This window comes from Caretta caretta, chromosome 1 (assembly GCF_965140235.1).
Source record: "Caretta caretta isolate rCarCar2 chromosome 1, rCarCar1.hap1, whole genome shotgun sequence".
NCBI classification, from domain to species: domain Eukaryota; kingdom Metazoa; phylum Chordata; order Testudines; family Cheloniidae; genus Caretta; species Caretta caretta.
In genome coordinates, this window is record NC_134206.1 from 3,703,888 (window position 1) to 3,775,976 (window position 72,089).

Genomic DNA, 72,089 nt, shown 5'->3' on the forward strand with positions numbered 1-72,089 from the left:
GGGTGTTTTGTAGGTTGGTTACAAAGTCCAGAATGTTAGTTCCTGGAGAAGGTGTAAACCCCTCCCATTACTGCTTCACCAACTGTAATGGCCCCTTAATTTCATGGCCATATACAAGTTCAAACGGTGAAAACCCTAAACTGGGATGCGGTATAGGTCTGTAGGCAAAGAGCATCTGTTTCAACACTAGGTCCCAATCATTGGAGTGTTCATTTACGAATTTAAGTATCATGGCCCCAAAGTTCCATTAAACTTCTCCACCAGGCCATTTGTTTGATGATGGCAAGGGGTGGCAACAAAGTGATTCACCGCATGAGCTTCCCAAAGGCTTTCCATGATTTCTGCCAGGAAATTAGTTCCTGGATCTGTAAGGATGTTGGAGGGCCAACCTACCCTGGCAAAAATGTCTGTTAGTGCCTGGCACACACTTTTAGCCCTAGTATTGCTTGCAGCTACTGCTTCCGGCCATCGGGTGGCAAAATCCATGAAAGTCAGGATGTACTGCTTTCCTCTGGGTGTCTTTTTTTGGAAAAGGACCCAGAATATCCATTACACTGTCCTGCTTTAACTGCCATTACCACCACATCCAATATAGAAAGAAATAAGAAAATATTTACAAAACACTCCGAATAAAAAACACTCTGTGCTCTTAAAACATGACTTTTCTTGCTTTAAGTTTTGAAAATTCAGTCACTAGTTCTTTTAGATACAGTTCTCCAGCTATTTTATGCTCTATTGGCATTGTGCAAGTCCAACAAGTCTCTCTTGCACCATTGTTGAACGCAGATATGTTTTTCTCAATTTTAACTTTGAGAAGCTACATTCCCCACTAGCTATGGAAACTGCCAAAGTCAAGAGAATGCATAGAGCTGTAAACATGTTTGGAAAGCTGTCTGTGAGTTTATTTTCACAAACAAACTTTAGTACTTCTTCAGGAGTGGAATGTTCCTTACGTCATCTTGAAAAAGCCTGAAGCTCACTGCACAAATCTGTAGCATCAATGTCTTTTGAAATTTCCTGAGTCAATGCAGACACCAGTTTTATACAAAATTCTCTTATCTGTTTTGCTGTTTTCTTTTGCAAGCTGTGGATATCATGTAGAAAACCAAATATTGACTCTAGCTGCTGCATCTGTTGAAATCTTTCATCAACTGAGTGAATAGCAGTATCAAGGGCTGCAAAGTAGAAATTCACTTTGAATCTTTGTTTTGGGTTCTGAATCGGTGTGTCTCGTCTTTCATATAAAAACTGCTGTTTCTTTTGCCGAATGCAAATTGGCTCTGATTCAAATTCTGTTGGAGAGTCTGTTTCTTCAGCAAGCTCGAGAGAATCTGCCAGTGTTCTTTTGAACCCTTCATCACTTCTGAATTCCTCCAGAATATTTTTAGTTTGCTGCAGTTTTTGAATAGCAGAATGTATGTTCAACTTCTTTTTCTGAAGCTGCTTACTATTGAGGTTAATCTCAAAAAGGACATTATACCACCAAATGAGTGAAGTCACAAATTTGAACTTGAAAAGACCATTTGCAAGAGCTTCTTCATCTGAATGTGCCGTATTGCCAGATGATTCAGTAAAGGTAGGGAAAGAGCCCACATGGAGACGCCTTCCCCCAAAACATCCCCCCAAGCCCTACACCCCCTTTCCTGGGGAAGGCTTGATTAGAACCTTCACCAATTTGTACAGGTGAACCCAGACCCAAACCCTTGGATCTTAAGGACAATGAAAAATCAATCAGGTCTTAAAAGAAGAATTTTAATTAAAGAAAAGGTAAAAGAATCACCTCTGTAAAATCAGGATGGTAAATACCTTACAGGGTAATCAGATTCAAAACATAGTGTGACAAAGTTCCTACTCTACCTTGGTGGGTCTTAGACTTATTGGTGGATTTGCTCGCCTTGGAGCTTCACTGCAGCCCTCAGCTTGGCCGTTTTTTCTGAACCAACAGTCCAGGTCAACTCCTCCTGTGTCTGACCAGGAGTTGGGAGGATTTGGGGGGAACCCGGGCCTGTCCTCTACTCTGGATTCCAGCCCAGGGTCCTGTGGAATGCAGCTGGCTAGAGTGCCTCCTGGTACAGCTGTGTGACAGATACAACTCCCTGGGTTACTTCCCCATGGCCTCCTCCCAACACCTTCTCCTCACACACACACCACAAACTGAAGTGAGCTCCTTTATAAAAACCCAGGTGCCCTGATTAGCCTGCCTTAATTGATTCTAGCAGCTTCTTGACTGGCTGCAGGTGTTCTAACCAGCCTGTCTTAATTGTCTCCAGAAGGTTCCTGATTGTTCTGAACCTTCCCTGTTGGGAAACGGGGCATCCCTCTCTTGCTCCTCAGCTATCTGCTTTCTATTCTTTCCTAAAGCCCCCTGGCCTGGATTTTCTTACTTTTTGAGCCTGCCTTAGTCCCCACCCCCGACCGGGCCAGACGCTTTTTTTTTGTTTTGTTTTTTTTGCCATTTTTCTTTGTTGCCGTTAAGTGCTGGTCAGCTGCCAGCTTGCCGCCAGCACCCCCCCACACACACACCTGCTCTTGGGTGCAGCTATTTGTCTTAGCTGAAACCCCCGGAGGAGGGGGGGAAGATTGCCGACCCGCTATCCGGAGGGGGGAGTGGAAGCCCCCAGACCCAGCCGTTTTGCTGTCTGTTTGGAATTCCTTTCTTATCTCTACAACATTCTCGGCCTGCCAGAAGCCTTGGTACACAGCCAACACAGCTGGAGAAGAAGATTTAGAAGACAGGAGAAATCACCCAGGGAAGCTACAAATCGTCCTGTAGGGAGCCGTAAGACTGAGTAATTTTTTGAATTATACTCTCGTGGGGGGGAGTTTGACTGTGGTTTAATTGTGTTTGTGGCGGCACAGGGGGTGTGGCACAGAGCTGCCCCCCGATCCATCGGTGCCCCCCCAACATTACTACAACTGTCACGGCCCCCCCAACGTTCGTCCCTGCTGGCAACCTGCCATCTGCCTTCGGATCCAGCTGTTTGCTTTGAACTTTGCCTTTCGGACTGGACATAACAGCCGACCAAACGAGAGTCTTTGGACAAACGTGCGTGGGTCCACCCCACCTCCCCCAGGACTGTTTATCCTACAGCTTGCCCCATCACCGGACCCCAATTTTTGTCTTTCCCCCCTTCCAGTCCAACCCATTTGGCACCCCCTCCCCGCCACCTGCAGTCCAGCAGGGAGGAGCGGTTAATCTGCTTCACCCTCCCCCCTCCTCCTTCCGGTGTCTCCACAGCTCTCCCTGCTCACAATGGCGGGGAATGAGAGTTGTCCCTCCCCCACCTACCCCCCTGCCCAACCCCAAAGCCCCCCCCCACTGTTAGAACACCTGCCACCGCCCCCGCTGGGGCACCGGCAACAGGACGCACCGAGGCGATTACTGCCACTGCTATGTCCACCGCCCCCCCAGATTCTAGGAACGCCCCCCCCAGTTGGCCGGAAAGGCCAGGGCGGGAAGAAAGGAAAGGGCCCTGCTAAAACCACTAGGCCCTCCGTGGCAGGGGCTGCCCCCACCGCTGTGGCCTCGTCATCGACCATGGCATCCCTCCCGGCTGGTCCCTCTACTAGCTCTGTGAACGTCCCTCCCCCGGCCCCCAGGACGTATGCCCGGGCGGTGGCAGGCTCCCCCCTGCCTGCCGCCTCGTCATCTCGCCCCCCCACTGCCTCCGCTACCATCACCAGCGGCCGGGACCCCTTCCCCACCTTGACCAGGAGGCACGGTGTCAGTTGCCTCCTAGTGCTCAGCTTGCCCCACGTGGAGACATACGTGCAGGCGTTGGCGAAGGTGATAGGACCCACGGCTATTGTGGCGGCCTCCAAAATGTATGGGAAGGTCGTTTTTTTCTTAGCTTCAGAGACTGCCGCCCAGGAGGCGGTGGAGAAAGGCCTTGCGGTGGGGGGGGGGTGTTTGTCCCCCTCGAGCCGCTAGAAGACCTGGGAGTTAACCTCGTCCTCACCTCCATTCCTCCCTTTTTACCCAATGCTGTCCTGTTACCCGCTCTCTCCACCCTGGGGAAACTTGTCTCTGTCATCAGCCCTCTCCCGTTGGGCTGCAAGGACCCCACCCTCCTTCACGTCCTTTCGTTCCGCCGGCAAGTGCAGCTTCTACCGCCGGCGGCAGCGCATGACGGAGAGGCGCTCGAGGGGTCCTTCCTAGTCTCTTAACCAAGGAGCCCGCTATCGGGTCTTCTACTCCACCGGAGAGGTCCGGTGCTACCTCTGCCGCTCAGCGGGGCATGTCCGCAGAGACTGCCCTTTGACCCAGTGGGGAGGGGCACCCGGGACCCCAAGACCCGGCAGGACATCGGCCCCATCGTTGCCGACGCCCCTGGCTGCCCGGCACCTGAAGCCAACCCTCCTCCTACTCGACCCACCGCTGCCCCCGTCCGGGCCCAAGAAACACCTTCCCTACAACACCCAGGCGAGCAAGGGAGTCCCACCCTTGCTATTACCAATCCGGCAGAGCCTATGGAGGAGGGAGTGGCAAGGATATTACCGGGTATAGGAGAGGGCCCGTCCCAAGGAGAACCCCTCGCCCCTCATGCTGCCTCGCTGTTACCCCCCCGAACCTCTGAACCATCGCTTCCGCCCCCGACACGCCCCCTGCTAACCAGCCCCCAGACGACGCTATGGAGGGCTGGACCCTAGTCCAGGGGAAGCGAGGCAAGTGGAAGGCTCGAGCTCCGCTGCACCCATCCGATGCAGAAGCCCCCCGGAAGACCAGGAAGGGAGGCACTGACATTGAGCCTTCTGCTACGGCCACTAGTGAGATCCATCTGCTGGTGTAGGGAGGGGAAGACAGACTGGCATTGGAGGGCAGAATCCCCCCTCCACGGGAGACCCTCCCCTCCGAGACCCCTGAGGAAGCTCCTTCTGCCAGGTTACCACCCGAACCCCCTGCGAACCCCGAAGCGAACGGTGAGGCGGGCCCTAGAGGAGAGGCCCTCGGGGTAACAGGAGTTGGCCTCTCCTCCGTGTATGCGGAGATTGAGGCCCTAGATTTGACCCCGGTCACCCAGGGAGAGGATGATCTACTGCTGGCTGGCCTCGATCTGGGCAACCTCACCCCAGCCCCCCTTTCCCCATGCTCCCTACCCCTAATTGCCTTCCAGGACAAGCACCCTGCAGAAGGTGGTCCACCACCTGATGCCATGGCAGCCAAGACCACCACGGAGCCAGCGCCTAGCGTCACTGGGAGCCCCCTCCCTTACCCCTTAACCCTTGACTCTGCTCAGGAGGCACTTTCCTTTAGCTGCTTGCCTCCTGAAGCCCAGAGCATTACCCCTGCCCCTGCCCCCACCCCTGTCCCTGCCCAATTTACCTCCTCCTGCAATGCTATTGCCACCCCTGGGGTTATTTTTTCCCGCCTTTTGCAGATTCCCCCCAGGGAGCAGTCTTTGCACTTTCTAGTCGCAACCCATTAGGAGTTGCAAGCTTTCCCCCACCATCCCCTTCCACCCCAAGGCGTGAAAAGGATTTAATAACCCCAGCCTGTCAGACGCCCCGTCGGTGGTCCGTACCCTGACTACCCGCCTTAGCAGAGCACGAGGCTTCATTAAGAGCCCCACCAGGGAATACCCTGGAAATCGTAACCCCACCCCCCCCCCCATGAGCTGCGGCATGCACTACGGAAGTTCCTAGAACACACCCGTGGCACCCGCAATAGGGTACAGCTGGTTCTTCAGCTATGGGGGGACTTTGATCAAATTCTTCAGGCCACAAGGGCCCTTATAAAGGAGGGCAGGGGGCAAGAAAAGCGCGGTGCTGTGGCCTACGAGTGGGCCCGCGGCTTCCGAAAAGATCTACTCATCCATGGGATGCTGCACAACCCACCGGAGGCCACGAACACCCCCAACAATAAGAACCCCCCACCCCTCCGCATGACGCCTCTTACTATTGCTACCTTGAACACCAGGGGCTGTAGGATGGCTCTCCGCAGGTCCCAGGTGTTCTCTTACCTTCGGGAAGGGGGGTACTCTGTAGCTTTCCTGCAGGAGACCCATACGGACCCGACCGTTGAGGACAGGTGGCAGCTGGAGTGGGGGGACGGGGTATACTTTAGCTACTTCATGACTTGGCAAGCTGGAGTGGCGACCCTTTTCTCCCCCACCCTGTGACCCGAGGTGCTAGGGGTCACTGAGGCCATGCCGGGCCACCTGCTGCACCTTCGAGTCCGTATGGAGGCCAGCCTATTGGCATTTTAACAACAGCCTGTTGGAGGATGAGAGCTTTGTGACGTCCTTCCGGGAGTTTTGGCTGGCCTGGCGAGAGCAGTGGCGTGCCTTTCCCTCGGTGTGGAGATGGTGGGATCTAGGGAAGGTTCATGCCAAGCTCTTCTTCCATGACTACACTCGGGGCACCAGCCGACGGAGAAATGCAGCTATAGAGCAGTTGGAACGGGAGGTCTCAGAGATGGAGAGGCACCTGGCCGCCAACCCCGAGGACCCGTCCCTCTGTGGAGCGTGCTGAGAGAAGCGGGAGGAGCTCCGGGCCCTTGAGGACCACCACGCCCGAGGTGCCTTCGTTCGGTCCCGCATCCGCCTCCTTCGGGAGATGGACCGCAGCTCCCTCTTCTTCTATGCCCTGGAGAAAATGAGGGGGGCCAAGAAACACGTCACCTGCCTTCTAGCGGAAGATGGCACCCCCCTCACGGATCTGGGAGAGATGTGTGGGAGGGCCCGTGACTTCTACACAAACCTTTTCTCCCCGGATCCAACCGATCCTGGCGCTTGCGCGGTGCTCTGGGAGGAACTCTCCACAGTCAGCGTGGGCGACCGAGACCGGCTAGAGCTGCCTCTCACCCTGGCCAAGTTCTCGGAAGCCCTCCGTCGCATGCCCACCAATAAATCTCCGGGCATGGACGGGCTGACCGTGGAGTTTCACCGCACGTTCTGGGACATCCTCGGCCCAGACCTAGTCACTGTCTGGGCTGAGTCCTTGCAGAGCAGTGTTCTCCCTCTGTCGTGCAGGCGAGCAATGCTGTATGTCTCCACGGAGTGTTTGGTTAGGCTCAACTGGACCCTGACCGAACCGGTCAGCTTCGGGCAAGGAGTGCGGCAGGGGTGCCCCCTGTCGGGCCAGCTGTACGCTCTGGTGATCAAGCCTTTCCTCTGTCTCCTCCGCAGGAGGTTGACAGGGTTGGTGCTGTGGGAGCCGGAGCTGCGGCTGGTCCTGTCGGCGTATGCCGATGACGTACTTGTCGAGGTCCAGGACCCGGGCGACTTGGTGCGGGTGGAGGCTTGCCAGGCCATCTATTCGGCAGCCTCCTCCACCCGAGTCAACTGGGTCAAGAGCTCTGGCTTGGCGGTGGGGGACTGGCGGCAGGTAAGCTCTCTCCCACCCACACTTCAGACCATCCGGTGGAGTGCGGGTCCACTGCTCTATCTTGGCGTTTACCTTTCCGCCACACACCCTTCCCCGCCAGAGAACTGGCAAAATTTAGAGGGTGGGGTGATAGAGCAGCTCCGGAAATGGACGAGGCTACTCCGATGTCTCTCCCTCAGAGGGAGAGCACTGGTGCTTAACCAACTAGTCCTGTCCACGCTCTGGTACTGGCTCAACAACCTAGCCCCGCCCTGGGTTTCCTGACCCACCTCCGGAGATTGATTCTAGAGTTCTTCTGGTCAGGAATGCACTGGGCCCCTGTTGGAGTTCTTCATTTACCCCTGAAGGAAGGAGGGCAGGGCCTGAAGTGTCTGTACACTCAGGTCCGCGTTTTCCGCCTCCAGGCCCTGCAGAGGTTCCTTCATAGTGCAGGTAGTTCGACGTGGAGCATATTGGCGCACGCCTTCCTGCGCCGCTTCCAAGGGCTCCGATACGACCGGCAGCTCTTTTATCTTTGCCCGAGAGGTTTTACGCGAGACCTCTCCAGGCTGCTGGTCTTCTACCAGGACCTCCTCCGGACCTGGAAACTGTTTCTAACGACCAGATCCGTGGCGGCCACCGTGGGAGCAGATCTCCTCACGGAGACCCTTCTACACAATCCCCAACTCTGTGTGCAGGTGGCGGAGTCCCGCTCGGTGCGCCAGAGGTTGGTCCTGGTGGAAGTCATGAGGGTCAGAGACCTCCTGGACTACGACGGAGAGACTGGCTGGATCCCCTAACGCTCGCTCAGCGCACGGGGCTCTCCAGCCCTCGTACCCCCCGGCGTGTACTTCAGGAGGTGAAGGCCGCCTTGACCCCCTCTGCTTGGGCTTATGTCAGCTGAGCCTTGCGTGAGGGCGCACCCCGCCCATCCTCTACCCCAGGCCCGCCAGACCTTTACATTGGGCCCCTACCCTGCCGATCCCAACAAACCCCTCACCCTTTCACTGCAAGCCGTCTGCATGAACCGCAGCCAGTCAGTTTTCAAATTGCACCACGGAAATATTTATACACACTCACGCTTCACACCCTTCACACCCACACCTTGGTGTCCCACCCCGATACAAACTAGCGGGACCTCCTGCCACCTTTGGAGGGTGAGCAACCTCAGTGGGCCAGCCTGTATTCCACCTTGGTCCCGAGTCCCGTCGGGGACATCAGTTGGCGGCTCCTTCATGGAGCCGTGAGCATGGGTGTGTTTCTGACATGGTTTACCCCCATCCCGGATACTTGCCCTTTTTGTAATGTGAGGGAAACCCTGGCGCACGTATATCTAGAGTGTGCCAGATTGCAGCCCCTTTTTCGGCTCCTCACAAATATTCTATTGCGCTTTTGGCTTCATTTCTGCCCTCACCTTTTTATCTATACACTCCCCATCCGTGGCCCCACAAAATCGCGAGATCTCCTGATTAACCTCCTCGTAGCCTTGACTAAAACAGCCATTTATAAAACCAGGAGAGTAGGTTGGCCCATGAAGCGCCCTGCGATTGTGGGGCCTTTTTCCGATCCTCAGTACATTCACGTATCAGGACGGAGTTCCTCTGGTGGCGTCCACTGACTCCCTTGACGCCTTCGAGGAGCGGTGGGCACTGTCCGGGGTTCTCTGCTCGGTGACCCCGTCCAGTTCCCTCCATCTGACCCTTTGATTGAGGGGAAGAGCGAGAGATGCCAGCCCCAGCCGTTGCAGCTGTGAATACCATTATTACTGTCATCTAGGAGGGGTCCTATAATACATGGGTGTCTACCCCCCCACCCTTAAACCGCCCACCCCGCAGCCATGCCCATCTTGCCAGGCACACTCAGGAGAGTGATAATCGGTGACACTGTGCGCAGCACTAGGTAACTCGAGGGGGTGGAAGACCACGAGTGTCGAGGAAGCCCCCCCGCTCTAGGCCACCAGGTAACTCAGGAGGGTGGAAGACCATGAGTGTCGCGGAAGCCCCCCCGCTTTGGGCCCAGGCTAGCCTGAACACTTCTCCCTCCTGAAAGCTGCTATGTTATACCTTCTGTTTGCGTTGTTTTGTTGCATAGTTTGTCTTGGGTTTTTTTGGTAACTTTGCAAGTGTTACACAATAAAATTCTTTTCTGTTTCAAAAAACCTTCCCTGTTGGGAAACAGGACCTCCCTCTCTTGCTCCTCAGCTATCTGCTTTCTATTCTTTTCTAAAGCCCCCTGGCCTGGATTTTTCTTACTTTTCGACCCTGCCTTAGTCCCCCCCCCCCCCCCCGACCGGTCCAGACGCTTTTTTGTTTTGTTTGTTTTTTTTGCCGTTTTTCTTTGCTGCCGTTTGAGTGCTGGTCAGCTGCCAGCTTGCTGCCAGCACCCCCACACACACCTGCTCTCGGGCGCAGCTATTTGCCTTAGCTGAAACCCCTGGAGGAGGGGGGGGGATTGCCGACCCGCTACCCGGAGGGGGGAGTGGAAGCACCCAGACCCAGCCATTTTATTGTCAGCCTGGAATTTCTTCTTATCTCTGCAACATTCTCGGCCTGCCGGAAGCCATTTAAGTCCATTGCTTCTTGTCCTATCATCAGAGATTAAGGAGAACAATTTTTCTCCCTCCTCCTTGTAACAACTGTGTAGATATTTGAAAACTGTTATCATGTCCCCTCTCAGGCTTCTCTTTTCCAGACTAGATAAATCCAGTTCTTTCAAGCTTCCCTCATAGGTCAAGTTTTCCAGACCCCTAATCATCCTTGTTGCTTTTCTCTGGGGTCTCTTCAATTTGTCCATATCTTTCCTGAAATGTGGTGCCCAGAACTGGACACAATACTCCAGTTGAGGCCTAATCAATGCAGATGTACAATAAATTTATAGAGGCAATATGATATTTTCTGTCTTATTATCTGTCCCGTTCCTAATAATTCCCAACATTTGGTTTGCTTTTCTGATTGCCACTGTTGTTTTTAGAGAACTATTCACAATGATCATTTCTTTTCTTTCAATTTTGACCCTATCATTTTTCTCTGTGTAGTTGGGATTATATTTTGCTGTGTACATTATTTTGCATTTATCAACACTGAATTTCATCTGCCATTGTTTTGTCCCATCACTCAGTTTTGTGAGATCCCTTTACAGCTCTTTGCAATCTGCTTTGGATTTAACAATCTTAATTAATTTTATATCATCTGCCAGTTTTGCCACCTCACTGTGTATCCCTTTTTCAAGATCATTGATCAGTATGTTGAACAGCACTGGTTCCAGTATAGACCCCTGGGGGACAGCACTATTTACCTCTTTCCATTCTCACCAGATGTTCTTACCCTTCTTTCCTATCTTTTAATAGGGGTGCCCGGCATTGCTTTCAGGATATTCTAACAAGCCTTAATTTAATTTAACGACTAGCCCTTTGTTATCTTAATAACTGTGTGTGATGTTTCACCCCATAATGCTTAATAGAAATATGCTTATGAGTGTAAATATGATATAACTGAAATATATTTTATGCTCGATATGCCATGTAACATATCTTTGAAAAGGCTATGATCTATTGAATATATTCATCCTATTTGTATGAATGTATCATTTTTATATCTGAAGTTATGAGCATTGGCTCTATACTTGTATTTAAAGTATTTGCTGTAGGAAGCACATAAGATAGATTTGGTCAACATAGTGTGAAGGGGTCATTCAAGTAATTGGGAGTACTTAGTTAACAATGGTCTTTCGGAGATGGCAATCCACATCTGAGCTTTCCTGGGAACATTCAAACTAACATGTTTATAACGGCGTCGGCCTGCAAAAAGCTAATCAATCATAGACATGACTTGCCCATGTGGCAAGAGACCCCATCTTGTGGCTGTGATGTTGCGCAAGAGAGAGAATATAAGAGGCCCTGGAAACCCCTCCATTTTGTCTTCAGCTTCCTCAGAAGATAGCCTCTACACCCCAAAGAGATGCCTGAAAGAAACTGGAACAAAGGACAGTAACTACGGGGGTGTGAGTGATTGCTGGACCCAGATTAGGAAGGAGTCTAGTCTGTGAAAGAAGCTTATAGGAACATCTCTGAGGGTGAGATTTACCTGCACTTAGTTTCCTACTGTATTAGGCTTAGACTTGCATGTTTCATTTTATTTTGCTTGGTAACTTACTTTGTTCTGTTTGTTATTACTTGGAACAACTTAAATCCTACTTTTTATATTTAATAAAATCACTTTTTATTTATTAATTAACCCAGGGCAAGTAATTTAATTCCTGGGGGAGCAAACAGCTTTGCATATCTCTCTATCAGTGTTATAGAGGGCAAACAATTTATGAGTTTACCCTGTATAAGCTTTATACAGCGTAAGACAGATTTATGTGGGATTTGGACCCCATTGTGAACTGGGTGTCTGGGTGTTGGAGACAGGAGCACTTCTTAAGCTGTTTTCAGTTAAGCCTGCAGCTTTTGGGGGACGTGGTTCAGACTTAGGGCTGTGTTTGCAGCAGGCTAGCGTGTCTGGCTCAACAAGACAGGGTACTGAAGTCCCAAGCTGCCAGAGAAAAGAGGCTCAGAGGTAGTTCCAGCACATCAGGTGGCAGTCCCAAGGGGGTCTCTGTGACCCAACCCGTCACACCCTGCCTCTCTTCATAAAAAAACTGCCTCGCCAAAGGCAGAAGCTGGGATCATGTGTCTATAAATAGGTTTGTCATTAAAGACTATCAGACCTAACAAGATCTCTCCCAGACAGAAGAAAGAAGTAACAGCATTCTAGATAAAGCCAGTTTTCTCCTGCAACTCAGCAGTGGGGTGGGCATGGAAGGAGTGGAACCACCCCAGAAGAGTGGAAAAAGAGAAGAGGTGTAGATCCAGCCCTTTATAAACACAGAGAGTGGATGAGTCAGAGAGCCAGAAGAAGGTGGGGCATAAGAGTGGCACAAGGGTGGCAGGGGGGACTCTTTGGTTGCAGGGCTATGGCTGAAGCAGAGAGACAGACTCCAGCTGGAGAAGCCAGGATTTGAAGGACGTAGCCCCTGGACACTCTAGATGGCTCTTACCAAATCCCACATAATGCTCCAGGGCGGTGAAAATACTGAGGCAGGGAATGTCGTCCAGGTGTTCTATTGAGTTTATCTAGATGTGGATATTTCTTGTTCTGTCTAAAGTTGAGGAATTGTTTTAACAACCCCTATTGCAAGGTCTGGGTCTTTTTGGTTTAACGACCCTGTGACCCAAAAGAGAGAAACTGGAAAAAAAGTGTTCCCAACAGGGAGGTCAGGAAAGGGTGTGCTGAAGCAACTGGAGAGTCTAGGGAACTGAGCCAAAAGGAGTCTCCTGGCCCTGGCACTTGGTGAGCAGGTCTCTGCTCCCAGAGGGAGGCACTAGAATGAAAGGTTCTCCCCAAGAGCGGGCCTAGAAACCCAGAGCGAGAAGCAGGGCCTGAACACTGATGCAACTCAAAATCACAAGGGTCCAGTGTGTAGGACCCAGACACAACCACCTGGAGGGTGCCTAACCACAAGACCTTGAGTGGGGCTGTGACAGGAAACCTGGAGCTGCTACAAAGAAGCGAGGGGACTGTGAGTGTAAGGGGAGTGGGTCTGGTTGGGTACATGTCCAAAAGATATTCTCCTCACCCAAATGTGGTTCCTCTGCCAACAGTGTTTGCCTGAGTGCTCTGGTTCCCAGACTGATCCCTGTTTAGTTCAGTTATTTCCCATCTCTCTTTCTCTCTCCCCCTCTCCCTCTCTCTCTCTGTGCATTTGCATCCACTTTTCCCTTTCCTTTGTAACTCATCTGTCAGGGTTCCCTCCCCACTCTGAACTCTATGGTACAAATGTGGGGACCCGCATGAAAGACCCCCTAAGCTTATTTCTACCAGCTTAGGTTAAAATCTTCCCCAAGGAATAAATCACTCTTTGTCCTTGGACTGGGGTCTGCTGCCACCACCAAGTGATTTAGACCAAGAATCAGGGAAAGGATCACTTGGAGTTCCTATTCCCATAAAATATATCCCTAAGTCTACACCCCCTTTCCTGGAGAGGCTTGAAAAATAAACAAGGTGAGCACAAACCAGATCCTTGGGTTTGTGGGACACTAAAAACCCAACCAGATTCTTAAAAAACAGAACTTTATTATAAAGAAAAAAAAGGTAAATGAAACACCTCTGTAAAATCAGGATGGAAGGTAATTTTACAGGACAATCAGATTCAAAAACACAGAGGATTTCCCTCTAGTCAAAACTTAAAAGTTACAAAAACAAGGGATAAACCTCCCTTTAGCACAGGGAAAATTCACAAGATAAAACAAAAGATAAACTAACACATTTCCTTGCTTTACTTACAATTTTTGTAATCTAGATGGTTAGTTCAAGTAGGGCTTTGGGAGATGTTTTTTCCCTGTCCTGATTCCTCGCTGACCTGGAAAGAAACAACAAAGAGAACAAAGCAAAAACCTTCCCCCATAGATTTGAAAGTATCTTCTCCCCTTATTGGTCCTTTTGGTCACGTGCCAACCAGGTTACCTGAGCTTCTTAACCCTTTACAGGTAAGGAGGGATTTTATGATACCCTTAGAAAAATGTCTAAGACATCACCCAACACACACCCCTCCCTCTCTCTGCCACTTCTAATGTGCAACCCACCCTAGGGACCAATTACAAATGGCTAAGGGGCTATTTTTAAATTGACTTCAGTGACAATTGCAGGTGTAGCACTGTGAATTGCTACAGGTGAGAGCTGATCTGGCTGGGCAAGAAGCCGGGTGCATTAGTCTGGTTATTAATCACAGTAAAACAAAATCCCTGGCCATGACCATCAAGCAACCTTAGGGTTGCCAACTCGGTCAGACCGGACATCATTTGCAGCAATGGTGTCCTGTCCATCTGATCCTGCCAAGTTGGCAACCCTAAGCAACCTGCAGCTGCAAACTGCAACCAGCTCAGTATGAACCTGTCTGGAAGGATTGCTGGGCAGGTGGCAGCTTCATACACAGGTCTGGATGCTGCTTGAAATCTATGGATGTTTGAACAGGAGCAACTGCTGCCCTGTTCCCTTCCACAGCATTTGTGGGGATGTCATGGCAGCAGGCTTCCTACAAAGCTGCAGATCTATAGAGCACTGGGCACCCCACCTCCCAGGGATGGCAGTGATATGGAGGGGGCTGAGGAAAACTGAGGAACTCTGGGCTTATGCTTTCCATGCCTGTGGTTTCCAGCAGCTGCTTCACATCAAGGGGCTGTACAAGATCAGGAGAGAGGATATATTGAACCCAGCAACCACCCCCATCAGCTGTGTCCATTCTGGTAGCTTTCTTGCTGGGGACACATTACTAGAGTGAAAGACCAGCAAATTCTAAATTGGACATATTGAGGAATGCCTCTACATGACCACCTAGTTTGTGGACACCAGGAGCTTCGGTAACACAAGACTGCCAATGCAGAAATATATAACTGGATGCCTTAAGTCCCTTCCCAGAGATCAATTCGGGAAATGCTTGGTTTGCAAGGAGGCTGCATTACTCTGGGATATACAGTGACAATTTTGAAGATGACTGATAGGATGAATGACTCTCAAGATACTGTGGCAAAAGGATTGTTGATCCAGTAATGTGTGTGAGACTGAGGTCTGACAAAGAAGGGTGACAATTGCTGAACAAGGAAAGTGAGAGGGACATTTTCAGAGGGTCATGTATTGCGCACGTGATGGGGTAGCAGGGAAAACATTCTTTCATTTTCCTTTGCTCTGTACCTCGGTTTGCTTTTCTCCTGTGGTACAGACCAAAATGCAGTCTTTTCAGGACATGGATGTATGTCTCATATACAATAGAAAATTAGATCTCAGGGAGCTCTAGTTCTGTAAATATATTGCTGTAATCCTCTGTACCCCAAAGCAACACCCTGGCACCCCCATATTCAATACTGTTATGTAATTGCAACAAACTGTCTACAAAATATGTCATGCAAGGTTTCTAGGAGAAAGTTGTGGTTTGCTGAATATGATTATTCTATTTGTATGCGTGTATCACTTTTGTATCTGAAGTTATCAGATCTGACAATGTGCCTGTATTTCAAATGTGTTTGTTCATGTGGTAGCTCACATAAGGTAGCTTAAATCCAGTCTACCCAGCACATTGTGAATGGACTATTCAAGTTGATGGCACATCAATGAACACAATGGGCCATGGAGGAAGTTTTTTTCCCACCTGATGGATTTCTCTGTGGACATTATAGCCAGAACATGGGTAATGATCCCTGCTATGATTCTTGAAAGCATGCAAGGGCATGTGACCAGCTTATGTGATGCTGGACTCCATCTTTTGCATGTACTGTTCCACTAACCATGTTGGGGGCTTTGTTTGGGACAATGAAGTTGAAAAAGACTTTGACTGGGGAGGTGATTGCAGAAAACACAGCACATGTATGGAAGAATGGAGAACTGTTTGCACCATCAGGGTAAGAGAGTGCATGATTCAAAACCTGTCTCTTTTATAGCACACAGATTGCAATTTTGCTTTATGGTAATCTACTTTGATCTGTACACTTGTTACTTATAATCACTTAATATCTATCTTTCTTTAATTTATAAATCTGATGTCAATTTTTTACATAAAACAGTGTCTTGTTTGAAGTGTAAAGGCAAATCTGCTCAGGAAATCTGCTGCTGCTTTGTCCTCTCCAGATTGAGGAAGGGATGGACTGGGTAATTAACTTACACTGGTCAGGCATCTGAAAAGGACAAGATGGTAGAGCTCTGGGATCCTAGGCTGGGGAGCTTGGGGGAACTGGGTGAAACCTCTCTATTGTTATTTCATGAGTGGCTGAGAAAAGCATTCACATAACTCAGCTGGGTGTGTCCCTGTCTGTGAATATTTATGTGAGTGCAGGATCTGGAGGGGTTTTCAGCTTTTGACATTATCACAAGAGGGGGCCCAGACTGGTATGCCAGAGGGCTCAGTGGTACCCCAGTTCAAGGTTGCAACCTGCAGAAGCCTGTCATAATGGCACGGCAAACGGTGAAAGGCACAACTTGTTCTGAGTGAGATTTGTTCTTCATATACACTGGTGTGGAGATTTTAAGTGAGACTCTATGTGTGGTGGCTGGAGATCAGTTTAAGAGGTTACCAGTTTGTTATTTTCTCTTTGCTTATTTAAGGAATGGGAAGTGGGGGCAGAAAAGGAGGAAGATGAGTGAAAACAGTGAAACAATTGTGAAATTGGAGCACTTTGAATTGCAGGCAGTAGAAATAAACAAAAGGAGAATTCTGGAGATAAAGCAGAGAGAGACTGCCAGAGAGGAGGCTGAACACAAAAGGGCTATGGCACTAAAACAACAAGAAACTGAGGAGAAAGAGAGAGAGAGAGCAAAAATACCAGTTGAACTTGATGGAAAAGCAGAACCAGAACCCTCCTACCCTCCACTGATTCCCACCTCTCCGAAAATCGACAAATGGGAACCATTGTGTCCTACATACAATGAGGCAGGTGATATTGCTGAATACTTTACTACCTGTGAGAAGTTTTGTGTGACTCATAAGATTCCTGACTACCAAAATATGCCCTGTTCAGTTGCAAAGTTGATTGGTAAAGCTCTGGATATATTCAATAAATAGCCAATTGAGGATGCTTTACTTTAGTAAATTCAAAGAAATGGTTTTAAAACAATTTCAGATTACCTCATAAGCATATTGAGCTAAATTTATGAATCTTAAGAGGGGTGCAGGTATGAGTAATATGGAATATATAAACAAATGAAAGATTTGATGGGAAAGTGAGTAAGGGGTAAAAGTGTTACAAACTTTTTAGGAATGTTTGACCTTTTTGCTCAGGATCATGCCTTAAACATATGTAAATATGTTGTAAAATAATGGTTATGGGACAAGAAGTTAAAAACTCTGGATGAGATGGCTTCTCTAGCTGATGATTTGAGCAAACACAGGCATCTATTGTGAAAAAAAAAAAAAAACACAGTGAGAAGGCTTTAAACTTGGTAGGACACAAAGTTCAAGTTTTACTCCTGGGAAGAAAGAGGCTGGCTGAAAATCTGGGCACTCACCTCCCCATTCTTAAAATCCCTGATCTAAATCTCCTGTAAAAACAGAAGATCTGAGAATGTGCTATCATTGTAATTCCACTGATCACCTGAGGAATAAATGCCCTGTGCTGGGGGGAAGCAGGAAATAGGTATCTTGTGTGAATTCTACCACCCTGAGCACAGAAGCCCCCCATTAATCTGTCACTTGTCACACTGGGTTTCTAAAATGAGCCTTTGCACAAGGCATGAAGCACACAAAGGCTGCCAGTGTTAATGGCAGGGAACACCTTGGGTGGGAACATACAGGGCAGAAATGTGTGTGGTTAGGTGAAATGTAGTACAAGAAGGGGTCATACTGCCAGGACAGATTCCACAGTTTTTCTAAGTTTTTTTGACTTTAGGTCAGGCCACTTTTGGATAGCATCCACTTTGGCCTGTGGGGGGTTGATAGTTCCTTGACCCACCTGGTGTCCAAGGTAAGTCACTCTGTTTAGGCCTATTTGACACTTTTTAGCCTTAACAGTTAGTCCTGCCTCCCTTACGCTCTCGAAGACTTTTTGTAGATGCTCCAGGTAGGTCAAGGAACTATCAACCCCCTACAGGCCAAAGTGGATGCTATCCAAAATGGCCTGTCCCAAAGTCAAAAAAAAGGTCCAATCCTTCTTAGGCTTGGCCAGATATTACAGGTGATTTGTACCTCACTACAGCCAAATCGCTGCCCCACTGACAGACCTAACCAAAAAGAAACAGCCAAAGGCAGTTCATTGGACTGAAGAGTGTCAGAAGACCTTTAACCAGCTTAAAGCGACACTCATGTCTGACCCTGTGCTAAGGGCCCCAAACTTTGACAAACCATTCCTAGTAACCACAGATGCATCTGAGTGTGGTGTGGGAGCAGTTTTAATGCAGGAAGGACCGGATCAAGAATTCCATCCTGTCGTGTTTCTCAGAAAAAAAACTGTCTGAGAGGGAAAGCCACTGGTCAATCAGTGAAAAGGAATGCTATACCATTGTGTACGCGCTGGAAAAGCTATGCCCATACATTTGGGGGCGGCATTTCCACCCGCAAACCGACCATGCTGCACTACAGTCGCTTCATACCGTCAAGGACAACAACAAAAAAACTTCTTTGGTGGACTTTAGCTCTCCAAGATTTTGATTTTGAAATACAACACATCTCAGGAGCTTCTAACAAAGTGACTGATTCACTCTCCAATGACATTTAAAAAAAGCATTAATTAAATTTGTGACTGAACTCCTTGGGGGAGAATTGTATGTCTCCTATTCTGTTTTACCCACATTCTGCCATATATTTCATGTATCAGAGGGGTAGCTGTGTTAGTCTGTGTCCACAAAAACAATGAGGAGTCTGGTGGCACCCCGAAGTCTAACAGCTTTATTTGGGCATAAGCTTTCGTGGGCAAAAAGCCCCCTTCATCAGATGCATGGAGTGAAAATTACAGACACAGGCATAAATATACTGGCACATGAAAAGAAGGGTGTTACCTTACAAGTGGAGAACCAGTGTTGACAGGTCCAATTCAGTCAGGGTGGATGTGGCCCACTCCCAATAGTTGATGAGAAGGTGTCAATACCAAGAGAGGGGAAATTGCTTTTGCAGTGAGCCAGCCACTCCCAGTCCCTAGTCAAGCCCAAATTAATCGTGTTAAGTTTGCAAATGAATTGTAGCTCTGCAGTTTTTCTTTGGAGTCTGTTTTTGAAGTTTTTTTGTTGAAGAAGTATGGCTACTTTTAAATCTGTAACAGAGTGCCCAGGGAGATTGGAGTGTTCTCTACTGGCTTTTGAATGTTACCATTCCTGATGTCTGATTTGTGTCCATTCATTCTTTTATGTACAGCCTGTCTGGTTTGGCCAATGTCCATGGTTGAGAGGCACATGATGGCATATATCACACTGGTAGATGTGCAGGTGAATGAGCCACCGATGGTGTGGCTGATGTTGTTGGGTCCTATGATGGTGTTGCTAGAGTACATATGGGGACAGTCTGTGGCTGGGATATTGTGTCCATCAGCTACTCTAACCAGCCCTCCCATCACTGAGCAGCCACCTCCACCCTGTACAACCCCGCTTCAGCAGATCCTGTGACAGGCCATAGTAGCATATCGCTGATGAACCTGTGCTAGCCGTGAGCTGGAGAGGGACATAGAGAAGATGTAGAGGCAGAGAGATTGTGGGAGGGTGGGCCTAGCTCAGAGTGGATCACTCAGATCTCTGCCTAACTTTGGGGATCCCTGGATTCTGGGTCCCCTTTTCATTCCTCAGGGAGAAGGGAAGGGACCTCCCCTCTTGGCATGATTCGAGGGAAATCCATAGGGAATCTTGTGGAATATCCTTTCCCTTATTATTAGTATTTATTATTTATTTCAGCAGATCACAGCTTTGACAGCATCATTGTTACCACTCGGCCGCCCTGAGGTAGCCCTGTGATTAATCAGAACCATACGAACAGTGATGACAAGCCCGGATTCCAGTAATAGAGCCTGCAGCTGGGCTGGTGCTGCAGTCCAATTAGGTAGCATCAGCATGCGTCCCCTGTGAATTGGTCTCCTGCAGTTTGCCATTCGCTGTGATGACAGATAAAGATGGTACACACTAAGTCAAGCAGCTGACATTCCCTAATGGCCAAGTGGTCCCCAAGGAAAAGTGCAGGCATGCTTCATAAAGACACCTGCCTCCCCATCTGAACAGATACGGCCTGCTGCCCATGCAATCTCCTCTATGACTCCTTGTCATTTAGGGTGAAGACCTCTGGTGTCAGCGGATCCCCGTCTAGCAGGAATTGGGTACGTTGGCAGGTTTCACTATCTTTAAAATATGAAGTGGAGGGGAAAGGCTGGAAGCTGTTTCCACTGGCAGATGTTCAGTGCAGCCACCGTGGACTCAGCAGGGCTGTCGTGGTGACTCAGTGACGGGGCTGGAGGGCAGGCAGCACTAGGTAGCTTGGGAACCCCTCCCCCACATCTGCTCATGCTGCATGGTGGGTTATTCGGGTTACACAGAAATCTGAGATTGGAAGCAACCTCAGTGGGTTAAAACCCTGATGCCCCGAGTCAGAATTTCTCAAGGGGTCCTATTTCTACCAGTGCCATGTGCTCTCGGCCCAATTCTGCCAGGGGCTGAGCAAGAGGAGACCCAAGGAATATCAGTGAGTAGTTCCCAGATCACCTCATGTTTATTTGCCTCTGGAAATTTTATCAGGAAATGTATTTTTAATTATTTTATTCTCTGATTTGACTGTGAGCGCAGGAATTAAGATCTGCGTTGCTCTGTGGTAACAGGTCTGACAGGGCATATTTCTGTTTTCTGATTGGCTGAGGGCTCTAGAATCTCTGCCCTGTAGAGTCACAGGGCTACCAGCATCTCTGCCCCCTCTCTGGTCTCCAAGTGCCTTCCCTCTCATGGGGTGGAAACCCACGATCCTCCCACCCTCAGACTGGGCCTTGGGCTACCACACACTGCGGGTCAACTGTGCTTGCCAAGCAGGTCCCGGTGGGTTTGACACCTGTGGTTCTTCCCTCTGGGAGTGGTGAGATGAGTGGTCATCCAGCGTTCTTGAACCAAAATACGGTTTAATCTGAAGAGTAGAAAGAAAGTGTAACATGGGAGAATAAAAGGGTTTTCAAAGAACTGTATGTACTTGTCTCTGATACCAAGCCCTGAAACTCTGATGGGGATCCAGGCAGGCCGAGGGCTTTCAGATTTCCCGAGCAGGGTTTACCCTTCCCTTTATATTTATGACACAGCCTTGGCCAGGGGGACCTGCCAATAGCCCTTGGTCAGGTCAAGGGTAGACATAAACCATGCTTTTCCCAATCTGTCAATTAGCTCATCTATCTGGGGTATAGGGTACACATCTGTCATAAAAATAAAGGGAAGGGTAAACCCCTTCAAAATCCCTCCTGGCCAGAGGAAAAATCCTCTCACCTGTAAAGGGTTAAGAAGCTAAAGGTAACCTCGCTGGCACCTGACCAAAATGACCAATGAGGAGACAAGATACTTTCAAAAGCTGGGTGGAGAGAGAAAAACAAAGGGTCTGGGGCTGTCTGTATGCTGCTTTTGCCGGGGACAGAACAGGAATGGAGTCTTAGAACTTTTAGTAAGTAATCTAGCTAGGTATGTGTTAGAGTATGATTTCTTGAAATGGCTGAGAAAAGAACTGTGCTGAATAGAATGACTATTCCTGTCTGTGTGTCCTTTTTGTAACTTAAGGTTTTGCCTAGAGGGATTCTCTATGTTTTGAATCTAATTACCCTGTAAGGTATCTACCGTCCTGATTTTACAGAGGTGATTCCTTTACTTCTATTAAAAGTCTTCTTGTAAGAAAACTGAATGCTTTTTCATTGTTCTCAGATCCAAGGGTTTGGGTCTGTGTTCACCTATGCAAATTGGTGAGGATTTTTACCAAACCTTTCCCAGGAAGTGGGGTGCAAGGGTTGGGAGGATTTTGGGGGGAAAGACGTGTCCAAACTACGTTTCCCAGTAAACTCAATTAAAGTTTGGTGGTAGCATTGGAAATCCAATCGCATAGGATAAAATTAATTTGTACCTTGGGGAAGTTTTAACCTAAGCTGGTAAAAGTAAGCTTAGGAGGTTTTCATGCAGGTCCCCACATCTGTACCCTAGAGTTCAGAGTGGGGAAGGAACCTTGACAGCATCAAACTGGGACACCTCTGTCAACTTTCGGAAGTCGTTGTAGAACCTCATGCTGCCATCCGGCTTAGGCACTAAAATCACTAGGCTTGACCATTGGCTAGGAGATTCTTCAATGACTCCTAAGGCCAGCATTTTCCTGACCTCTGTCCTGATCTCCTCTCTTTTGGCCTCCGGGATCCGGTATGGCTTGACATTCACTTTCACTCCCGGCCCTGTGAGGATGTGATGGTGAACCGCAGTAGTCCTGCCTGGCTTTTCTGAGAACACATCCTGATTGCATTTAATCAAGCTGATCACTTCAGATCATTGCTCCGGAGTCAACTCCGGGGATATTCCCACTTGGTCTGGCTGGTTGCTTTTAAGGGATATGCCCCGAGTGCAACCACATGCGTTTCTCTATCCTGCCATGGTTTCAGCAGGTTTATATGGTAGATCTGCTCCAGCTTCTGGCTGTCGGACCTTATAGTCGACTTCTCCTATGGCTTCTATTATCTCATGTGGCCCCTGCCACCTGGCATGGAGCTTGCTCTCTGCCATGGGTATGAGCACCATTACCCGGTCTCCCACCTGGAACTTCCGGATCATTGCTTGGCGATTGTAGTATGCCCGTTGGGCCCCTTGGGCCTTCTCCAGGTGTTTGCGTACGGGGGGGGGGGGAGGGCGGCGACTTGGGCTATCCTGTCTTTCATTTGCAATACATGTTCAATGATGTTTCTCCCGGTGTTCAGATGTTCTTCCCAGCCCTCTTTGGCCATGTCCAATATGCCCCTGGGGTGGCGATCATATACCAGTTCGAATGGGGAGAATCCAGTGGAAGCTTGGGGAACCTCCCATACAGCAAACAGCAAGTAAGGCTGCAGGGTGTCCCAGTCTTTCCTGTCGTGACTAACCACTTTCTGTAGCATGTTCTTCAATGTTCTATTGAAGCGTTCAACAAGACCATCAGTCTGGGGATGATAGACTGACATCCTGAGGGTCTGTATATGGAGCATTGTACATAGGTCCTTTATTAACTTAGACACAAAGAGGGTCCCTTCATCCATCAGGATCTCTTTAGGTATCCCCACTCTGGAAAAAAATCCAGACTAATTCTTTGGCTATGGCCTTGGACATGGTGTTCCGTAGGGGTACGGCCTTGGGATATCGGGAGGCATAATCTAGTACTACCAGAATGTACTGATGACCCCAGGCTGACTTCTCCAGTGGCTCTACTAGATCCATAGCTATTCGCTCGAATGGGATTTCAATAATTGGTATAAGTACCAAAGGCCCATGTAACTGACATTCTGGACAGGAGGTACAATATCGCCGGACAGCTGCATAAATGCCGGACCAAAAAAAACCTCTGAAGAATCCAATCAAGGGTCTTATCTACCCCTAGATGGCCCCAACAGATGGCTGTGGGCCAGATCCACCCTTAATCACATAATATGGCCCTGGGTCCTTGACTCTCCCCTCCACGGGGACCCCATTTACCTCAACTACTTCTTTACGAATATTGCTGTATATTGGATCATTGGTCTGATCCTGACCAAAGTTCCTGAGTGAGGTCCCCATTTGTCCAAACTCAGGGGGATGTACCTCTGTCTCCCCCTTTGGGAAAACCCCCAGGGAACAAGGTCCGGCTATTGGGTCATTGATCTCCTGCCCCGCCCCACTGTCCGTTGAGCCACATCTTTCCCCTACAAGTATAGATTTCTGGTACTGGATCAAGATCCTCATTCCCCTCCTTTTATCCGCCCTCCATTCCCTCCGAGGCTTCTGGGGCTTTCCCAGCGGGGAGAACAAATCCTGGCCAAATACGTGGAAGGCCGGGGGGTGTTATCTATCTGGGCCACCCCCTGGGTCCTGGGTTCATTATTTTCTTCCACCTTCTCCCCAGGGAGTAGGCTATCAAATCCCGGGAAGTCTTGTCCAATAAGGACTGGGTAGGGGAGTTTCAGAACTACTCCCACCGTCACCTTAGTGGGGTTTCCGAGAACATCAATTTTTACAGGGATGGTCGGGTAGTAACTGACATCCCCATGCACACAGTATATTCCTGAGTGTTTGGCCCGTGATAGTTGTTCCTGCCTGACCAGCCTTCCCGAGACCAGAGTGATTGCACTTCCCAAGTCACTAACGCAGTGGTCTCTATACCATTCATCTTAACGGGTCCAGTGTATCTATGAGGGACCATTGCAACCCCTACTAGACTTATTAGATCACATGGTCCCCCTATATCTCCCAGTTTGCACTGCATGGGCTCTTCTAGATTTGGGCATTGGGTAGCGATATGCCCCAATTCATCACATGCATAACATCAGTACCCTGCTCGGGGCAGCCCCTGGTTTTTCGGGCTACTGGGCTTTATCCCCTGAGCATTTCTCCCCCCAGTCCTCAAGTCTCTCCAGGACCTCTGACTGCTCTTCAGCCTCCTTCCTCCCTGGTGCTAGGGCAAACTGGGACCTCGATGCAGAGACTTGTCTCTGATTCTGGTGCCTTCCTTCCCTGGTGGGATGGAAAAGGTCTTCGGCTGCTAGGTGTCTCTCTACGAGGGCAACTAGTTCATTATAGGAGGAGGAATTGTTTTGCCAGACTCACCCCCGTATGTCTAGTGGCAACCCCCTCATGTACCTGTCCAACACAAGGATTTCCACTATCTTCTCTGGCTCATGGGTCTGGGGCGGAGCCACTTCCAGGTGAGGTGGTTTAAATCAAATAGCTGGGACCTCGGCAGTTTGCTGTCCTGGTATTTCCACTCATGGAAGTGCTGGGCCCGTATGGCTGATTTCACACTTGACCTTGCCAGAATTTCCACCTTCAGCTGGGGTAATCCATAGCTGTCTCTGTGGTCATGTCAAAATAGGCCTTCTGGGGCTCCCCACACAGAAATGGAGCCAGGATACCTGCCCACTGGTCTTGGGGCCAGGCCTCCCACAGTGCCGTCCTCTCGAAGGCGAGGAGATAGGCCTCTATATTGTCATATGTAGTCATCTTCTGTAAATAGTTGCTTACCCGCAGCGGCCGGATCCCCTGGGGCCCGTGCGTCAGCATGGTCAGGGCTTTTAACTGGTTCACTACTTCAGTCAGGGTGGCTCGATCTTGGGTGGCGTGGTTCATCAGTAATTGGTTCGTCTCCTGTTGGACACGTACTGACTCTTGCTGGGCAGCCATCTGCACCCTGGTAGCCTCTTGTTGGGCCACAGTGGCCTGTACCAATGCCTTCACTACATCCTCCATTTGTGTGTGTGTGTGTGTGATTTACCCTGCCCTGAGATGGCTTGCCACAGAGCCTTATTCACTCACCACATCCCACTTCTGACACCAAGTGTGGCAAAATACCTTGTTCGCCTCAGTAGGCTCAGTCCCTTTTAGCCTTGGAGACTCAGGTTTGGGGCAAGGCAAATCCTTATAGGTGGCACAGGGTCCTGCTACTCATCTCCTCAGTCAGTCCCTTGTGCTTGTTTTCCTTCCCTTCTGGGGAATGAGTGCAGCCTCCCTACTGGGAAGGTCTGGTGTCTTGCTGCAAACAGCCTACTGGCAGCTTCCCTGCTCCTCTCACTCCCTCACTCTGCCCCTCCGACCACCCAGGGGAGGGTTTAAAAAAGTCCCAAGTAGTTGGAGTCAGCTGAACCTAATTGGTTCCCTAGCAACCTGTTTTCCAGATGAACCTTATTGCCCAGTGGTTCTCTCTCCACAGTGGATAGGGAGGTGCCTTTTAATCCCCTGGGACTAATTACTACCCCCCTTTTGTAGCTGTTTGTCCTGGGTTTACCACAATAGCTTCTATGCAGCACAGATAAATACAATTACCATTATCACCATGTGTTTACACACATGTCATGATACAATGGGGCACACTCAGACATGGAGGGCAAGAAACTGTGTGTGTGGTAAAGTCACAACTGTAAAATCACATAGTGCTCAAGTAGGCTGTGGAACTCCCAGCCACAAGATATCAATGGGGCCAAGAACTCAGAGAGATTCAAAGAGGAATGGGATGTTCATATGGCTAAGCAGAAAATTAAATTACAATAATGGGGGTTTTTAAAAGAATCTGTAAGGGCTTTAAACCTTCTTTATTTATACCAAAAATATGTCTCTAACTAGTAGGTGTCAGGGGGAAACATTCCCTGAGAGCAGTTTATCTCATAGTTGCCTAATGCAGAGCTTCTTGGATTGTCCTCTATAGCATCTGGAACTGACCACTGGATATTGAGCTATACGGACTACAGGTCTGATCCAATCTGGCAATGCCTATCTTCCTATCAGTGATGAAGAACCAAGACAATATTTTTGCTAATCTTCCTTCAGCTCGTGGGATTCTCTAGCCTTCCCTTGAGATCAGAAACATGTCTAGTTAAATATTATCTAATCTCCTGTTCTTTTTCTTTTCAGGAAAGAAAGCTCAAAACACCTCGGACCAGCCCAGTACATTATGTCAGCTCTCAATGACACCAAATTCAACTCTGCAGTCTTCCTTCTCACAGGGATACCTGGGCAGGAAGACATCTATCTCTGGATCTCTATCCCCTTCTGTTTCATGTATGTTATTTCGATATTAGGAAATTCAGTCATTCTGTTCATTATAAAAACAGATCCAAGCCTCCATGAGCCCATGTACATTTTCCTTTCCATGTTGGCTGTCACAGACCTTGGTTTATCGTTATCCACCATGCCAACGATACTGGGCATATACTTGTTTAACTCTAGGGAGATTAGCCTGGATGCCTGTTTTGCCCAGGTCTTCTTCATCCACTCACTTTCATTAACTGAATCCTCCATGCTGTTGCTGATGGCCTTTGACCGTTTTGTTGCAATCTGTAACCCACTGAGATACGCTTCCATCTTAACTCCACCAAGAATAGCCAAACTGGGACTGGTGTTTGTGCTAAGAGGGGTGGTCCTAGTATTCCCAGTCCCCTTTCTCCTTAAACGGTTCCGATATTGTCGAGCCAATATCCTCTCCCATTCCTACTGCCTGCACCAGGAGGTCATGAAGATGGCTTGTTCAGACATCACAGTCAACAGTATCTATGGATTGTCTGTTAAGCTCTTAACAGTTGGGTTGGATTTCTTCCTCATCTTTCTCTCTTATGTGATGATCATCAAAACAGTGCTGAGCGTCGCGTCCCCCATGGAGAGCCTCAGGGCCCTGAACACCTGCATGTCCCACCTCTGCGCCGTCTTGCTCTTCTTCACACCAGAAATTGGCTTGTCTGTGATACACAGATTTGGGAACAGCTCTTCTCACTTGCTTCAGATTCTCCTGGGCTATGTCTACCTGCTTCTCCCACCCCTGATGAACCCAATTGTGTACAGTGTGAAAAGCAAACACCTTCGTGCGAGGATAATCAGGGTATTCGTCAAATAAAGAGTCAGTTCATTACCTGGATCCTGTGCTGCTGATATGGGCATGAAATATACAGGCCACCTATTCCATCCTGGACACTTACGTCTGAGAGGACATGAGCTACTGATCTCCACTCTGTAGAGAGTGGTTCAGGTGGCGTCTAAGACCTGGAGCAATGGGTGATGGGCTGTCCCCAAACACTGTTGAGGGAGGGCAATGCACTGGTGGAAGCAAACAAAGGCAGGCAGCAGCATTTCAAAATTGAATGAGTTCGTAGAGAGCCAGGGGACAGGTGAGATGTTGGCTAATAAAAAGCCACATCGGTGGCTGCTCCAATCTCACTATTCTTGTTGATACAGTCAATAAAGAGAAGGGACTTGGAGGTTGTTTCCTATTACCCCCAGTCTGTAGCTGTTCCGTCTCTAGTTAAAAAACAAGTGCCCTGCAAAAAGGTGCAGGGCTGTCTTGCAGTCGCAGTCCTGGCCCTTCCTGAGAGCTCTGGGTGCTGCATGACCCATGGGTGCTGCACCAGCGATGGACAGGGGTTATTCAAGGGGCATGGAACCCATCCTTCCCCCACGCCCTCAGCCAGATGCGTGTGACTGAGTCGTGTCAGAGACATGATTAATGTCAGAGCCCCAGGAGAAGCCATTCACACAGCGCCCCCAGCTCACCTGTTCACGGCTCTGCACACCACACACCTGCTGAGCCCACTCCCCACCAAAGCAGGGCAGAGCTGGCTGTGTGAGTGAGGGCCTGACACAGGAGACCTGGCAAGATACTCAGGCCTAGATTCCCTCCTCCTCCCCTCACTTTGTGTTGCCCCAGCAATGCAAAGGGGTGGAAGTGGGTCTCAACTCCCCAACAAAGATGCAGCTAGCTCCTATCCCCGTCCAGCATATTCATCGTAGGGTGACCACCTCTCAAAAGGCAAAAGCGGGACAGGTGCAGGAGCCCCATCCCCTCTATGACCTGCCTCTTGTTGTCCTCCTTGAGATCCCATCCCCTGCTCCTCCTCATTACCCAAGGCTCAATCCCCTGTCCAGGCTACAAGCCAGAGCTAGGCCATAATAAAAGCTACCTGAAAGAAGCCCCCACCCTGTCTCCTCACCCCCCAGGATGTTCAAACCAGGGAAACTGGTGAGTCCGGGGCTCTGCACAGTGGCTCCCTGGGCAGCTCTTACCAAAATCAAGCTGAGGTCTGATCAGAGGGGTGGGTCTTCAGGGGAAGAGGAAGAGCAGGGGGCGGGGCTTAGGGGAAAAGATCAGGCGGAGGGCAGGGCCTCAGGGGAAAAGGAGAAGCAGGGAATACAGCAAGCCTAAACCAATGCAGCCCCCTGCAAGGAGGTCGCTGAGGGCGGGGGCTCATGAGTAAAGGAGGGAGATGGGGCCGGAAGGTAGGAGAGTCTGTGCTTTACAGAAGACTGAATAAATGAAACTCCACAAAGGGGACTCTTGTTGTAAGTGTCCCAGGCTGAGAGTAAGTCATTGCAAGGACCTTAGTACAGGGGTGGGCAAACTTTTTTGCCTGAGGGCCACAACGGGGTTCTGAAAATGTATGGCGGGCCCGGTAGGGAAGGCTGTGCCTCCCCAAACAGCCTGGCCCCCGTTACCTGTCCGCCCCTCCAACTTCCCACCCTCTGACTGCCCCCCTCAGAACCTCCAGGCCATTCAACACCCCCTGCTCCTTGTCCCCTGACTGCCCCCTCACAGGATCCCCCACAACTAACCACCCCCCTGGGACCCCACCCCCTATCCAACCCCCCCCCCCGCTCCCTGTCCCCTAACTGCCCTGATCCCTAGCCACACCCACACCCACACCCACTGACAGACCCCCCGGGACTCCCACGCCTATCCAACCACCCCCTTCTCCCTGTCCTCTGACTGCCCCCCCCCAGAACCTCCACCCCATCCAATTGCCCCCTGCTCCTTGTCCCCTGACTGCCCGTTATCCAGCCCCCCCACGACCCCTTTATCATGCTGCTCAGAGCACCAGGACTGGCAGCCGCGCCGCCCGGCCAGAGCCAGCTACACCTCCATGCTGCCTGGCAGGAGCTCGCACCCCTACCGCCCAGAGTGCTGGCAGCGCAGCGAGCTGAGGCTGTGGGAGAGGGGGGCAGCAGGGAAGGGGCTGGGGGTGAGCCTCCATGGCCAGGAGCTCAAGGGCTGTGGGCCATGGTTTGCCCACCTCTGCCTTAGAGGGAAGGGCAGGGTGCCTGAATGTCTACCTCAGGCCACTAGGGGACACTCTGGGATGGCCCCCATCTTCAGGGACTTGTCCAGTGTGTGCTGTGCTCTTGGGAGCCGTTACCAATGGACGGAAGTCAGCTCAGCCCCCAGGCTGCTCTAAACTCTACTGAGGGAGGGGGAAAATCAAATCAGGCCATGGAATCAAACCTCTGTGACTGGCTCCTGGCCATCCCCGCTCTCTGCAGGAGAGAGTCCAGCCAGGCCTGTCACCACTGAGATGACTAGAAGGCTGGTCCTGTGTTCTGGGAATGGCTCTGTGACTCAATAAAGCTAGGTTTGATTCCCTTACATGTGTGACCGTGGGCCACTGGCTGTCTCTGAGCCTCTGCACTGGTCAATAATAGTCCTGCCCTGCCTCACTGTGATGGCAGAAGGATAAATACATTCAAGGATGTTCTGATACCCTAACATCAGAGCTATGTCAGGGTCTCACAGAGCAATGCTCCTGACATTTGCATATAAAGGCCTCTTACCACAGCCTCCTGTGACAGCTGGATTCTGGGAAGCCTCGTCAGTCCAGCACCTTGGTGTCCATGGGACATGTCAGGGAGCTCAGGGGTGACAGTGAGGGGTAAGTAGTGGATTTCTGAGGAGAATGTTGGAGTATCACAGGGTCACAGGGCGTTTCAGCAGAGCCACTGGTCTGTTTTTTGCCAGCCATTGAGGCTGAATGAGTCTAACTTCCAAATAATGGAGCAAAGACCACAGGGGCCTCATCTTAGACTGTCTGGCTGGGAGAAAGGTCTCAGGACAAAGGTCAGCTTCACACATTGACCCTGTAACCATACCTCAGGGCATGGCTGAACACTATCGTGACTGAGCCCAGGCTCACACAGGTTTCAGCAAAGGCTGCTTCCACAAGAAAGGGGCAAACAGAGGGGAAGATGCTCTCAGAGACACAGGGAAACTAGGCTGGGTCCCAAGAGTTCCTTGGCTTCCCAAAAGAATGTAAGTTGGGCCAGTTCTGTTTCTCTATCTCCTGAGCAAAACCGGTCTAACTTAGTTTAAGTGATACGTGACATGGATGAGTGTAGACGTGTGACAACTGCCTGTTATTTTATAACCATTTTCTCTAATGCTTTGTGCTGTTTGCTAGTAAACCTCTTTGTTTTAAGAAGGCTGGGGGTGACTGTGTAGCTCTGATCACAAGCACCCAAAGGGAAGAGACTGAGGTGTCCAGTCAGTGCTGCTTGGTGATAAGCTTTTATCATAGATGGAATATTGTTCCCAGTTCGAATACTGGGAGAATTGTGAGATTCTCCCCAGGACAGAAAGGACCTGGTTTAGAGGATAAAGAAACCATATATCCCAGTTTTACTGTGACAATCCTGATTCTTCTTGGCCAGCCTCTATCCTTGTTGAGTGCCTGTCAGCATTCAGAGAAGCAACTTGTTCAAGCTGCATCCAAGACAATTGTCATAAATATAAAGGGAAGGGTAACCACCTTTCTGTATACCGTGCTATAAAATCCCTCCTGGCCAGAGGAAAAATCCTTTCATCTGTAAAGGGTTAAGAAGCTAAGGTAACCCCGCTGGCACCTGACCCAAAATGGCCAATGAGGGGACAAGATTCTTTCAAATCTGGAGGGGGTGGGGAACAAAGGGGTTGGGCTGTCTGTGTGATGCTTTTGCTGGGAACAGATCAGGAATGCAGCCTTACAACTCCTGTAAAGTCAGTAAGTAATTTAGCTAGAAAATGCATTAGGTTTTTTTTGTTTTTTGTTTAATGGTTTGTAAAATAAGCTGTGCTGGAGGAAATGTAAATTCCTGTTTTTGTGTCTTTTTGTAACTTAAGGTTTTGCTTAAAGGGATTCTCTATGTTTTGAATCATAGACTCATAGACTATATTAAGGTCAGAAGGGACCATTATGATCATCTAGTCTGACCTCCTGCACAATGCAGGCCACAGAATCTCACCCACCCACTCTTGCAATAAACCTCTCACCTATGTCTGAGCTATTGAAGTCCTCAGATTATGGTTTAAAGACTTCAAGGAGCAGAGAATCCTCCAGCAAATGACCCGTGCCCTATGCTACAGAGGAAGGTGAAAAACCCCCAGGGCCTCTGCCAATCTGCCCTAGAGGAAAATTCCTTCCCAACCCCAAATATGGCGATCAGCTGAACTCTGAGCATGTGGGCAAGATTCACCAGCCAGAGACCCAGGAAAGAATTCTCTGTAGTAATTCAGATCCCACCCCATCTAACAGCCCATCACAGGCCATTGGGTCTATTTACCATGAATAGTTAAAGATCAATTAATTGCCAAAATCATTGTTATCCCATCATACCTTCTCCTCCATAAACTTATCGAGTTTAATCTTGAAGCCAGATAGGTCTTTTACCCCACTGCTTCCCTTGGAAGGCTATTCCAGAACTTCACTCCTCTGATGGTTAGAAACCTTCATCTAATTTCAAGTCTAAACTTCCTGATGGCCAGTTTTTATCCATTTTTTCTTGTGTCCACATTGGTACTGAGCTTAAATAATTTCTCTCCCTCTCCAGTATTTATCCCTCTGATATATTCATAGAGAGCAATCATATCTTCCCTCAACCTTCTTTTGGTTAGGCTACATAAGCCAAGCTCCTTCAGTCTCCTTTCATAAGACAGGTTTTCCATTCCTCAGATCATCCTAGTTGCCCTTCTCTGTACCTGTTCCAGTTTGAATTCATCCTTCTTAAACATGGGAAATCAGAACTGCACACAGTATTCCAGATGAGGTCTCACCAGTGCCTTGTACAATGGTACTAACACCTCCTTATCTCTACTGGAAATACCTCGCCTGATGCATCCCAAGGCCTGATTACCCTGTAAAGTATTTACCATCCTGATTTTACAGAGGTGATTCTTTTACCTTTTCTTTAAATAAAATTATTCTGTTAAGAACATGATTAATTTTTCATCGTTCTTAAGATCCAAGGGTTTGGGTCTGTGTTCACCTGTACCAATTGGTGAGGATTCTTATCAAGCCTTCCCCAGGAAAAAAGGTTGGGGATTGGGGGCGGGTATTTGGGGGGAAGACGTCTCCAAGTGGGCTCTTTCCCTGTTCTTTGTTTAACACGCTTGGTGGCAGCAGCACAAAGTTCAAGGACAAGGCAAAGTTTGTACCTTGGGGAAGTTTTTAACCTAAGCTGGTAAGAATAAGCTTAAGGGGTCTTTCATGGAGGTCCCCACATGTGTACCCAAGAGTTCAGAGTGGGGAAGGAACCTTGAAAACAATGATTCATAGAGTCAGAGAATTTAAGGTCAGAAGAAGCCATGTCACCACGTAAATCAGTATATGTATTTGTGTGGCTGGGAGAATGGGGGCATAAAATCTTATAGACACAAAGAAGGGAGGGAGTATGATCAAATAAATTAGAGAACAACTGATCTATTCTGAAGTCCCGTATAGCACAACCTGCAGAATTTCACCAATTTATCCCTGTATTGAGCTCAATGACGTGTGCTCTATTAATTCATGACATGTGTTCCTCTAAAGCATATCTTCCAGGAAGGCGCCAAGTCTTGGTCTGGAGATAGCAGGAGAATCCAGCACTTCCCTTGGTGGTTGCTTGACTGGTTAGTCACCCTCACTGCTAAAAATGTGTGCCTCATTTCCAAATATAATTTGTCTGTCTTCAGTTTCCAGCCATTGTTTCTTGTTATAAATTACCCTGCTGGATTAAGGAGCCCATTAGTATCTGGTATTTCATCCCTCTGAAAGTGCTTGTACACTATCATCAAGCCACCTTTCAATCTTCCCTACTTCTACTCACTACACCCCTGTTTATACAGCCAAGGGTAAGTTGGAAACAACGGAGGAGGAGAAACACTTGGTTATATTAGTCAGTCCCAGGATGACTGTGAGCCACCGATCTGATGCGGCTGTCAACAAGGCAGATGAGATCCTAGAATGTGTCAGTGAGACAGGGAATTTTTAATATCCTTATATCAGGTACTGGTGAGACCTTTACTGAAAAACTGTTAAATTCTCATCACTCATTCAAGAATGATGAATTCAGATTGGAGCAGCTATGGAGAAGGGCTCCTCAGATTGTTAGGGCAATGGAAAGAGCTTGGCTCATTTAGCCTAACACAATGCAGGCTGAGTGGGGATTGGATTTCATTATAAATACATGGGGGCGGGGGGTAAACCTGTGGAACTCCTTGCCAGGGGATGTTGTAAAGGCCAAAACTCTAAGAGGGTTAAAAAAGGAACTAGATAAATTCATGAAAGATAGATTTATCAATGGCTATGAGCCAGGGTGGGCAGGGATGGTGTACCTAGCCTCTGTTTGCCATAATCTGGGAATGGTTGACAGGTGATTATTACCTGTTTTGTTCGTTCCCTCTGGGTTACCTAGCATTGGCCACTCTTGGAAGACACTCCTGGAAGATACTGGCCTAAATGGACCATTGGCCTGACCCAGTATGACCATTTGTATATTCTTTTTTTCTCACTATAAGAGTTAGAAAGAGAAGCCCCATGATCTGGGGTGTCCCAAAGGCTCTGAGTGCTAGAAGCTTGGACCAGACTGCAGGGGCTGATCACTAAATAATTGCCTTGTTCTGTTAGTTCCCTCTGCAGTATCTGCTCAGGCCACTCTCAGAAGACAGGACACTGGGTTAGATGGACCGGGACGGCGGGTCTGACCCAATATGGCTGTTCTTATGTCCTTAAATTGTTCCACTGATGGATGTGATCCTGCAGCATGAGGACAGAGGCTCCTGGGTTGAGCTAGAGCTGGGCTGGAAAACAGAATTTTGACCCAACCTGAAATGTTTCCTTTTAATTCACTTTTTAGGGGTGAGTTGTCATAGAAAATGGATATTTTTTCTCTGAAAGCTCAGGTGCATGAGCTGTCCAGCTGCAGCTGCCTGGATCCCCAATAAAAACTGGAGGCTTTTCATTTGACTCTCCCTCCTAACATAGATGAAGGTTGCACTGACAGAGTCTATGGCTGCACTCTAGGTATGAAACCTTTTGACCAGTCTATGGCTGGGGTATATTGCCCATCAACTCTCTGTGCACCCCCTCAACCCTGTGCAATGCCCCTTAAGCAGATTCAGTGAGTGGTGGCTATTGTGACAGACCCTGGTAGCTCATCTCTGATGAACCTATGCTACCAGGGAGCTGGGGAGCTTTCAGGAGCATTTGTGGAGGCCCAGAGATTGTGGGTGTGTGGGCCTCGCTCAAGGTGGATCACTGAGATCTGTGTATACCTTTGGGGACGCCCTGGATCCTGGGGCCCTGTGTTATGCCTTAGGGAGAAGGGAATGGACCACCCCTCCTGGAACAATCCGAGGGAAATTTCCATGTAGGGCGCTTGGTAGAATCTCCCTACCCTGGCCTGCACCCTGGGTTTGTAATGCAGGACAGGAGGCTGCTGGGGAAAAAACTGGTCCTATATCATTATTATTATTATTGTTATTATATTATTTTATTACAGTGAGATCACATTTGTGACAGAATCATCGTTGCCACTTACCTGCCTCCGAGGCAGCCATGTGACTAATCAGAATGATACAAACAGTGACAACAAGACCTGATTCCAGGAATAGAGCCTGCAGCAGGGCTTGGGCTGCAGTCCAGTTGGGCAGCATCACCACACGTCCCCTGTGATTTGGCCTCCTGCAGTTTGCCATTGGCTGTGACGGGGGTTAAACCTGGTGCACACTAAGCCAAGCAGCTGAGCTTCCCTGATGGCCAAGTGGCCCCCACGGGAATGTGCGAACACGCTTCATAAAGATGGTTGCCTCCCTGTCTGAACAGATACAGCCTGCTGCATGTGCAACCTCTCCAATGACTCCTTGTCCTTTTGGCTGAAGACCTCTAGTGTCATCAGCTCCTCTTCCAGCAGGATCAGAGATTCAGAACAAAACTGGTGGGAGACATTGTTGAGATGGTCCCTCACATCACTGGGGATTTAATTTGGCCTGACATTAAATTATAGTGATTCTAATGTTTCACGTGGTGTTGGCTGTTGTGTTCCTAGTACTGATATACTGGATTCAAAGGAAGATTGACTGGTTGAAAAGCCAGCAGTTTTACAGATTATGGGTACTCCCCAAAATTAGTATATGATGCCTGGTCTTCAACGAGGCAAGGTCAGGGATGAAATGGTAGAGTGGCAGCAAGAAGATTCTTGCTTGGTCTTAGCTGAGAGCCTTAAGCCTAATCAAGGACCTTCAGAAGTAACTCACTAAACTTGTTATATACAGATAAAGGCCTTAATATTAAAGATATGTGGACTTTAAGGAGGGGAATGTAGCCTTGGATTTGAGGGGTGTGTATACCCCAGAACATGATCAAGCCAATTGCAACCACATTATATGCATTCAGCCACCATGAATTAATGAAATAGAACACTACATAGCTAAGGGTCAATTTGGAGACAGGTTTTCAGAAGCAAGGTCATATCTAGCTAGCAGTTTCTGCTAATCAGAATGGGAGGAGGGGACAGGCAATTAAACAAATGAGACTGAAAACCTTGGTGGCTAGAAAACCTTGAATCTAGATGTCTCTGATATTAAAGGTTTATTGAAAGTTAGAAAAGTGATGCTCTAGTAGAGGTCATTGTGACATATGCATTTGCAGAAGTTAGTTATAAAAGATTAGCTACTATAGTGTACTTTGGAGCAGTCCTCTGGAGCTATCCTGAGGGAGATGTTTTTCCTGACATGTTTACTCCTTGGCAGGGAGGTGTTTGGCCAGCACTGCCCCATCATAGATTACTCAATACTGTCTCAGAATATTGGTAAATATTTGGGATGTTCTAAACATATGGCTTATGTTTGTGTGCTTAAATCTAGTCAACTGAAGTGTTAGACAAGAGCACGCCTACTTGCATTTAATCCTTGATCTGACTGAACTGCTGAGTTCCTATTGATTTATTCCTAACTCCACCTGGAGTAAAATTGTTAAATTGCCCCTGTTGGGAGTTCTGAAAACTATGGTGTCAGGGTTCCTTCCCCACTCAGAACTCTAGGGTACAGATGTGGGGACCTGCATGAAAGACTCCCTAAGCTTATTCTGACCAGCTTAAGTTAAAAACTTCCCCAAGGTACAAACTTTGTCTTGTCCTTGAACAGTATGCTGCCACCACCAAGTGTTTTAAACAAAGAACAGGAAAAGAGACCACTTGGAGACGTCTTCCCCCCAAATACCCGCCCCCAATCCCCAACCCCCTTTCCTGGGGAAGGCTTGATAAGAATCCTCACCAATTGGTACAGGTGAACACAGACCCAAACCCTTGGATCTCAAGAATGATGAAAAATTAATCAGGTTCTTAACAGAATAATTTTATTTAAAGAAAAAGTAAAAGAATCACCTCTGTAAAATCAGGATGGAAAACACTTTACAGGGTAATCAGATTCAAAACACAGAGGATCCCCCCTGGGCAAAACCTTAAAGTTACAAAAAAAAACCCCAGGAATAAACCTCCCTCTTAGCACAGGGGAAATTCACATAAAACAAAAGATAAACTAATCCACTTTACCTGGCTTACCTATACTGTTTGCAGTATTAGAGACTTGGATTAGGATGGGTTGGAGAAGATGGATTTCTGTCTGGCCTCTCTCAGTCCCAAGAGAAACCAACACGTAAACAAAAAGCACAAAATAAAAGCCTTCCTTCCCCCAAGATTTGAAAGTATCTTGTCCCCTTATTGGTCCTTTGGGTCAGGTGCCAGTCAGGTTAGCTGAGCTTCGTAACCCTTCACAGGTAACAGGAAGTTGCCTCTGGCCAGGAGGGATTTTATAGCACTGTATACAGAGAGGTGGTTACCCTTCCCTTTATATTTATGACATATGGTAACATTGTAGGAACCATTTCAGGGCAGGTCTCTGGCCTGTGCTATGCAGCTGGTCAGACTAGGTGATCACAATGGTCTCTTCTAGCCTTGAGATCTGCCAAGAGGTTTTAGTAGTACTACCCTACCGCACAGGGTATTGTACTAAAAAAATGTTATACATTGTGAGGTTCTCGGATGCTGCAATAATTGGGGCCACAGCTAAGTGCCTTAGAGAGATTTCAGCTCTGTACAGCTCATAAGGATAGTTTGGGGCAGTGGACGGAGAACCTGAATTCCTCAACACCCCTTGCTGATGAGGCCTGTCATTAGAAAATGCATTTAATGAGAGAGTTCTGGACTCCTCCTGCAGCTCGGCAATAAGAGGGGGAATCAGGACATGGTTTCAGAGAGCGAAGGATTTTGAGAGTGTAGCCTGGCTGAATAGAGCCCTGCTGCATTGCCCCTTGGTCTGATCCTGACACCACCCTCACCCTGAGCAATGAGATCTGCTTTAGCACTGGAGACTGACCTCACACCCTTCATCCAAATTTCCAACATCACCAAGTTTAGGGACAGCTAGATCTGGGGGAGAGGGTTGTTTGGTTCCAGTAGAGAGCTAGCTTGCTTGCTTCCTGGGTGTGTGCATGTCTCATGCCTGAACATGAGGAAGAGACACTCTGAACTGTTGCTCAGAAACCAGTGAATCTGCGAGACAGTCACCGTTATGTCCGGCTGCCTGTGGCGTAACCCTGTTACTTACAGCCGGGGGCTATGTAGCCTAGTGCAGAGGGAACCAGCGTATCTGCCACAGATTAACTCTGTGACCAGAAATGTTCCCTAACCAACCCCTAGTGTCTTCGTTTGTAGGTGCTCTGCTTGAGATACGGCCAACAGTGCCACTTCCTGGGATTTTACTGGGAGTCTCGCACTATTTCCTGTCTTTCTTAAAGCCCCAATTTCTGGGATCAAGACATTGCACAGGAATCTCAGCTTTCGGTTTTCTTAAAAAAAAAAAAAGTGAGTTGCAGAAAAAAACCCTAGAAAACCTGAAGCAGGTGTACCTCAAAGGCTCAAACACCAAAGGCACATGCAAATGACCCCCACATTAGTATATTTTTAAATCTCATTATTTTTAAAGCTATCCCCTGATTTTTTAGAGGTGTGGCTCATACTTGTTAAATGTGGGTTGTGTAACTAGTTCAAAAGACCTGAAAAACAATTAGAAAATGACACAAAAACTAAGAGCAAATATTATGAAGTACAGCGGAAGTGGTCAGCCTGCCAAATAATGAGTGGGGCCCTTGGAAGACTGAAGAGTTAAAGGTGCACTCAAGGAAGATTAAGCTGTTGCAGGGAGGATAAATGGACTCTTTGCATCAGTCTTCACTGCAGGGGATGTGAGAGAGATTCCTGCACCTGAACCAATCTTTTTAGGTGACAAATCTGAGGAACTGCCCCCAATTGAAGTGTCAGTAGAGGTGGTTTTGGAACAAATAGACAAAACAAACAGTAACAAGTAGCACTGTTGATCAATCACAGCTAACTTACATGATTAATAAAAAGATTAATCACAATTTAAAAAATTAATTGTGATTAATCACACTGTTAAACAATAGAATTCCAATAGAACTGTATTAAATATTTTGGATTTTTTTCTACATTTTCAGATATATTGATTTCTATTGTAACACAGAAAAGCAAGTATGCAGTGCTCACTTTATATTATTCTTTTTTATGACAAATATTTGCACAGTAAAAATGATAAAAATAGTGTTTTTCAATTCACTTCACACAAGTATTGTAGTGTAATCTAAAACTTTAGATCCTACAACTTCGCTCAGTTCTACTTCTTGTTCAGCCAATCACTAAAACAAACAAGTTTGTTTACATTTACGGGAGATACTGTTGTCTGCTTCTTATTTACAATGTCACCTGAAAGTGAGAACAAGTGTTCCCATGCCACTGTTGTAGCCATCATTGCAGGGTATTTACATGGCAGGTATGCTGAACATTAATATGCCCCTTCATGCTTCAGCCACCATGCCAGAGGACATGCTTCCATACTAATGATGCTCTTTAAAAAAAAAAAGCATTAATTAAATTTGTGACTGAACTCCTTGGGGGAGAATTATATGTCTCCTATTCTGTTTTACCCACATCCTGCCATATATTTCATCTTATAGCAGTCTTGGGTGATGATCCAGCACATGTTTGTTTTAAGAACACTTTCATAGCAGATTTGACAAAGTGCAAAGACGATACCAATGTGAGATTTCTAAGGATAGCTACAGCACTCAACCCACAGTTTAAGAATCGGAAGTGCCTTCCAAAATCTGAGAGGGATGAGGTGTGGAGCATGCTTTCAGAACTCTTAAAAGAGCAACATTCCAATGTGGAAACTACAGAACCCGAGCCACCAAAACAAAGAAATCAACCTTCTGGTGGTGGCATCTGACTCAGATGATGAACATGCATCAGTCTGCTTTTCTTTGGATCTTTATCGAGCAGAATCCGTCATCAGCATGGACTCATGTCCTCTGGAACGATGCTCGCAGCATGAAGGGGCATGTGAATTTTATCATATCTGGCAAGTAAATATCAAACGGCTACAACAGTGCCATGTGAACACCTGTTCTTATCTTCAGGGGATGTAAACAAGAAGCCAGCAGCAAATTCCTGCAAATTGTAACCATACTTGTTTGTCTTAATGATTGGCTGAAGTAGGACTAAGTGGACTTTTCGGCTCTAAAGTTTAATATTGTTTTATTATTGAATGCAGTTATTTTGTACATAATTTTACATAAATAAGTTCAACTTTCATGATAAAGAGATTGCACTACAGTAATTGAAAATACCTTTTCTTTTCTTTTTTTTTTACAGTGCAAATATTTGTAATCAAAAATATAGGGAGCACTGTACACTTTTTATTCTTTGTTATAACAGAAATCACTATTTGAAAATGTAGAAAACCTCCAAAAATATTTAAATAAATGGTATTCTATTATTTTTAACAGCATGATTAATCATGAGATTAATCTCAATTAATGTTTTAATTGTGTAATTAATCACAATTCATTTTTAATTGCTTAACAGACCTAGTAATAAGTCATGAGGCCCAGATGGGATTCACCCAAGTGTTCTGAAGCAATTCAAATATCAAATTACAGAATAACTAACTGTGGTAAGTTACCTATCACTTAAATCAGCCTCTGTACCAGATGACTGGCAGTTGTGATGCTGATTTTGAAGCCTATTAGCTAAATTCAGTACCATACAAATTGGTTGAAAATATAGTAAAGAACAGAATTCAGTTACATAGATGAACACGTTTTATTGGGGAAGAATCATCACAGTTTTTCAAAGGGAAATCATGCCTCACCCATCTATTACAATTATCTTGAGTGGGTCAACAAACATGTGGACAAGAGTGATCCAGTGGACATAGTGTACTAGGACTTTCAGAAAGTCTTAAAGAAGGTCCCTCACCAAAGCCTCTTAAGAAAAGTAAGCAGTCATGTGAGAAGGAGGAAGGTCCTCTCATGGAACAGTAACTGGTTAAAAGAGAGGAAACAAAAGATAGCAATAAAGGATGAGTTTTCAGAAGAGAGAGAGGAAAAGAATGGTGTCCTCCTGGAGTCTGTACTGTTCAACATATTGATAACTGATCTGGAAAAAAAAAAGGTAATTAGTGAGGTGGCAAAATTTGCAGACAAGACAAAAGTACTCACTGTAAAGTTTGAGATCTTGAAGGCATTGTGGATAGCTCTCTGAAAACATCCATTCAGTGTGCTGCAGCAGTCAAAAAAAGCTAACAGAATGTTAGAAACATTAGGAAAGAGATAGATAATAAGACAGAAAATAGCATGCTTGTATATAAATCCATGGTATGCACACACCTTGAATACTGTGTGTGCAGTTCTGGTCACCCCATCTCATATAAGAGATATTAGAACAGGAAAAAGTACAGAGAAGGGTGACAAAAATGTTCAGGGCTATGGAATAGCTTCCATATGAAGAGAGATTGAAAAATCCCAGACTTTTTAGCTTGGCAAAGAGCTGACTAGAGGGGGTATAACAGGATGCTCACCATGCCCCACTGGTTCAGCCTCCTTGTCCCGCTTCCCAATGACTCAGGACCACTGCAAGCTGGTGCTATACCTGTGCTCTTTATTCATGTATCTGGTTCCCACCCCCAAACTCCCACTATTTACAGATGATTTTTAGGTCTGGCTTTAGTGGAAACAGAGTAATAGGTTCCTAGCTCCTTCTGCGCTTACTCTCCCCTCCTGGTCTCTACCCATCAGACTCACTTCCTCCCAAGCTTTTAGACCCTGTTAACAAAGCTGGCAGGTGTTGCCAGTTTCCAGGTCAGTCCTCACTAGTTGCCCAGCCCCAACCTATTTCCCCTGATTAGGACTGGAGTGGTAGGAGCTGATTGCAACTTTCCCTACAGTGTCCTATGTAACAAAGCTGCCTCTGGGACACTGCTGAGAGTATGAATTCAGGACAAATTGTTTAGAGCAGGGCAGTTATAGCCCAAGGCTGGGGTTTCTCTACTTCCAAGGCACACCAAACCTGCCAGACAGAGAGGACTTCAGTTTTACCCCACTGGCTAACCAGAAGTCGTACAAGAAATTCCCTTAGATACTCCAGTTTCCCAGTATCACCACCAGTGCCACTCCTTATGGGGATGAATAGTTATGAAAGCCAATACCCCTGTAAAAGAAAAAGTTTCTCCCGATCCCAAAGGACCAAGCCCCAGACCCAGGTCAATACACAAGTCTGATCTTACCCACAAATCATGCTGTTGCCAGTCCTTTAGAATCTAAAGGTTTATTCATAAAAATAAAGAAACATAGATGAGAGCTAAAATTGATTAAACGGACTCAAATACATGCAGTAATGGCAAAGTTCTGGGTTCAGGCTTGTAGCAGTGATGGAATAAACTGCAGGCACAGATCAAGTCTCTGGAGAACATCCACAGCTGGGATGGATCATTCAGTCCTTTCTTCAGAGCTTCAGTTTGTAGCAAAGTTCCTCCAGAGGTAAGAAGCAGGATTGAAGACAAAATGGAGGGTCTCTAGGGCATTTTATATCCTCTGCCATGTGGAAGGACCCCTTTGTTCTGACTGTGGAAAATAACAGCAGCAAGATGGAGTTTGGAGTCACATGGGCAAGTCACATGTCCATGCATGACTCAGTTTGCAGGCGGCAGCCTTTGCTCACATGCTACCTTGAATGTTCCCAAGAAGGCTCGTCAGATGTAGATTGGAATCTTCCAAGGTCCATTGTCAGTTAAGTGTTTCTCCTATCTCAAGAAGCTGACCAAATGCTTCACTGATGCTACTTAGAATCAAACACATTGAGATACAAGTACATAGCCAATATTCATAACTTAAAATACAAAAATGATACACACCATACAGACAGCATAATCATAATCAGCAAATTACAACCTTTTCATAGACACCTTACTTGATCTCCTTTGTACAAGATTTGGTGCAACTTTCAGACCTTGGTTGCGACAATTATCTAGACAGTAACAGTTCATGTCAATAACGTCACACTCTGACACAGGGGGCTATGACAGAGGTCTATAAAATCATGAGTGGTGTGGAGAAAGTGAATAAGGAAGTGTTATTTATCCCTTCACATAACACAACATAAACACACATAACACAACACAATCAGGGGGTCACCCATGAAGTTAATGAGCAGCAGGTTTAAGACAAACAAAATAAAGTATTTATTCACACAATGCAGAGTCAGCCTGTGGAACCCATTGCCAGGGGATGTTGTTAAGGCCTAAAGTACAACTGGGTCCAAAAAAGAACTAGGTAAGTTGATAGAGGATAGGTCCATAAATAGCTGTAAGTCAAGATGATCATGGATGCAGCACCATGCTCTGAGTGTCTGAAAACCTCTGATTGCCAGTATATGGGAGCAGATGGCAGAGGATGGGATCACTCGAAGTATCTGCACTGGCCACTGTCAGAAGACAGGACACTGGGTTAGATGGACCTAAATGGACCATTGGTCTGAATCATCAGAATGATCATTCTTGTGTTCTTAAATTGTTGCGCTAATGGATGGGCTGCTGCAGACAAGCCTTTTCCAGGGGCTCCCTCTGTTATAAAGCTGGTGTAACCACCGTAGTAGACGTCTGTGGTAGGGTGACCACACGTCCTGTTTTGGCTGATACAGTCCATTTTTAAGCCCTGTGCCAGCTGCCCTGACTCCCCACCCCCCAAAGGAGGCATTTGTCCCAATTGCTCTTGCTGACTTAATTAGTTGGCAAGAGCAAACAGGACAAATGCCCACTTCTGTCAAAAACGTGTGGAAGTGGGTTGCGGAAGAATATTCAGGGAAGGCAAAACTTGATACTACACTTGATCTGAGATCTGAGTGGCCCCTCGCGCATGGGGTCGGGGGAGATTGGGAAGGCAACTGGGGGTCTCCTGTTCACCCTAGTCCAGGGCCTGCTGAGTATGGGAGACTGATGCAGGGCGAGTGCTGGCACCTAGGGGCATGGTCCTGTAGCACGTGGGACAGACCCTCATGATTTGAGCTAGAGTTGGGATAACAGAGATATTTCCCCGCATGAAAAATTTTGACCCAAACAAAAATATTTCCTTTTCACCCATTTTTTGAGGTGACAGGTTTCAGAGGAACAGCCGTGTTAGTCTGTATTCGCAAAAAGAAAAGGAGTACTTGTGGCGCCTTAGAGACTAACCAATTTATTTGAGCATGAGCTTTCGTGAGCTACAGCTCACTTCATCAGGTGTATGATGAATCTAATGAAGTGAGCTGTAGCTCACGAAAGCTCATGCTCAAATAAATTGGTTAGTCTCTAAGGTGCCACAAGTACTCCTTTTCTTTTTTTGAGGTGAGTTTTCACTGAAAATGGATCATTTTTTTTCTCTGTAAGCTCAGCTGCCAGGATGCTGCCCAGCTACAACTGCTGGGATCCCCAAGAGAAGTTGGAGGCTTTTCATCTGTCTCTTCCTCATATAGTAAATGAAGGTTGCACTGATGGAGTCTCTGGCTGCAGTCTGGGTATGGAAAGGTCAAAACTTCCTGACCAGTCTAGGGCTGGGATATTGACCCCATCCGCTACTCTAACCAGCCCTCCCATCTCCGTGCAGCCTTCCCCACCCTCTACAACACCCCTTCAGAAGGTCCTGCGGGCAGTGGCTACTGTGACAGGCCGTGGTACCACATCTCTGTTGAGCCTGTGGTAGCAGGGAGCTGGAGAGGGCCCTAGAGGAGTTGTGGAGGCCTAGAGATTGTGAGTGGGAGGCTTAGCTACCAGTGGATCACTGAGATCTATGCTTAACTTTGGGGATTCAGTGATCCTGGGTCCCCCTTTTCATTCCTTAGAGAGAAGGGAAGGGATCTCGCATCGTGGAACAATCAGAGGGAAATTTCCATGAAGGGAGCCGTGTGGAATCTCCCTTCTCTGGCCTCCACCCTGGATTTGTAATGCAGGAAAGGGGGCTGCTGGGGAGAAATTTGGTCCTACGTTATTATTAATTAATTATTATTATTATTACTATTATATTTTATTTCAGCAAGATCACAGCTGTGAGGGCATCATGCTTACCACTTGGCCACTCTTGAGGTAGCCCTGTGACTAACTGGAACCATACGAACAGTGATGGCAAGCCCGGATTCCAGGAATAGATCCTGCAGCAGGGCTGGCGCTGCAATCCAATGAGGTATCATCACCACGCGTCCCCTGTGGTCTGGACTCCTGCAGTTTGTCATTGGCCATGATGGGGTTAAAGCTGATGCACACGAAGCCAAGCAGCTGATGTTCCCTGATGGCCAAGTGGACCCCAAGGAAATTTGCATGTATGCTTCATAAAGACACCTGCCTCTCTGTCTGAACAGATACTGCCTGCTGCCCATGTAACCTCTCAGATAGCTCCTTGTCCTTTCGGGTGAAGACCTCTGGTGTCAGCAGCTCCACGCCTAGCAGGAACTGGGTACGTTGGCAGGTTTCACTATCTTTAAAATGTGAAGTGAAGAGGAAAGGCTGGAAGCTGTTTCCATTTGCAGATGTTCTGTACAGCAGCAGAGGACTCAGCTGGGCTGTCGGGGTGACTCAGTGACAGGGCTGGAGGGCAGGCAGCACTAGGTAGCTTGGGAACCCCTCCCCTACATCTGATCATGCTCCATGGTGGGTCTTCAAGCTACAGAGAAATCTAAGATTCAAAGCAAGCTCGGAGTGTTAAAACCCTGACGCCTCAAGTCAGGATTTCACTAGTGTTCCTTTCTAGAGGTACCATGTGCTCTGGGCCCAATCCTGCCAGGGGCTGAGCGACATGAGACCCCCCCCAGAATCTCAGTGACTAGTTCCCAAATCACCTCACGCTTATTTGCTTCTGGAAATGTAATCAACAAATGCATTTTCAACGGGTTTATTCTCTGGCTCGATTGTGAACATAGAAATTCAGAGCTGTGTTGCTCTGTGGTAACAGGTCAGATAGGTTTCAGAGTAGCAGCGATGTTAGTCTAGCCACAAAAAGAACAGGAGGACTTGTGGCACCTTAGAGACTAACAAATTTATTAGAGCCTAGGATTTTGTGGGCTACAGCTCACTTCATCAGATGCATAGAATGGAACATATGGTAAGATATGCATGTCAACCTGAAGAGCTCCTCAGCAACAACTGCCAAACCTCTGGACAGACTCCCAGTACTGGCAAAACAAGCTGTGTAATGTGGCTGGAGCTCGGGAATAGGCTCTTAGAATCATAGAATATCAGGGTTGGAAGGGACCTCAGGAGGTCATCTAGTCCAACCCCCTGCTCAAAAGCAGGACCCATACCCAATTAGATCATCCCAGCCAGGGCTTTGTCAAGCCTGACCTTAAAAACTTCTAAGGAAGGAGATTCCACCACCTCCCTAGGCAACGCATTCCAGTGTTTCACCACCCTCCTAGTGAAAAAGTTTTTCCTAATATCCAACCTAAACCTCCCCCACTGGAACTTGAGACCATTACTCCTTGTCCTGTCCTCTTCCATCACTGAGAATATTCTAGAACCATCCTCTCTGGAACTACCTCTCCAGTAGTTGAAAGCAGCTATCAAATCCCCCCTCATTCTTCTTTTCTGCAGACTAAACAATCCCAGTTCCCTCAGCCTCTCCTCATAAGTCATGTGTTCCAGACCCCTAATCATTTTTGTTGCGCTTCGCTGGACTCTCTCCAATTTATCCACATCCTTCTTGAAGTGTGGGGCCCAAAACTGGACACAGTACTCCAAATGAGGCCTCACCAGTGTCGAATAGAGGAGAACGATCACGTCCCTCGATCTGCTCGCTATGCCCCTACTTATACATCCCAAAATGCCATTGGCCTTCTTGGCAACAAGGGCACACTGCTGACTCATATCCAGCTTCTCGTCCACTGTCACCCCTAGGTCCTTTTCCGCAGAACTGCTGCCTAGCCATTCGGTCCCTAGTCTGTAGCTGTGCATTGGGTTCTTCCGTCCTAAGTGCAGGACCCTGCACTTATCCTTATTGCACCTCATCAGATTTCTTTTGGCCCAATCCTCCAATTTGTCTAGGTCCCTCTGTATCCTATCCCTGCCCTCCAGCGTATCTACCACTCCTCCCAGTTTAGTATCATCCGCAAATTTGCTGAGAGTGCAATCCACACCATCCTACAGATCATTTATGAAGATATTGAACAAAACCGGCCCCAGAAATCTCTGCCCAGCTTGTAGCTCCATTGTGGTCTCTCAACCTCCCTTGGGTGGTTACTGAGCGGTGGCTTTTCTTGAGCTCTTGCTTCCCTTCGTTCATGTTTTCCAGCAGCCTGCTATTAAACTAAGAAGAGCCACACTGGTTTCACTCAGTACAGCCATAACATAAACATCCCAATAGTTAACCCTATATAGCTCTTCAGCAAACATCCCAACAACTGGGTTTAACATACACATTCATTATGGCAGGTCAGCTCCACGTCTGTGCCAATGCCTTTCCCGGGTGCTACAGATTTTACGAATACAGGACAAAGACAGACGGAGACAGAGAGAGCAATAGGCTACTTTCCTGTGGGAAATGAAGTTCCATTTCCATGAACACTCATGCATTTGACATTGGAAATCATTTCCTGCAAACCCGCATTGCGGCTAAATAATAGTTGCTGGGATTACTATGTATGAGAGTGTGGGAGCTCAGGGAATGAATATTTTCTTACTGATGCCAATGCCTGTTACCACTCTGGGTACAGGCTACAGACTGACAGAAGAGAACCTGAGGACACCCAGTCAGCGATTAACCCAGGGACAGGGGAGCTACTAGACTTCTGTTTGCTCACAAGTGACTGAATGAGGGGTGAGACGCTGTGAAATTTTCAGGTTCTGAAGAAATCCAGATGAGAGTTATTACATTTTAAGTCGCACTCTAACCTGAGAAATCACCTCTTGTCAAGGTTCCTTCCCCACTTTGAACTCTAGGGTACAAATGTGGGGACCTGCATGAAAACCTCCTAAGCTTACTTTTACCAGCTTAGGTTAAAACTTCCCCAAGGTACAAACTATTTTATCCTTTGCCCTTGGACTTCCACTGCCATCACCAAACGTTTATCTGGGCTTACTGGGAAAATGTGGTTTGGAAATGTCTTTCCCCCCAAAATCCTCCCAACCCTTTCACCCCACTTCCAGGGAAAGGTTTGGTAAAAATCCTCACCAATTTGCCTAGGTGACCTGTCATAAATATAAAGGGAAGGGTAAACCCCTTTGAAATCCCTCCTGGCGAGGACTGGTGGGCGCTGTCTGGGGTTCTCTGCTCGGTGACCCCGTCCGGTTCCCTCCGTCTGACCCTTTGATTGAGGGGAAGAGCGAGAGACGCCAGCCCCAGCCGTTGCCGCTGTGGATACCATCATTCCTGTCATCTAGGAGGGGTCCTATAATACATGGGTGTCTACCCCCCCCAAACCGCCCACCCCGCAGCCGTGCCCATCTTACCGGGCACTCTCAGGAGAGGGAGGATCGGTGACACTGGGCGCGGCACTGGGTAACTCGAGGGGGTGGAAGACCACGAGTGTCGAGGAAGCCCCCCCGCTCTGGGCCCAGGCTAGCCTGAACACTTCTCCCTCCTGAAAGCTGCTGTGTTGTACCTTCTGATTGCGTTGTTTTGTTGCATAGTTGTTTTGTTTTTTTGGTAATTCTGTAAGCGTTACCAATAAACTTTCTTTCTGTTTCAAAAAAAAAAAAAAGCCCCCCCGCTCTGGGCCCAGGCTAGCCTGAACACTTCTCCCTCCTGAAAGCTGCTGTGTTATACCTTCTGATTGCGTTGTTTTGTTGCATAGTTGTTTTGTTTTCTTTGGTAATTTTGTAAGCATTACCAATAAACTTTTTTTCTGTTTCAAAAAAAAAAAAAAATCCCTCCTGGCCAGGGGAAAGCTCCTCTCACCTGTAAAGGGTTAAGAAGCTAAAGGTAACCTCGCTGGCACCTGACCAAAATGAGCAATGAGGAGACAAGATACTTTCAAAAGCTGGGAGGAGGGAGAGAAACAAAGGGTCTCTGTCTGTCTATATGCTGCTTTGCCGGGGATAGACCAGGAATGGAGTCTTAGAACATTTAGTAAGTAATCTAGCGAGGTACGTGTTAGATTATGATTTCTTTAAATGGCTGAGAAAAGAACTGTGCTGAATAGAATAACTATTTCTGTCTGTGTATCTTTTTTGTAACTTAAGGTTTTGCCTAGAGGGGTTCTCTATGTTTTGAATCTAATTACCCTGTAAGATATCTACCATCCTGATTTTACAGGGGGGATTTCTTTATTTCTATTTACTTCTATTTTTATTAAAAGTCTTCTTGTAAGAAAACTGAATGCTTTTTCATTGTTCTCAGATCCAAGGGTTTGGGTCTGTGGTCACCTATGCAAATTGGTGAGGCTTTTTATCCAACATTTCCCAGGAAAGGGGGGGTTCAAGTGTTGGGAGGATTGTTCATTGTTCTTAAGATCCAAGGGTCTGGGTCTGTAGTCACCTAGGCAAATTGGTGAGGCTTTTTACCAAACCTTGTCCAGGAAGTGGGGTGCAAGGTTCTGGGAAGTATTTTGGGGGGAAGGACGCGTCCAAACAGCTCTTCCCCAGTAACCAGTATTAGTTTGGTGGTGGTAGCGGCCAATCCAAAGACAAAGGGTGTAATATTTTGTACCTTGGGGAAGTTTTGACCTAAGCTAATAAAGATAAGCTTAGGAGGTTTTTCATGCAGGTCCCCACATCTGTACCCTAGAGTTCACTCACCCATTTGCTTAGGTGAGCACAGACCCAAGCCCTTGGATCTTAGAACAATGAAAAAAACATTCTGTTCTTGAAAAGACACATTTTAATAGAAGAAACAGTAAAAAGAAAAGGATCACATCTGTAAGATCAGGATGGTAAATACCTTACAGGGTGATTAGATTCAAAATATAGAGAATCCCTCTAGGCAAAACCTTAAGTTACAAAAAGACACACAGACAGGAATGGAGTACTTTTGGCACCTTAGAGACTAACCAATTTATTTGAGCATGAGCTTTTGTGAGCTGACATAGAATATGAGGGTTGGAAGGGACCTCAGGAGGTCATCTAGTCCAACCCCCTGCTCAAAGCAGGACCAATCCCCAATTTTTGCCCCAGATCCCAAATGGCCCCCTCAAGGATTGAACTCACAACCCTGGGTTTAGCAGGCCAATGCTCAAACCACTGAGCTATCCCTCCCACAGCTCACTTCATCGAATGTATACCGTGGAAACTGCAGCAGACTTTATATACACACAGAGATCATAAAACAATTCCTCCTCCCACCCCACTGTCCTGCTGGTAATAGCTTATCTAAAGTGATCATCAAGTTGGGCCATTTCCAGCACAAATCCAGGTTTTCTCACCCTCCACCCCCCCCCACACACAAACTCACTCTCCTGCTGGTAATAGCCCATCCAAAGTGACAACTCTCTACACAATGTGCATGATAATCAAGGTGGGCCATTTCCTGCACAAATCCAGGTTCTCTCACCCCCTCATCCCCCTCCAAAAAACACATACACACAAACTCACTATTCTGCTGGTAATAGCTCATCCAAACTGACCACTCTCTAAGTTTAAATCCAAGTTTAACCAGAACGTCGGGGGGGGGGGTAGGAAAAAACAAGGGGAAATAGGCTACCTTGCATAATGACTTAGCCACTCCCAGTCTCTATTTAAGCCTAAATTAATAGTATCCAATTTGCAAATGAATTCCAATTCAGCAGTTTCTTGCTGGAGTCTGGATTTGAAGTTTTTTTGTTTTAAGATAGCTACCTTCATGTCTGTGATTGCGTGACCAGAGAGATTGAAGTGTTCTCCGACTGGTTTATGCATCTTATAATTCTTGACATCTGATTTGTGTCCATTTATTCTTTTACGTAGAGACTGTCCAGTTTGACCAATGTAAATGGCAGAGGGGCATTGCTGGCACATGATGGCATATATCACATTGGTGGATGTGCAGGTGAACGAGCCTCTGATAGTGTGGCTGATGTTATTAGACCCTGTGATGGTATCCCCTGAATAGATATGTGGGCACAGTTGGCAAAATACTCACCAACAACCACATACCACACAACAGAACCACTAACCCAGGAACCTATCCTTGCAACAAAGCCTGGATTTTTGCTGGAAATGGCCCAACTTGATGATCACTTTAGATAAACTATTACCAGCAGGACAGTGGGGTGGGAGGAGGTATTGTTTTATGATCTCTGTGTGTATATAAAGTCTGCTGCAGTTTCCACGGTATGCATCCGATGAAGTGAGCTGTAGCTCACGAAAGCTCATGCTCAAATAAATTGGTTAGTCTCTAAGGTGCCACAAGTACTCCTTTTCTTTTTGCGAATACAGACTAACACGGCTGTTACTCTGAAACAGACAGGAATATTCATTCTATTCAGCACAACTTATTTTCTCAGCCATTTAAAGAAATCATAATCTAACCCATATCTAGCTAGATTACTTACTAAATTCTAAGACTCCATTCCTGTTCTGTCCCTGGCAAAAGCCTCACCCAGACAGACACAGACCCCTTTGATGTTCTCCCTCTTTCCAGCTTTTGAAAGTATCTAGTCTCCTCATTGGTCATTTTGGTCAGGTGCCAGTGAGGTTATCCTAGCTTCTTAACACTTTACAGGTGAAAGGATTTTTCCTCTGGCCAGGAGGGATTTTAAAGGTGTGTGGAGGGATTTTAAAGGTGTGTACCTTCTCTTTATATTTATGACACCTCTGAAGGAAGATCAGAGAGGAAAGAGTGGGTTGACATCTGTGTGCTAGAGTACAGATGTGTAAATGTGATTCCAAATACTCCAAATACTGTTTGCAATTGGTTTTGGTATTAACTCTTTTGTCAGTGAAAAGCTGTATGATACTGTCTCCTGGTAAACTCATGAGAAGTTGTTTCAAACATTTATATTCAGAGCCAGGCACACAATAAATGCAGTACCTGGGCAAGACTTTCCAAAAGGTCATTAAAGAACAAAACTGCTGGTCTGTATTTCAACAAAGAGGAGAGCTGGTGTTCAGGAAAGGAGAGTGTTATAATCCTTTTAAATAATTTATGCCCATCAGCTGTCACATGCACATGGCTGAGGTAACTTGCCCACTCAGCTGGATATTAGTTGAAACCCACTGTTTGCACTATTAACCTATGTAAATTATTTCCCGGGTATCTGGCTGGTGAATCTTGCCCATGTGATCAGGGTTTAGCTGATCACCATATTTGGGGTTGGGAAGGAATTTTCCTCCAGGGCAGATTAGAAGAGGCCCTGGAGGGTTTTTGCCTTTCTCTGTAGCATGGGGCACGGGTCACTTGCTGGAGAATTCTCTGCTCCTTGAAGTCTTTAAACCACGATTTGAGGACTTCAATAGCTCAGACATAGGTGAGAGGTTTTTCACAGGAGTGGGTGGGTGAGATTCTGTGGCCTGTGTTGTGCAGGAGGTCGGACTAGATGATCATAATGGTCCCTTCTGACCTAAGTATCTATGAATCAATGAATGTGTGGGACAAATCCCTGCCCTGCCGAGCTGAAGTTACTGTCCGTGTCAGCTTGTAACTTCCAAAATATCTACAGACCCTTGTATGGGGAGAGGATGTAGGTCATGTGAGAATAAAGAGAAGCCTGTAGGATGATTGAAATCTCTGGAATCAGTCAATAATGTCCAGGCCAAGCATCTCAGCTTGCAGGTCAGAATATCATCTGGAGCATTTTGTAAGGGAAAGTTAATAGAGCCCGGTTTGGATAGAATTTACCAAGTAAATGTGGAGTGACATAGTTAAAGTCCCTGTTACTGAATTAAGCACCTGTCACTAAGAATTTATCCCATGTGCTGGAAAGAGTCAGTAGCATAACTTGCAAAAAGAAAAGGAGTACTTGTGGCACCTTAGAGACTAACCAATTTATTTGAGCATGAGCTTTCGTGAGCCACAGCTCACTTCATCAGATGTGTACCGTGGAAACTGCAGCAGACTTTATATACACACAGAGAACATGAAACAATACCTCCTCCCACCCCACTGTCCTGCTGGTAATAGCTTATCTAAAGTGATCAGCAGGTGGGCCATTTCCAGCACAAATCCAGGTTTTCTCACCCTCCATCCCCCCACACAAATTCACTCTCCTGCTGGTGCTAGCCCATCCAAAGTGACAACTCTTTACATAATCAAGTCGGGCTATTTCCTGCATAGATCCAGGTTCTCTCACTTCCCCCCCACCCCCATACACACACAAACTCACTCTCCTGCTGGTCTAAACTGACCACTCTCCAAGTTTAAATCCAAGTTAAACCAGAATATCTGGGGGGGGGGGGTAGGAAAAAACAAGAGGAAACAGGCTACCTTGCATAATGACTTAGCCACTCCCAGTCTCTATTTAAGCCTAAATTAATAGTATCCAATTTGCAAATGAATTCCAATTCAGCAGTTTCTCGCTGGAGTCTGGATTTGAAGTTTTTTTGTTTTAAGATAGCGACCTTCATGTCTGTGATTGCGTGACCAGAGAGATTGAAGTGTTCTCCGACTGGAAGCCGTCACCTTCAGCCCCCAACTAAAACCCCTCCAACGCATTATTAAGGATCTACAACCTATCCTAAAGGATGACCCAACACTCTCACAAGTCTTGGGAGACAGGCCAGTCCTTGCCTACAGACAGCCCCGCAACCTGAAGCAAATACTCACCAACAACCACATACCACACAACAGAACCACTAACCCAGGAACTTATCCTTGCAACAAAGCCCGTTGCCAATTGTGCCCACATATCTATTCAGGGGACACCATCACAGGGCCTAATAACATCAGCCACACTATCAGAGGCTCGTTCACCTGCACATCCACCAATGTGATATATGCCATCATGTGCCAGCAATGCCCCTCTGCCATGTACATTGGTCAAACTGGACAGTCTCTACGTAAAAGAATAAATGGACACAAATCAGATGTCAAGAATTATAACATTCATAAACCAGTCGGAGAACACTTCAATCTCTCTGGTCACGCAATCACAGACATGAAGGTCGCTATCTTAAAACAAAAAAACTTCAAATCCAGACTCCAGCGAGAAACTGCTGAATTGGAATTCATTTGCAAATTGGATACTATTAATTTAGGCTTAAATAGAGACTGGGAGTGGCTAAGTCATTATGCAAGGTAGCCTGTTTCCTCTTGTTTTTTCCTACCCCCCCCCCCCAGATATTCTGGTTTAACTTGGATTTAAACTTGGAGAGTGGTCAGTTTAGACCAGCAGGAGAGTGAGTTTGTGTGTGTATGGGGGTAGGGGGGAAGTGAGAGAACCTGGATCTATGCAGGAAATAGCCCGACTTGATTATGTAAAGAGTTGTCACTTTGGATGGGCTAGCACCAGCAGGAGAGTGAATTTGTGTGGGGGGGTGGAGGGTGAGAAAACCTGGATTTGTGCTGGAAATGGCCCACCTGCTGATCACTTTAGATAAGCTATTACCAGCAGGACAGTGGGGTGGGAGGAGGTATTGTTTCATATTCTCTGTGTGTATATAAAGTCTGCTGCAGTTTCCACGGTACACATCTGATGAAGTGAGCTGTGGCTCACGAAAGCTCATGCTCAAATAAATTGGTTAGTCTCTAAGGTGCCACAAGTACTCCTTTTCTTTTTGCGAATACAGACTAACACGGCTGTTCCTCTGAAACCTAGCATAACTTGGACTCTCAGGAGTGGAGAAAATTTAAAAAAATATACATAATGAGGCAATGAAATACATTTATATATAGCTTCAATTCAGGACAGATAAATACAATGACCATATTTCCCATGCATTTGCCATGTATTTACCCACATGTCTTGATACAATAGGCTACACTCAGAAGTGGAGGGCCAGAAAGGTGTCTATGGTAAGGTCACAATTATACAATCATACAGTGCTCAAGTGGACTGTGTCACTCCCAGACTAAAGATGTCAATGGGGCAAAGAGCTTAGCAGGATTCCTTTCTGATACTTCCTCTGGATACTTATCTGCATAACCAGGAAATCCAGCTACAGTAGTGAGGACTATTTAAAAAAAAAAATTGGAGGGGCAATAAAACTTCCTGATTAACACCACAAAATATCTCAAACTAGTGCGTGTCAGGGGGAAACTTTCCTTTGGAGCAGGTTTTCCCATAGCTGCCTCTTGCAGGGCTGTTTCCACCTTCCTCTGAAGCATTTGGAACTGGCCACTGGTTACTGTACTAGATGAACTGCAGGTCTGATCCAACCTGGCAATGCCTATCTTCCTATCAGTGGTGTAAATCCAAGACTATATTTGTGCTGATTTTCCTTGAGCTCCTGGGAGTCTATATACTTGCACTGAGAGCAGAATAATGCCTTACTAATTATCATCGAGTCTCCTGTTCTTTTTCCTTTCAGAAAGGAAAGTTCAAATCTCCTTGGACCTGCCCAGTACATTATGTCAGCTGTCAATGACACCAAATTCAAATTTGCAGTGTTTCTTCTCACTGGGATACCTGGCCAGGAAGACGTCTATCCCTGGATCTCTATCCCCTTCTGCTTAATGTATCTTATTTCGATAGTAGGAAATTCAGTCATTCTGTTCATTATAAAAACAAATCCAAGCCTCCATGAGCCCATGTACATTTTCCTTTCCATGTTGGCCATCACAGACCTTGGCTTATCGTTAGCCACAATACCGACGATACTGGGCACATTCTTGTTTAATGTTAGGGAGATCAGCCTGGATGCCTGTTTTGCCCAGTTGTTCTTCATCCACTCACTTCAGTGCACTGAATCCTCCGTGCTCTTGTTGATGGCCTTTGACCGATTCATTGCGATCTGTAACCCATTGAGATATGCTTCCATCTTAACCCTGCCGAGAATATCCAAGATGGGACTGGTGTGTGTGCTAAGAGGGGTGGCCATAATATTCCCACTCCCCATTCTCCTGAAACGGTTCCAATACTGTCGTTCCAATGTCCTCTCCCATTCTTACTGCCTGCACCAGGAGGTCATGAAAAAGGCTTGTTCGGACATCACAGTGAACAGCATCTATGGCTTATCTGTTGCATTCTTTACAATGTGGTTGGACTCGCTGCTCATCTTCCTCTCTTATGTGATGATCCTCAAAACAGTGCTGAGCATCACGTCCAATACAGAGTGCCTCAGGGCCCTGAACACCTGCGTCTCCCACCTCTGCGTTGTCCTGCTCTTCTATATACCAGAGTTCGGCTTGTCTCTGATACACAGATTCTGGACGGGCTCTTCTCCCTTCCTTCAGATTCTCCTGGGCTACATCTACCTGCTGGTTCCACCCCTGATGAACCCAATTGTGTATAGCGTGAAAAGTAGACATCTTCGTGCAAGGATAATCAGGGTGTTTGTCAAATGAAGGGTCAGTTCATCACCTGGCTCCAGTGCTGGTGACACCAGAGATAAAAATAATGGCAACATATTCCATCCTGGACCCTTATATCCGAGATGACATGAGCTACTGATTTCCATGCTGTAGAGCACAGTTCTGATGGGGTATGTTGCCTGGAGCAATGGGTCAGGGGATGGTGATGGAGGACAATGGGACCGAATGGCTAGGCAGCAGTTCTGCGGAAAAGGACCTAGGGGTGACAGTGGACGAGAAGCTGGATATGAGTCAGCAGTGTGCCCTTCTTGCCAAGAAGGCCAATGGCATTTTGGGATGTATAAATAGGGGCATAGCGAGCAGATCGAGCGACGTGATCGTCCCCCTCTATTTGACATTGGTGAGGCCTCATCTGGAGTACTGTGTCCAGTTTTGGGCCCCACACTACAAGAAGGATGTGGATAAATTGGAAAGAGTCCAACGAAGGGCAACAAAAATGATTCGGGGTCTAGAACACATGACTTATGAGGAGAGGCTGAGGGAACTGGGATTGTTTAGTCTGTGGAAGAGAAGAATGAGGGGGGATTTGATAGCTGCTTTCAACTACCTGAGAGGTGTTTCCAGAGAGGATGGTTCTAGACTATTCTCAGTGGTGGAAGAGGACAGGAGAAGGAGTAATGGTCTCAAGTTGCAGTGGGGGAGGTTTAGGTTGGATATTAGGAAAAACTTTTTCACTAGGAGGGTTGTGAAATACTGGAATGCATTGCCTAGGGAGGTGGTGGAATCGCCTTCCTTAGATGTTTTTAAGGTCAGGTTTGACAAAGCCCTGGCTGGAATGATTTAATTGGGGATGGGTCCTGCTTTTGAGCAGGGGGTCGGACGAGATGACCTCCTGAGGTCCCTTCCAACCCTGATATTCTATGATTCTATGACAACACACTGGAGGATGGCGAACAAGGCAGGCAGCAGGATTTACAAAGTGACTGTGTTCATGGAGAGCCAGGGCAATGGTAGGAGTTTGGCCCATAAAGATCCATATCAGTGGGTGTTCCGACCTCAGAATTCTTCTTGATACAGTCAATAAAGAGAAGGGACGTGGATGTTGTTTCCCATTACACCTGGCCTGTCCCTGTCCCATCTCTGGTTAAACATCCATGGGCCATGAGAAAAGCTGCAGAGCTGTTCTGTAGTCACAGTTCTGGTCCTTCCTGAGTGCTCAGGGTGCTGCACGATCCATGAGCACAAATACCCACCCTTCCCCTACTCCTTCAGCTAGGAGACCCAGGAGAAGCCATTCACATAGCCCCCCACCACCTCTGTTGACGTCTCTGCAGAGAGAACACCTGCTGAATCCACTCCCCACAGAGGCAGAGCCGAGCTGCATGTGTGAGTGAGTGTCTGACTCAGAGGAGTCCTGGAAAGAGACTCATACCCACATCCCCTCCGCAGCCCTTCTGTTTGTGCTGCCCCATCTGTTGCATAGGGGTTGAGATGGTCCTCAGCTCCCACACAGAGTCACAGCTAGCTCCTATCCCATCCCATCCCATTCAGTGTAGGGTGACCACCTTTTCAAAAGGCAAAAGCAGGACCAATGCAGGCAGGATCCCCGTCCCCTCTGTGACCATGCCCCTGCCACTCTTCTTCCCACTTGAGACCCCACGCCCTGTTCCATCTCTTTCCCTGAGACCTCACCTTCTGCCCCATCTGTTTCCCCAAGACGCTGCCTGTAAAATCTATCCTTCTGTAGTTAATAAACTTGTTTTATGCTTTATCATAACCAGTGTGTTTTGAGTGAAGTGTCTGGGAAAATCTCAGCTCTGTGAACAATGGCTGTTGCATGTCTTTCACGCATTGAGGGGAAAGCGACCTATATCAATGAGTTTGCATTGTACAGATCCCTGTGCAGTTCAAGACCATATGATTCTGGGGTTATACTCAAGCAAGTGTGCAAGGATGGGGATCTGATAAATTAGGGGACTCAGAGGTTCCACCAACTTCCAGACTGCACCCCAGGGGTGACAACCCATCACAGAAGTTTTAGAACAAACTGATAAATTAAATAGTAAATGTCCCCAGGACCGGATAATATTCACCTAAGAGTTCCGAAGCAATTCAAATATCAAATGACAAAACTAGTAACTGTGGTAAGTTACCTATCACTTAAATCAGCTTCTGTACCAGAGAACTGGCAAATAGCTAATGTGATCCTGATTTTTTTTAAAAGACTTCAGAGGTTATCCCAGCAATTACAGACCAGTAATTCTAACTTCAGTACCAGGCAAATTGGTTGAAACTATAATAAAAAAAACAGAATTTTAAGACACATACATGAACATGATTTGTTGTGGAAGAGTCGATACAGCTTTTGGAAAGAGAAATCATGCCTCACCAATCTATTAGAATTCTTTGAGAGGGGGATCCAGTGGATATAGTGTACATAGATTTTCAGAAGGTCTTTGAGAATGACCCTCACCAAAGGATCTTAAGCCATGTAAACTGTCACAGGATAGGAAGGAAGGTGCTCTCATGGATCAGTAACTGGTTAAAAGATGGAAAACAAAGTGTAGGAATAAATGGTCAGTTTTCAGAATGGAGAGGGGTAGTTAGTGATATGCTGTTCCACATATTCATAAATGATCTGGAAAAAGGCATAAACAGTGAGGTGGTAAAATTTGCATATGATACAAAATTATTCAATATACTTAAGTCCAAAGCAGACTGCAAAGATCTTGGAACAGTGACTGGGCAACAAAATGGCAGATACAATCATTATCAATTAATACAAAGCAATAGACATAATCCGCACTATACATACAAAATGATGGTTCCAAATTATCCTTTACCACTCCACAAGAAAGAGATGTTGGAGCCATTGTGGATAGTTCTCTGAAAACATCCCCTCAGTGTGTGCAGAGTCAGTCAAAAAAAAAGTAACAGAATGTTGAAAACCATAAGTGGCGGATATAATGATCTAGGACAGGCTAAGCCTCCCCTGGCACAGCTGCAGCCACTAGACACTGGATGCTGGTTGAGGGGTTTGCTCAGGGAAGTTTTTGCTTCTTATTATGCGCTATGCAGGTTCCAGAGTAGCTGAGGAGGCAGTATGTGCTACTCAGCTTCCTCAGTAATCTCGCTGCACTCCATGGAGATTACTGAGAAACACAGACCGCTGTGACACGGTGCAGTCTGGGAGCCATGGGAACAGCTGTGCCCCTTAACCCTTCATCTGGACTAGCCAATCTTACGCTGCTTTGTTGGTGACACAGCCAGTGTCTTCAAGCCCTGCTATCACCCACCATGACAGCAGGTGGTGCCAAACACATAACTAAGGTGCCTGAATGCTTTACCTAAGCCACTCAAAGTCAGGCAGGAGACAATAGTCAATTTCCCATCTCCCCGACCTTGCATGTTTGCTGGACTATAACACAGTATTATACTGTGATGGGTTGCCCACCACCTTCTGGGGTGCTACCTGATGTACTGGAGTTACACTGAGCCTGCCTGTTCCACCAGCCTGGACTCCCTCATCCTTTCCTGCTGCACATGGCCCTCAAGCTTCCTAGAGCACACACACAGGTAGGGACATATCCAGCTGCAGACAGACACAGATACTGAAATCAGCTCTGCATAGGAAGTCTTTAAGCTAAAGAATTGCCCAGCACTCAAGTGCATGCCCCCTAAACCTAAATTTGTATTGTCTTGCACTACACAGAGAACTGTACAGTGTAAGCTAATTAAATCTCACCTCCTCTCTCAATGTGGAGGAAGATATGCACAGCCCTTTCCTCGCCCTGCCCCCCCTGTTATAAATTCCAAAAACTGGGTTGAGACAAAATAAAACAATTCTATTAGCTACAAAACCAGTTTTTTAGTGATTATAAGGGATAGCAAACAGATCAAAGCAGATTACTGAGCAGATAAAACAAACATGCAAATTAAGCTTAATACATGAAAGAAACTGGCTGCAAATAGTAATTTCTCACCCTAAATGTTGTTTTAAGGAGGTTGCAGAGTTTCTTGAAGACAAACTGCTCTTTCTTGCTGCTTAAAACTCCAGGCATTCCTTTCACAGGCCAGACACCTTTTCCAGCCTGGGCTCAGACTCCCAGCCTGCCCTTTGTCCTTGTTTCTTAGATGTTTCCAGCAGTCATCCAGGGTGGGGGGGGAGGTGAGGGATTAAGTGAAAAAAAGAACCCTGATTATCTCACTCCCCAGCCTTAAATAGGATTTACATATAGCGGGAATCCTTTGTTTCCCAGTTTGATTCCCACCCCCTAGTGCAAAAATACTAGCAGTCCAGGATGGAGTCCAGTACGTGTCAGACACGTGTCAAAGGTTGTTTGGAGCATCCCAGGAATCTTTCCAGGAAGGTGGAATGTCTCATTGACTAACCAATGAGACTGATTGCATTTTTTATTCTGGGTGTTCCCCAGGTGCAAACACTTTTGTAACTGATACATAGTCAACGTTCCTACCTTCAGATGCAGAAATGCTACATGCATACAAATAGGATAATCCCATTCAGTAAATCGTCACCTTTCCAGTGCTATCTTACTTGACCCATCTCACATAAACCGGTTCTTAGTTATGCCAAAATTATATTAGAGCAATATTTCGATGAAAATTATGGGGCGTAGTGCCACATATACCATCTTGCACTGCACAGGAGTCTGTACAGCATAAGCTCCATAGTCTAGGTCACTTTCCTCTTGATGTGGGAAAGATGCAACAGCCTTTGTACGAAGAACTGAGATTTTCCACTGATTGTTGCTCAAAACATGCTGGTAAAGATAAAGCATAAAACAAGTTTATTAATGACAAAAATAATTTTCAGTGATTATAAGTGATAGCAAACAGATCAAAGCCAATTACCTAACAAATTAACAAAACCACAAACTAAGCCTAAGCTACAAGATAGATTGGGTATGAATTAGCAATTTTGCACTCTGACTGATGATATAAGCAGTCCACCAAGTTTCCATACACAGGGTAGAAATCCCTTTAGCCTGAGACCAGCGTTTCCCCCAGTTCAGTCTTTGCTCCTCGGGTGTTTCCAGGAGTTCTCTTGTGTGAGGAGTGAGGCCAAAAGGTGATGTCACAACCCACCTAATATAGTGGGAAAATACAAGTACCAAAATGGAGTTTAGTGACATGTGGTCTGGTCACATGCCCTTGCCTGCCTCAGTCATAGCATCCATTATCCATACGCAGTCTGGAGCGTTCTCAGGAAGGCTCACCAGGTCGGGGATAAGCTTCTCCTCAGGCCTACTGCTTTCCCTAACTGCCAATTACCCTGAATAGGCCCTTCACAACCAGCTGTCTAGACTGGAAGCATTTTGCCTAGTGGGTGTCACCCAGGTGTAACTACATTTGAAATAGAGATACATAGTCAATATTCATAAATTCAGATCCAAAAATGACACATGCACACAAATAGGATCATCATATTCTGCAAACCATAATTCTTCCAGACACCTCACAAATCATGTTTTGTACAAGATGCATCATACCTAAGTCATAACCATATGGGGGTAGTGTAACAACTGCCTCCTCAGCTGCCCTGGATCCTGCATGGCACATATAAAAATCTCAGATTCTTGGGGAATCGCAGAATCATAGGACAGGAAGGGACCTTGAGAGGTCATCAAGTCCAGTCCCCTGCACTCATGGCAGAACCAGGCACCATTTAGACTATCCCTGACAGGTGTCTAACCTGTTCTTAAAAATTTCCAATGATGGAGATTCCCCAACCTCCCTAGGCAATTTATTCCAGTGCCTAACCACCTTGACAATTAAGAAGATTTTCCTAATGTCCAACCTAAACCTCCCTTGCTGCAATTTAAGCCCATTGCTTCTTGTCCTATCCTCAGAGGTTAAGGAGAACACATTTTCTCCCTCCTCCTGGTAACAATCTTTTTTATGTACTTGAAAACTGTTATCATGTCCCCTCTCAGTCTTCTCTTTTCCCCATGAGAAGACACAAGCTTTTTCCACGAGGCAGCTTAGGGTCCCATCAGAGGGTTCCAGGTGCGGCTGCGTGGGGGGGGCTCTGGCTGACCCGGGGCTTCTCCCACCGTGGGGGCTTGGGTGCTGTTTGGGACTCCAGCCTCGGGGGCTGGGGAGGCACTGGGGATCGTCGAGATGTGGGGGCATGGTCATGGCGGGATGCCTCAGGCAGAAGCGCTGGGTCTGGTGGGGCTAGCCTCCCCGAAGGGGGCCTGCACTCACTGCCCATTGGGAACCAGTAGGAAAGGGATAGATAACAAGAGAGAAAGTACCATATTGCCTCTGTTCAAATCCACGGTAGACCCACACTTTGAATTCTGAGTGCAGATCTGGTAGCCCCATCTCAAAAAAGATATATTTGAACTGAAAAAATACTGCAAAGGATGACAGACGTGTTTAGGGGGATGGAACATCTTCCAGATGAAGAGAGATTAAAAGCCTGGACTGTTCAGCTTGGAAAAGAGCCGACTAAACAGGGATGTGGTTGAAGTCTATAAAATCATGAGTGGTGTGGAGACAGTGAACATGGAAGTGTTACTCACCCCTTCACAAGAACCAGGGCTTACCCAAATGAAGTTAGTAGGCAGCAGGTTTAAAACAAACCAACAAAAGTACTTTTTTCACACAACCCCCAGTCAACCAGAGGAACTCATTAACTAAGAATGTTGTGAAATCCAAAAGTATAACTGGGTCTAAAAAAGGTTTAGATAAGTGCATAGAGGACAGGTCCATCAATAGCTATTAGCGAAAATGATCAAGCCGCATGTTCTGGGTGTCCCTAAACCTCTGACTGCCAGAATCTGTGAGGAAACGCAGGGGATGGATCACTTGTTAATTGCCCTGTTGTATTCATTCCCTCTGAAGTATCTACACTGGCTGCTGTCACAAGACAGGACACTGGGCTAGATGCACCATTGATCTGACCCAATATGGCCATTCTTAAGTTCTTAAATTGTGCCATTGATGAATGGGCTGCTCCAGACAAGCCTTTTTCAGGAGCTCCCTGTGTTACAGACCTGGCATAGCCACCGTAGAAGACGTCCAGGGGCTGCTCTGTGTAAGAAGACAATGGAGGGAGAGTGCTGCCCCCTCGGGGCATAGTTCTGTAGTAGAAGTCACAGGGGCTCATGGTTTGAGCTACAGCTGGGCTGGAAAACAGAGGCCCCCCCATGAAAAAAATTGACCCAAACTAAAATGTTTCATTTTCATCCATTTTTGGGAGGTGAGTTTTCATAGAAAACAGATAGTTTTTCTTTGTAAGCTCAGCTGCCATGATGCTGCCCAGCTGCAACTGCCTGGATCCCCAAGCGAAACTGGAGGCTTTAGAATCTAAAATCTAAAGGTTTATTCATAAAAAGTGAGAAATACAGATGAGCGTTAAAATTGGTTAAATGGAATCAACTACATAAAGTAATGGCAAAATGCAGTGCACAGTTCTTGTTTCAGGCTTGTAGCTGTGATGGAATAAACTGCTGGCTTAAGTTAAGTCTCTGGAGTACATCCACAGCTTGGATGGGTCATTCAAGTCCATTGTTCAGAGCTTCAGTTTATAGCAAAGTTCCTCCAGAGGTAAGGAGCAGGATTGAAGACAAAATGGAGAAGATGCAGCTGCCTTTTATAGTCCCTTACCGTGCAGCCTGTGCTTCCTTTGTTTCAAACACAAGGTGCCCAACATATGGCTTGGAAACCTTAGAGTTCTGTCCATAGGCATGTCCCTGCATGTCTTGCTGAGCCACAAGGTGGATCTGCCTTCTCTCAATGGGTCAGTTGTATAGTTGATGGTCCTTAATGGGCTATGAAGCAGGCTAGGAGTGCTGATGCCGAACAGTCTGGGGTTGTCACTCAGAAGCAGAGCACCAGTTTGAAATACAGACATACATACATGTCTATAACTCAGAATACAAAGGTGATACAAACATATAAACAAAATGATCATATCTGGCAAATTATAGCATTTTTGCAGATATCTTACATGGCATATGTCATAAATATAAAGGGAAGGGTAAACGTCTTTAAAATCCCTCCTGGCCAGAGGAAAAATCCTCTCACCTGTAAAGGGTTAAGAAGCTAAAGGTAACCTCGCTGGCACCTGACCAAAATGACCAATGAGGAGACAAGATACTTTCAAAAGCTGGGAGGAGGGAGAAAAACAAAGGGTCTGTGTCTGTCTGTGTGATGCTTTTGCCGGGGACAGAATAGGAATGGAAACTTAGAATTTAGTAAGTAATCTAGCTACGTATGTGTTAGATTATGATTTCTTTAAATGGCTGAGAAAATAGCTGTGCTGAATAGAATGACTATTCCTGTCTGTGTGTCTTTTTTGTAACTTAAGTTTTTGCCTAGAGGGATTCTCTATGTTTTGAATCTAATTACCCTGTAAGGTATCTACCATCCTGATTTTACAGAGGTGATTCCTTTACTTCTATTAAAAGTCTTCTTGTAAGAAAACTGAATGCTTTTTCATTGTTCTCAGATCCAAGGGTTTGGGTCTGTGTTCACCTATGCAAATTGGTGAGGATTTTTACCAAACCTTCCCCAGGAAGTGGGGTGCAAGGGTTGGGAGGATCTGGGGGGGAAAGACATGTCCAAACTACGTTTCCCAGTAAACCCAGTTAATGTTTGGTGGTGGCAGTGGAAATTCCAAGGGCAAAGGGTAAAATTAATTTGTACCTTGGGGAAGTTTTAACCTAAGCTGGTAAAAGTAAGCTTAGGAGGTTTTCATGCAGGTCCCCACATCTGTACCCTAAAGTTCAGAGTGAGGAAGTAACCTTGACAGCAAATCTGGCTGATTACTTCGTGCGCGTTACCCCAGGAGCCAACATTTGAAACAGGTATAGAGCCAATACTTATAACATTAAATAGAAAATGATACATGAATACAGATAGCATAATCATAACAAGCAAATCATAACCTTTTCATAGACACCTACTTGACCTCCTTCGTACAAGATTTGGTGCAACTATAGGACCTTGGTTGCAACAATGGTCTATACGGTCACAGTTCACGTCAATACTGTCACACATCTAATTCATCCTAGACCCTTACATCCGAGGTGGCTTAAGCTACTGATCTACACTCTGTAGAGAGAGGTTCAGATGTGGTGTGAGACCTGAAGCAATGGTATAGTCGCCGTTCCCACCTGCTGGTGAGGGAGGACAGCACACTTGGGGGAAGGAGACCAAGGCAGGCAGCAGCATTTACAAAGTGACTGTGTTCATGGAGAGCCAGGGGACCGCTGGGATGTTGGCCCATAAAGAGACATTTCGGTGGCTACTCTGACATTAGAATTTCTCCTGATACAGTTAATAAAGAGAAGGGACAGGGATGTCATTTCCCGTTACACCTGGCCTGTCACTGTCCCATCTCTGGCTAAACATCCACGGGCCATGAAAAAATCTGCGGGGCTGTTCTGCAGTCAGAGTCCTGGCCCTTCCTGAGAACTCTGGAATCTGTGTGATCCAGGAGGTCTGCTCCAGCTGTGGACAGGCGTATTCAAGGGGCTCAGATACGACCCCTCCCCTATGTGCTCAGCCATGTGCACGTGACTGAATCCTGTCAGAGACATAATTAATGCAGCAGTCCCAGGAGAAGCCATGTGGGCAGCCCCTTTGATGGCTCTGCACACCGTACACCTGCTAAGCCCACTCCCCACCAAGGCAGGGAAGAGCGGCATGTGTGAGTCTGGGTCTGACACAGAGGAGTACTGGCAAGAGGCTCTGGCCTAGATTCCCTCCTCCTCCATTTGTGCTGCTCCAGCTGCTTCTAAAGGAGTGGAAATGGTCCTCAGCTCCCTCACAGAGGCACGGCTGTCTCCTATCCCAGCCCAGCCCACTCAGTGTAGGGTGACCACCTCTTCAAAAGGCACAAGTGGGACACAGGCAGGAGTCCTGTCCCCTTTGTGACCTCGCCCCATTCCTCTCCTATCCCCTTGAAGCCCAACCCTCTGCTCCTCATCTTCACCCTCTGCCCCACCCTCTGCCCCATCTCTTCTCCCAGGACCCCACCCCCTGCTCCTCCTCATTACCCAAGGCTCCACCCCCTCTCCAGACCAGAAGCTAGCGCCGGGCCATGGTAAGAGCTGTCCACGGAGCCAGAGCCGTTGTGAGGAGCCCCCAGCCTGGGTCCCTGCCCCCCCCCCCCGGATGAACTCCCAGGGAAGGTGGAGAGTCTGGGGCTCCTCACAGCGGCTTGGGCTCTTGGGGTAGCTCTTACCACAGTCTGGCCCTGGCCTGGCCGGGGGAAGGAGCCTCTGGGGTAGTGGAGGCACAGGGGGCAGGGCTTAGTGGGAAGAGATGAGGCAGGGGCGGGGCCTCCAGGGAAAAAGAGGAACAGGGGTTGCAGCAAGCCTGAAACAAGGCTGACCCCAGCAGGGACGTCGGTGTGGGGGCTCCTGAGTAAAGGAGAAGAATGGGGCCAGAGGGTAGGAGAGCCTGTGTTTTAGAGAGCTCCACCCACTGGAGAGGCCAGAAGTCAGATCTGCTTTGGAGAACCCAGGACCCTTCACCTGCCTCGAGCTGGGGGCAGGGCCTTCTGGGAAAGAGGAGCAGGGGGCAGGGCTTCATAGTGAGGGGGCACTAAGGACCACCTCAGCATCCCTACCTGGAAAAGGGCGGTGCTTCCTATGAGCCTCTGTCCATTGTGGAGCATCACTACAAGGAATTTGCGACAAATGTTATCCTAGAGTCATTTAGCCTGGGACCAGGAATCAAACTCTGTATTTCAGGTCTCTCCTGCCCAATTTGGGATGGGTGATCACCCTAATTCAGTTGCCATTAGAGATTGTATGTTGGAGACTCTCCCCTTTATGGGTAGGAAAGATTAGAAGGGTCAGTCAACCTTTGCTCCAGGGTGTGGCCCTTTAAGCTTCCTGTGACTTTTGGAGCTGACAGAGTTCTAGTAGAGACAGCTACTGGGAGACAGGAAGATGGTCCTGGGTAATAGTTAAAGCTTTGGGAAATTCCAGGCTACTGTTTCCTTAAGGGCCTGGGGCTGGGGCCTTGTAGTGCAGGGCAGGGGGCTGTGTCCTCTTTCAGAACATGGGTGTCACCAGCAGGGGAAGGTCTGCCCAGAGGTGTTAATAGCTCTGCCCTCCCGCAAAGGGGTGTTAAGCTGGTAAATATGTTACAGATTGAAAGCTGCTTGGACTCTGCAATAATTGAGACCACAGCTAAGTATCTCACAGAGATTTCAGCTCTGTTTGCCTCATATGGGTGATGTGGGACACTGGGTGGAGAACCTGAACTCTTCCCAACACCCCTTGCTGATGAGGCCTGTCATTAGCACAGCCCCCTTTGACAAGGGAGTTCTGGGCCCCTCTGCAGCTCGGCAGTCAGAGGGGGAATCAGGACGTGCTTTGAGAGAGTGAAGGATCTGTAGAGCGTTGCCTGCCCGAACAGACCCCTGCTGCAATGCACGTCTGTCTGATCCTGACCCCCTTCGCTCCACGAGCAACGAGAGCCACTCTAGTGCTGGAAATAGACCTTCCACCCTGCATCCAAATTTCCAGCATCACCAAGTAGCTGGGGGTAGCTGGATCTGGGGAAGGGGTTTGTTTGGTTCCCAATGAGAGCGAGCAGCAGGCATTTAGCAAAGCTTTTGACACGGTCTCCCACAATATTCTTGTCAGCAAGTTAAAGAAATGTGGGCTGGATGAATGCACTATAAGGTGGGTAGAAAGTTGGCTAGATTGTCGGGCTCAACGGGTAGTGATCAATGGCTCCATGTCTAGTTGGCAGCCGGTGTCAAGTGGAGTGCCCCAGGGGTCGGTCCTGGGGCTGGTTTTGTTCAATATCTTCATAAATGATCTGGAGGATGGTGTGGATTGCACTCTCAGCAAATTTGTGGATGATACTAAACTGGGAGGAGTGGTAGATACGCTGGAGGGCAGGGATAGGATACAGAGGGACCTAGACAAATTGGAGGATTGGGCCAACAGAAATCTGATGAGGTTCAATAAGGATAAGTGCAGGGTACTGCACTTAGGACGGAAGAACCCAATGCACCGTTACAGACTAGGGACCGAATGGCTCGGCAGCAGCTCTGCGGAAAAGGACCTAGGGGTGACAGTGGACGAGAAGCTGGATATGAGTCAGCAGTGTGCCCTTGTTGCCAAGAAGGCCAATGGCATTTTGGGATGTATAAGTAGGGGCATAGCGAGCAGATCGAGGGAAGTGATCGTCCCCCTCTGTTCGACATTGGTGAGGCCTCATCTGGAGTACTGTGTCCAGTTTTGGGCCCCACACTACAAGAAGGATGTGGATAAATTGGAAAGAGTCCAGCGAAGGGCAACAAAAATGATTAGGGGTCTGGAACACATGACTTCTGAGGAGAGGCTGAGGGAACGGGGATTGTTTAGTCTGCAGAAGAGAAGAATGAGGGGGGATTTGATAGCTGCTTTCAACTACCTGTGAGGTGGTTCCAGTGAGGATGGTTCTAGACTATTCTCAGTGGTGGAAGAGGACAGGACAAGGAGTAAGGGTCTCAAGTTGCAGTGGGGGAGGTTTAGGTTGGATATTAGGAAAAACTTTTTCACTAGGAGGGTGGTGAAACACTGGAATGCGTTGCCTAAGGAGGTGGTGGAATCTCCTTCCTTAGAAGTTTTTAAGGTCAGGCTTGACAAAGCCCTGGCTGGGATGATTTAATTGGGTATGGGTCCTGCTTTTGAGCAGGGGGTTGGACTAGATGACCTCCTGAGGTCCTTTCCAACCCTGATATTCTATGATTCTGTGATTCTATGATTCAAAGCCGATAACCTAGGAAGTAACAAAACTGGAAACTGAGCCTAATATACAAGATACATCGTCTATGAATAAGCAATTTCTTACTATGGCTGGTGATACAAGCAGTCCACCAGGTTTCCAAACACTGGCTACAAATCCTTTTAACCTGGGACCAGCACTTCCCCCAGATCAGTGTTTGTTCTTCAGCTGTTTCCAGGAGTTCTCTTTTGTGAAATTGAAGACATTAGATGATGCCACACCCTGTCATAAATATAAAGGGAAGGGTAACCACCTTTCTGTATACAGTGTGATAAAATCCCTCCTGGCCAGAGGCAAAAACCTTTCACCTGTAAAGGGTTAAGAAGCTAACGTAACCTAGCTGGCACCTGATCCAAAATGGCCAATGAGGGGACAAGATACTTTCAAATCTGGAGGAGGGGAACAAAGGGTTTGTCTGGCTGTGTGATGCTTTTGTCAGGAAGAGATCAGGAATTCAACCTGACAACTCCTGTTAAGTTAGTAAGTAATCTAGCTAGAGAAGCATTAGATTTCCTTTTGTTTAATGGCTGGTAAAATAATCTGTGCTGGATGGGATGTATATTCCTGTTTTTGTGTCTTTTTGTAACTTAAGGGATTCTCTATTGTGACAGGGTCAGGCCAGATGGCTATAGGAGAGTAATAGAATGCAGATATATTAGCCCAAGGCTAAGTAGGTCCCTTTTTCCTGAGTAAGGTAACAGGGAAGGTTTTGTTTTTTTTTTTTTTTTTTTTTTTTTAAAAAAACAGAAAAGAATTTTATTGCGTAACACTTGCAAAAAATTACCAAAGAAAACAAAACAAACTATGCAACAAAACAATGCAAACAGAAGGTATAACAAAGCAGCTTTCAGGAGGGAGAAGTGTTCAGACTACCCTGGGCCCAGAGTGGGGGGGCTTCCTCGACACTCATGGTCTTCCACCCTCCTGAGTTACCTGGTGGCCTAGAGCGGGGGGGCTTCCTCGACACTCGTGGTCTTCCACCCTCCTCGAGTTACCTAGTGCCGTGCTCAGTGTCACCGATTATCCCTCTCCTGAGAGTGCCCGGCAAGATGGGCACAGCTGCGGGGTGGGCGGTTTGAGGGAGTGGGGGGTAGACACCCATGTATTATAGGACCCCTCCTAGATGACAGTGATGATGGTATCCAGAGCGACAACGGCTGGGGCTGGCGTCTCTCGCTCTTCCCCTCAATCAAAGGATCAGATGGAGGGAACCGGACGGGGTCACCGAGCAGAGAACCCCGGGCAGTGCCCACCGCTCCTCGAAGGCGTCAAGGGAGTCAGTGGACACCGCCCAGAGGAACTCCGCCCGGATACGTGAATGTACTGAGGATCGGAAAAAGGCCCCACAATCGCAGGACGCTTCATTGGCCAACCTCCTCTCTCTGATTTTATAAATGGCTGTTTTAGCCAAGGCTAGGAGGAGGTTAACCAGGAGATCTTGAAATTTTGTGGGGCCACAGATGGGGAGTGTATAGATAAAAAGGTGAGGGCAGAAATGAAGCCAAAAGCACAATAGAATATTTGTGAGGAGCCGAAAAAGTGGCTGCAATCCGGCACACTCTAGATATACGTGTGCCAGGGTTTCCCTCACATTACAAAAAGGGCAAGTATCCGGGATGGGGGTAAACCGTGTCAGAAACACGCCCGTGCTCACAGCTCCGTGAAGGAGCCGCCAACTGGTGTCACCGACGGGACTCGGGACCAAGGTGGAATATAGGCTGGCCCACCGAGGTTGCTCACCCTCCAAAGGTGGCAGGAGGTCCCACCACTTTCATAGAATCATAGAATAGAATCATAGAATATAAGGGTTGGAAGGGACCCCAGAAGATCATCTAGTCCAACCCCCTGCTCGAAGCAGGACCAATTCCCAGTTAAATCACTTTGTATCGGGGCGGAACACCAGGGTTTGGGCATGAAGGGTGTGAAGCGTGAGTGTGTATAAATATTTCCGTGGTGCAATTTGAAAACTGACCGGCTGCAGTTCATGCAGCCGGCTTGCAGTAAAAGGGTGAGGGGTTTGTTGGGATCAGCAGGGTAGGGGCCCAATGGAAAGGTCTGGTGGGCCTGGGGTAGAGGATGGGCGGGGTGCGCCCTCGCGCAAGGCTCGGTTGATATAAGCCCGAGCAGCAGGGGTCAAGGTGGCCTTCACCTCCCGAAGTATGAGCCGGGGGGTACGGGGGCTGGAGAGCCCCATCCGCTGAGTGAGCGTCAGCGGATCCAGCCAGTCTCTCCGGACATAGTCCAGGAGGTCTCCGACCCTCGTGACTTCCGCCAGGACCAACCTCTGGCCCACCGAGCAGGACTCCGCCACCTGCACATGGAGTTGGGAATTGTGTAGCAGGGGCTCTGTAAGGAGATCTGCTCCCACGGTGGCCGCCACGGACCTGGTAGTTAGAAACAGTTTCCAGGTCCGGAGGAGGTCCTGGTAGAAGACCGGCAGCCCGGAGAGGTCTCGCGGAAAACCTCTCGCGGACAGATAAAAGAGCTGCCGGTCGTATCGGAGCCCTTGGAAGCGGCGCAGGAAGGCGTGCGCCAATATGCTCCACGTCGAACTACCTGCACTATAAAGGAGCCTCTGCAGGGCCTGGAGGCGGAAAACGCGGACCTGAGTGTACAGACACTTCAGGCCCTGCCCTCCTTCCTTCAGGGGTAAATGAAGAACTCCAACAGGGGCCCAGTGCATTCCTGACCAAAAGAACTCTAGAATCAATCTCCAGAGGTGGGTCAGGAAACCCGGGGCCAGGGTGTTGAGCCGGTACCAGAGCGTGGACAGGACTAGTTGGTTAAGCACCAGTGCTCTCCCTCGGAGGGAGAGACATCGGAGTAGCCTTGTCCATTTCCGGATCCGCTCTATCACCCCGCTCTCTAAATTTTGCCAGTTCTCCGGCGGGGAAGGGTGTGTGGCGGAAAGGTAAACCCCGAGATGGAGCAGTGGACCTGCACTCCACCGGATGGTCTGAAGTGCGGGTGGGAGAGAGCTTACCTGCCACCAGTCCCCCACCGCCAAGCCAGAGCTCTTGACCCAGTTGACTCAGGCGGAGGAGGCTGCCGAATAGATGGTCTGGCATGCCTCCACTCGCGCCAAGTCGCCCAGGTCCTGGACAACGAGGAGTATGTCATTGGCGTATGC

General features: G+C 47.4%; 2 protein-coding genes across 2 annotated transcripts; both read left to right on the forward strand.

Moving 5' to 3' along the window:
- Positions 1–26,409: 26,409 nt before the first annotated feature.
- LOC125633330 (olfactory receptor 51G2-like) lies at positions 26,410–27,345 on the forward strand. The gene has a single exon (XM_075130133.1). The coding sequence runs from the start codon at positions 26,410–26,412 to the stop codon at positions 27,343–27,345; it is 936 nt and encodes a 311-aa protein (XP_074986234.1).
- A 27,946-nt stretch (positions 27,346–55,291) lies between these two features.
- LOC125633341 (olfactory receptor 51G2-like) lies at positions 55,292–56,227 on the forward strand. The gene has a single exon (XM_048842482.2). The coding sequence runs from the start codon at positions 55,292–55,294 to the stop codon at positions 56,225–56,227; it is 936 nt and encodes a 311-aa protein (XP_048698439.2).
- The last annotated feature ends 15,862 nt before the right edge of the window (positions 56,228–72,089 follow it).

Coding starts and splice junctions, on each gene's coding strand:
- LOC125633330 (XM_075130133.1), top strand. CDS start 26,410: ATGTCAGCTCTCAATGACACCAAATTCAACTCTGCAGTCTTCCTTCTC.
- LOC125633341 (XM_048842482.2), top strand. CDS start 55,292: ATGTCAGCTGTCAATGACACCAAATTCAAATTTGCAGTGTTTCTTCTC.